A 72,089-nucleotide genomic window follows, 5' to 3' on the forward strand; every position below is an offset into this window, starting at 1 on the left:
GTTAATCATCAAGAGAGATGATCAACTGCTTGTGAATGTTCCTGTGAATTACAATTGAATACTTTTTGATAAGTATCAAAGGAATTCCTTTGAAAAGTGAGTGTTGGGTTGGTTTAAAATTTCATTACATATCAACCTTAACATAAGGTGAGAAATTGTAACTGAAATTACTTGTATGACCAGTGTAGTCAGTGACAAGTAGGTTTTTGAAAATGTTTATCATGACTAGGATATGCGAATGAAACTCACACAGAAATCATATTCATAAAAAAAATTGTTGTACTGGATCTTGTAGGGTAACAAACATCGTGGGTTTCGAATGTTTGATCAAGACCACTCATGCGAATTGAATATGATTTGGAGTTTCGAACTTTGATATTGAAACAAAAGTTTCGTTAATTTCTGGAACAACGTTCCCCGTCAATTCCTTAATGTGTAAGATGTTTGGGTTCACGTTCATCACAGACTCATGATGTCAGATCATAAACACAGAATTTTTGTATATCTAAGTCTCAATAGGTTTGATTAGAGACCTCTTGGACATACGTCTTTGTGTGTGATTTGTGTGAAGAATTTTGTGATGAAAAAGATTGGTTATAAGATCGAATGTACCTCTGTTATTTGTGGACTAAACAGAAAACTCTTAACTCATATGAGAAGAGTAAGGTAGCTCTTTTGACTAATGCGAATACAAACGTTATTGGGAAGAAATTTCCATGTGATAATTTCATTAAGGCTTTCGTTTCTCACACATGGAGTCATACGAGGCTTGAGTCAACATGCTGCAACATGCTTCTAGGGACATCCTAACTAGTACAAAGTTGAAAGAAATGATACCTTCCCATTGAAACATACAAGCATGACCTCTTCGCATTAAGCTCTGGACTAAAATAAAAACACACAATACTTAAAGAACAAAGTTAACAAGAAAAAAATATTTTTGTGATTTTTGAATTTTTCGAAAATAAAAACATAACAAAATAAAATCTTTTTGGATTTTTGTATTTTTGAAAATGAAAACAACACAAAAAAATATTTTGGATTTTTCAAGTTTTTCAAAAAAAAAATTGAACCTTAGTTACCAGTTGTATGGATGCGAAGCCATGTGAAGCCTCTAAATGCACAGTAACTTCTGAACGATTCCGACTCAGAGCTGCTGAATGGACCTTTCATTCTTGAATTATTGATTTTGAAACTGAATTCACATCGATCATCCCCAAAGCTGCTAAAATTCTTACAAGTGACTTTTCATCAAGAGGTTTAGTAAAAATATCAGCAAGTTGTTCAGTGGTTTTAACAAAATGAATTTCAATATTCCCATCTTCCACATGATCTTTGATAAAATGATATCGAAGGCCTATGTGTTTTGTCTTTGAGCGTTGTACTGGATTATGACAAATGTGAATTGCACTTTGAGAATCACAATACAAGGGAATCTTTTTCATATTGATAGCATAATCACGAAGTTGACTCTGAATCCAAATGATTTGCGAAGTGCAAGCAGCAGCTAAAATGTATTCAGCCTCAGCAGTTGATATAGCAACACAAGTTTGCTTCTTCGATTGCCAACTCACCAACTTCCCATCCAATAGTTGACATCCACCACTTGTACTTTTCCTATCCAAAGTACATCCTCCTAGATCAGAATCTGAAAAAGCTTGAATGAAGAATCCCGATTTTGAAGGATACCAAAGTCCTAACGAAACTGTCCCCTTAAGATAGCGGAAAATATTTTTCACTGCAATTAAACGAGGTTCTCTGGGATTAGCTTGATACCTAGCACAATTACATACCGAAAACATAATATCATGTCTGCTTGCAGTTAAGTACAATAAAGACCCTATCATGCTTCGATAAACAGTTAAATCAACAGCAGGAGTATCTAATGAAGGAGTTAGTCTTGTTCCCACTGCCATCAGTACTCTTAGCTTCATGCTGTTGGTCATTCCAAACTTTTCAAACAAGTTCTTGTGTATTTTTCTTGGTTGATTAAAATTCCATCCCTGTTCTGTCTTATATTCAAACCAAGAAAATTATTGATTTTTCCCATCATACTTATTTTAAATGGACTCTTCATTAGATTTTCAATTCAATTGATAATGTTGGGTCAGTTAAGCCAAAAATAATATCATCAACATAAATTTGAACAAGCATGAGATGATTCCCAACTTTCTTGCGAAACAAAGTGGGGTCAATTGATCCTTGTTTAAATTTAGATTGTTTCAAGAAATTTGTAAGTGTTGCGTACCAGGCTCTTGGTGCTTGTTTTAACCCATAAACTGCTTTGTCTAGAATGTAGACATGATCAGGATGTTCCTCATTTATAAATCCTGGTGGTGGTTCAACATAAACTGTTTCTTCAAGTTCTCCATTTAACAATGCACACTTAACATCCATTTGAAAAACATCAAAGTCATTGTGAGCTGCATAAGCTAAAAATATGTGAACTGCTTCGAGTCTTGCAACAGAAGCAAATGTTTCCTCATAGTCTATTCTTTCTTGTTGCGAATAACCTTTAACAACTAGCCTAGCTTTATTTCGAATAATATTGCCATCTTTGTCGGTTTTATTTTTAAAGATCCATTTTAATCCGACAATTGAAACATCAGAAGGTTTAGGAATTAATCTCTAAACCTTGTTTCGTTCAAATTCAGCCAGTTCAGATTGCATTGCAACAACCCAATCTGAGTTTTCCATAGCATTCTTTACTGTCTTTGGCTCTATTTTCGAAATAAAGACATTAAACATACACAATTCTTGGTTCGCATTCAGTACCTCATTTTTCGCACGAATTTGAGCTCTTGTCAACAAACCATCTTGTGGATTCCCAATTACCTGTTCTTTGGGATGATTCCTTGTCCATTTCTCAAGTGGTGGAAAATCAGGATCAAATTCTAATGGTGCATCTTCGTACATATCTTCATTTTCAGATCCTGCAACAGAAAAATTATCATTTAATTCATGAAATTCATCATTTTCATCAAGATTAATTTGTTCTGTTGCATCATGCTGCTCCTCAACATGATGTTCATCTTGATGCTCCCCCTCAAAATGATGTTCCTGTTGAATTTGCGAATGCTCCCGCTCAACTTGATGATTTTGTTGAGATTGCAAATGCTCCCCCTCAACTTGATGATTTTGTTGAGATTGCGAATGCTCCCCCTCAACTTGATGATTCATATTTTCATTCTCCCCCTCGAAAGTTTGTTGTCTTTGTTCATTGATGATCGTATGCTCCCCTTCCATACGAACTTCAGGCACACTTTCGCAAGATATTGACCTTGTAGTGATTGTTGAATCATCAGTATGTTTTGAGGATTCTGATGTTTGATTATAAAGAGCATTAACTTCCGTATCAATTGCCCTGTCAGGAATTCCGAGAATTAAATCATAATCAAAATCATGTATTTCAGAATTATCAGTTTGAGTATTTGAATCAACAAGAATTGATATATTTTCAAATTTACTATCTGTTTGTTTAAGATAGTAATCATCAAAGGTTAAGTTGAAAGTTTCTTCAACTTTTCTTGTTCGCTTGTTTAACACCCTATAGGCAACTGAATTGTGCGAATATCCTAAGAATATGCCTTCATCAGCTTTAGCTTAGAACTTGGTCAAGTTATCTTTTAGATTCATTATAAAACACCTGCAACCAAAAACATGGAAAAATTTGACATTAGGTTTTCGATTGTTGAGTATTTCATATGGAGTGACATTGAATCTTCGATGAATGAATGATCGATTCTGAGTAAAACATGCAGTCGAGACAGCTTCAGCACAAAGATATTAAGGTAAGTTCGCATATGCTAACATGGTTCTGGCTGCTTCGCATAGAGACCTATTTCTTCTTTCAACAACTCCATTTTGTTGTGGAGTATATGGTGATGAGAAATTATGCGAAATGCCTTTGCCTGTGAGAAAGGAGTCCAGTGTTTGATTTTTAAACTCTGAACCATTATCACTTTTAATTTTGCGAACACTCTTTTTAAGACTAATCTCAATCTTTTTGATAAAATCAATCATCGTCTGAGCAACTTTAGATTTTAACCTGAGAAAAAATACCCATGTGAATCGAGAAAAATCATCAACAATAACTAAAATGTACCACTTTTTATTGATTGTAGCAACAGTTGACGGTCCACATAAGTCAATGTGAAGAAGTTCCAATGGTTCCACGATTTTTGAATCTATCACAATTGGATGACCTTTTCTATGTTGTTTTCCTTGTTCGCAAGCTGCACATAAAGTATCATTGTCAAATTTTAGTATAGGTAAACCTCGAAATAAATCTTCAGTGACAAGTTTGTTAATATTGCGAAAGTTCAAATGCGACAATCTTCGATGCCAAAGCCAGCTAACATCATTAGAGGCCTTTGATAGTAAACACACAGCAGGTTTGCCCACGATTGGTTTGATGTCTAGTGTAAACATGTCACCATATCTTTTGGATTTGAGAAGTACTTCATTTGTCTTCGCATTTGAAATGATACTTCCTTCTTCATTAAACACAACCTGATTTCCAGTACCCATAACAAGTTGCAAAACACTAATCAAGTTATGTTGAAGACCTTCAACATAAGCAACCCTGTTAACAGTGAATTGTCCATTTGTGACTTTCCCATAGCCTTTCACCTGACACTTGTGATTATTTCCAAATTTGACTACTCCTGCATTTTCCAAGCTTCGATAATCTCGCAAGTTTTCCTTTCTTCCAGTCATGTGACGAGAGCAACCACTATCAATATACCATTTCGCATCATATTTCTCGTCACACATCACCTGCATTTATTGAAAAAATTTAGGAACCCAAGACTTATTGGGTCCTTCATTAGTAGTTTTGAACAAATGCTTTGAATTTAAAAACCATGTTTTCACTTTGTCTGTGACACTATCTATTATATCAATATCATTAGATCTAGATATTTAAATATAGTTGTTCAACAGTTTTGGATTTCCATTGACTTTCATCTCATCCTTCACAACATTCGCAACTTTAATAACTGGTTTCCATTTTTGTACCGGAACTTGCGAATCATGAGATGATGAACTACTAGTAGAAGAGTTATTCACGAACTTGTCAAATGCAGTCTTTATCTGTTGTTCTGAAAACTTCCCATTTTGATATATTGTCTTCCTTTCCCTTCAAGCCAACGGTTGATCGTACATACATCAGATTTTCCTTTTGTATACGAAACTTTGGTCGGTTTTGAGACTGAAGGATTTGGAAAATTTGGTTGTTTTGGTGAAAATTTCATTCTTGCTTGAGTTTTGACATCCAAAGGTGATGAATTATTCGTGAATTTGCCAACATTTTGAAACTTATGATCATTCACAAATTTTTGCGAAGTCTCATATTTTCTAATGTTGTCATATTTCCGAACAAATTTACCATTATTGTTCATTGGAATTTTGCAAAACATAATGTTTTGGTTTGTGAAAACTTGTATCCTTTTAATTATTTATTCTCTGAAATTTTGATGATTTTGTCTTTGAATTTTGTGCTTTGTCAACTTTTGGTTTATCATTAGACACAACTTGCCAAAAGATTGCTTTTCTTTTTGAAACATTGTTTTCTGTTGAATAATTTCCAACCATCAATTTAAATTCATGAGAATTTAATTTCACTTCAATCTTTGGTTTTTCAACTCTTTCAAAAACTTTGTTTTCTTTTTCACCTTTAACCACCCATTTTTGTGATGATTTTTGTCTTTGAAAAACATAAGAATTTTGAGTTAAATTGTTTTCTACTGTATTTTGATTTGCGAAGAAACCTTCAGTAGTCGACCTGTTATTATCATTTTCAACCATTTTGTTGAATTCAGGTTTAATTTTCTCAGCATTCCCAGTTGTGATGAAAACTTGATTTGGAAAAATGGTGTTATCTGTGCTTGTAAAATTTGGATAAACCACAGTGTTAGTTTCCAAATAATGTGCACCTTTATCATTAAGAATTTTGTCGAATTCTTTTGTATCACCAAACACTTGATCAACAACAACCCGTTGAGGTGTTTCATGTGAATCCTTCACATCTTCTTTGTCTCCATCAGTGTCATCAGTCTTCCAGCTTTCAACTTCCACATTATCAAAATTACTATGTTGCGAAATAGAGGATTTATCATTTTCATCCTTTACTATCGAATCAACTATAATTTCTTTACCTTTGATCTTAGATGTGATATTAATGATTGACAATTGAGAACAATCAACCTCTTCTTCCTCTTCGATCTCACTGATATCACTCACATTATCTGAATTGTCATTGACATCAGCATAATTGAGTTGAGAATCAAGAGTTGAAGTTTCGGTTTTCTTTAAGATTTTCACTTGTTCATTCTTTGTCAAACTTTCATTGACAATACTAACCAACTCATCAGCATTCAAGAATTCATCAATTTTGACAATACCATAAGCGAATCTATCATCAGGTATTTTGTCAAATTGAGCAATTGTGTTTTCGCAGTCATAAGAAACAACATCAACTTTTTCATGTTCATATTCAAGAAAAGGTAAAAGTTTCCTATGTTGTTCTTTGCTAATTTCAGATGAATGATGTAAAGCTGTTAATTTTGCATACAAATGCTTAGCAGAGTTACAGTAGATATTTCTTTGTGCAAGTAACAACCTAACTTCTTTTTCAAGATTGTTCCTATCACAATTTACATTTTGCATCTGTAATTCTAGTTTATCTACTCTGCTTCGTTTATTTTCTAATTCTCTCCGTGTCTCAACTAGTTGCATATTTAGATTTTGAGCTTCAGTACTAGCAGACACAATAACAGAATCAAAATAAGCCAAAATATCATCAAATGAAGTAATTTCAGCATCATAACTAGATAAAGGAATATTAAAAGATTCAAGAATAGCACGTACCTTGGTGGTCATTGGAGATTTGTCTATGGATTTGGACACAAAGCATCGTCCTGATACATCTTCTTCGCAAATGTCTTCAAAAATTGCGAACATTGCACCATGAGTTGGATGCCTCATTTCTTCATCATCAGATCCTGAAGACCAAATCTGATATGTTCCACTCTCTTCTTCATCAGACTCTCCTTTCGCAACTAATGACATTCCTTTCGCCTTCGCACGCACTTCTTCAAGCTTTTCTACATAGTAGGCCTCATCTTTAATTTTGCTCTTCTTCTCCTCTTTCTTTCTCAGCATGCAATCAGCTGCGAAGTGATTTGCACCATTGCATTAGTGACAATAGATTCCAGAATCACTTTTTAGTTTCTTCACATCCTTCGCATCTTTTTGCTTTTCATCAATCTTTTCCAATTTCTTCTTCTCCTCACCTCCATCTTTTACGACGCCACTCTTTGCATCATTTGCCTTTCCTTTTGGATTGAAAGGCTTTTTGAAAAATTTCTTAACTCTGTTGTTTGAGTAGAATGCCACAGCTTCATCATCAGAATTCATTAAGAAACCTTCATTGTCTGAACCATCTGTTTCATTAGTATCAACTTCTGAAATCTTTGAAACCAAAGCCAAAGGACCTCCTAGACTTTGTTTTGATTCTTCAAACATTTCTGAAATTTCACTTTCGTGTGTTTTCAGCTGGTTGTAGAGATCATTCAAGCTGGTTGTATCAAAACTTTGTTGATTCTTTATCATCATACTCACACTTCGCCATTCCTTGCGAAGGCCCATGATGAATGTTAGATTGAATTCCATGAGAGACCTTGTGATTCCATACCTATTGCAGCGATAAACAAGCTCATTCAGACGATCATAGTAATTTTCGAGAGTTTCAACATCCTTTTGTCTGAATTTCTTAAGTTCAACAAGACATTGCTTAACAGAGTTGATCTTCGTCTTTTCGCTAACTTGATACTTCTCTTTCAGAGTGATCCAAATTTCCTTGGCTTTTTTACAACTACGAATGTAATTGTAAACCACAGGAGGTAGAGCACCTCTTAGTTCCCTCGTGCATCTCTTTTCGTTCTTCTTCAAGCGGTTTTGTTGTTAGACAACTTCAGCTGAAGTAGCAGATGGTCCAATTGGTTGAACATTTGCAGGAGCTAGAACTGTTCCATTGATACAATTCCAAAGTTCTTCATCAATTCAATTTAATTAATCCTCCATTCTATCATCCCACTGATCATAGTATTCAGGAATTAACATCGGAATTTTGGTTGAAGAACCAAGTAAGTGAGAGAAAGAAGTCATGGTATTCATGTTGAAGTTTGCCATTGATGAACACGAGAATTTTAGATAGCTTGAAAAACTTGATGAATTTATGAATTGAACAAATGAAATGATCATAAATTGCTAATCGATCACTCGACTAAACAATTCAAAGGCAGAATCGATTCAAATCTGAAGATCAAGAGTGATTTTCAAAACTAAATTGCGCGGAAAATTTTGAGTAAAGTTACTACTCAAAAAGCAAATGATTCTAAAACAAAAATCAGATCAGTGCAGTTTGAATCCTGCTCTGATACCAATTAAAGAGAATTGTTATTGAGATTTAAAAAGCAATTATGATTGAATGAATGAAAAGTAAGAACACAGAGAGTAAATATTAATCAGATCTTATATTGATGAAGAACTGATTACTGAGTTTAAGCAGAATGAATACTTTCGATACAAAAAGTTACTTCTACTTCTAACCTCAGTCCCTATTTATAGGAAACCTGAGTGTACAAAAAATATACTAAGTCTATAACAATACGCTTCGCACAAAATGAAGACTTAGTAAAATAACTAACATGTGAAAACAAAGAAACAAACACTTCGACTTTTACAACACTTAGACTCTACAAGGTTTCTTGAGGATATTTTACAAGAGAGTGGAGGATTTGGGTGTGGACATGTTAATGAAGCATATGTTGAAGAAGAATTTCAAGAATCTGAGTATAATAAGGAGGAATCTGGTGGTGATGAGGTTGAATCTGATGGTGAAGAGGATTTAGGTGATGAGGATGAAGAAGATTTTGATGTTAATAAAGTTAGTGATGTAGAGGTAATTCTATAGTTTTATTCATTTATGATTTAATTAGTTTATTCATTTATGACTTTTTTTTGTTTAAGTATTTTAGTTGTGAGTATCTTTTTTCTTATGTAGGTGTATGAAAGTAAAATTTCATGAATGTATCAGAAGATGGAGGATTTGAAAAAGGATCTTGTTGTAAAGATAGATGAGGGAGTGTTGAAGTTTCCTCAAAGTCAAAATTTGAAAATTTGGAAATTATTATTTCCTGTTGGAGATTTAAGCACAGAAAGTTTTGATTCCCGTTATGTTTCACAAAAATATAAAAAACCGATATTAACACCTAGTTTTGTTCAAGTTAATGATGAAGATTATGGGAATGATTTTCTTAATGATGATGAAAATGTTGAAGATTATGATCAAGGGAAATGTTCTGGTAGTCAGGGGGATGGAAGTGGTCCACATGAGGGAAATATTGGTAAAAATCGCGTTGAAGGTAAAGGTGATTATGATGAAGATGATGAACAAGGAAGTGGAAGTGGATGTAATAAAGAAGAGGACATGAATTCAAATTATGTTGTCGAAAATGTTACTAAGAGTGTGGGTCTAATTGATAGCCAGGAAGGTGTATCTTTTAGTCAATTTATTTGCAATCCAGTTGTTGAAAGTTTTCTTAAAACTTTGGATCAAGGTAGGCATATTTTATTATTTTATATAGTTTAATCATATATGATTTTAATTTTTTATATTTGAATTTTATAGGTACTAATGGTTGTTTAAATCATAAACTAGTTGAAGATGATGTGAATTTGAATTTAACTGGTATTGATGATGGTAAGTATTTATTTATGTATTTTTAATACATAATATATATATATATATATATATATATATGATATAGATGATTCATTTATGATTTTAATAATTTAGGGACTGTAAATTTGGGTGAGGATGATCATAAGAATAAAGTAATTTCAAATCCTACTGTTGATAAAATTATTGTAGCAAAGAAGGACGGAGAAGGTGAAGATGTTGAAGATTGTTCAAATAAAAATAAAGATGGAGGTAATTTGTTTATAATTATTGCTTATTCATATATGATTTTTATAATTTTATTGGGTAGAAAATGCTGAAGATTGTTCAAATAAAAACAATGATTCAAATGAGACTCGATCAGTGAAAAATGATATTGTTCCAAGTTTTAGTATTGGATTTAGTCAAGATTCTGAAGGTTCCAAGAAGTCATCTCAAAGTCAAATTTCTTCTGAACGGATGACAAAGAAAAAGATTAAGGATAGAGTTATTTTTGGAAACCCACGTGTTGGTCCAGAGTGTGTTATTCCAAATGTTGATGTTATTGATGCTAGTCCAGTTTCTTTTGCACCCCCTTTGGGTACATTAGAAGGTCTATCAAAACCTGTTTCTGGCAAACATAAAGATATAAATGAAGAAGCAACCTCAGTACTGGATATAAAAGGAAAGAGACAAATGAAGTTTTCTTATGTTTATAAGTCACCATTTAAGGAAAGATTGATTGATTGAAACCTAGTTTGACACAAGTAGAAAATGTTTTTTGTGAATGGCTTTTCAGTCTTCAAGGAAATCCAGGGTAATTTTTTTTAATATAATTTTTTATTTTTATAATTATAATTTTTTTTCTTTTAAATAACATTTAAATAAATATATACAGGGATATTGTATTGCTTATGGAAACAGATGTTATTGGGTTTAGAGCTAATTATGAAAGTCTTTATAAAAAAACCCATTTGCATGTTAGTGTTCTTGACTCATGGTCTCGTATACTAAATCATGAAGAGAAATTCAGAGATGTTGTTAATTCTCCACTCAGATTGTTCATGAATTCTGACGTTGTAAGTTTTTATTTTATTATTAATAATTCCTTTATTAAATATTTACACGTTATTATATACTCATTTATGATTTTCTTATATTACAGACTTTGTTATTTGAATATACTCATTTGAATGAAACTGGAAAATATAATGTTTTCAAGGAGAGCTTTTCTCGCAGTGTTTGTGGTGATAGAGACTTGAAGGTTTTGAAAGATGTTGATACAGTATATTTATTTTTTTATACATATATATATATATATATATATATATATATATATATATATATTAATATTTTATTTCTAATATTATACATGTTGATGTTAGGTATTTTTCCTGGTTTTGAGGCATGAGCACATATATCTTATTGTTATGAATCTAAAGAAACGTGCTTTTGAGGTTATTGATAATGGTGTAGATGATGTTGATTTCGATGATAAGTATGGTGCAGTTTTTAAACCTCTTGTAAGTTTCAAATGATATTTATTCTTTAAATTTGAAATCATATATGATATATTTTATAATTATTATACTTATATTTTTTTGACTTGAAATCATATATGATTTTCAGAAAAAGTCTTTTTTGAAGTATCTAAAAGAGATTGGTCGTGTTAAAGCAAATGAAATGGTTGATAAAAGTATTACTCCAGTAAGATTGACAATGCCATGGAGGACAGTTTATAACAAAGTGGATTGTGGAGTTTTTGCTATGAGACATATGGAGAGTTGTTTTGGAGAAAAATGTTCTAAATGGAAATGTGGTCTTCCAAAAGAAGGTGCTTCTCAAGAAAAAATTCTGGAAAAGTTGAGAATGAAATATGCAACAGTAATCTTAACTTCTGAGATTAATACAAAGCGTGATGATGCGTTGAAAGCTACATATGAGTATCAAAAAGTTGATCAAAAGATTTGTGGTAAGCATGCATATGATGCTCAATGGAATATAGAAAGAAGGTTGTCAAAAAAATTTTGATTGAATATTTTCTTATTGATGATGTTATAAGAACAAGGTTGTTTATGTTGTGTATGTTATGGATATTGTGAAGAATGTTTGTTTTTATGATGATGGAAAACATGGTGATGGAAAACAAGTTAATATGTATTTTGGTAGATTTTATTATCTAAGTTTGTTTGTATGAATTATGTTATTGAATGTTAATCATAAGTGATTATGTTATATTTTTATATGTAATTTATGATTTTACTATTGATTATATGTTGCTTATATGTAATCATTAGTGATTGTATCGATTATTTTTTTTATTTTTTTTGTAATCATAAATGATTATATTTGTTGTATAACACATTATAATTTATTATATCTTTTTCTTGATAAGTGAGCTTATCTTTACTACATGGAATACATCACCATGAAGAATCTTATCTTTGTAAGATTTTATTTTTATATTTTAGTGTTTGTATTGAAGAATCTTTTCTTTATAAATGAAAACTGATTGGTACAGCCATATATTGTATTTTTTATAAGTGATTATGTTTGTATAAAGGTGGTAGCCTCATGTTATGCCTTATATTTGTTCAAAGATGAGTCCTTATACTTCCAAATGGTTAGTTTTGTTTATTAATTTCTTTAATTTTTATATATCACCATTATTTATTTATGATCTAAACAACTTCCATTTTGTTTCAGGTAAAATATGGAGTCTATAAGTCTAAAAGAACTAATTTTGCTGTATCTAATAACATGTTCCCCATTTTTTCAAGATTCTTGTTCTTTTATTTGTAGCTAGATTTTCATACAGATTGTAGCTGACTCCAAGAACGCCTCTTCCACCATTACTTAAAAAAATTTATCTACATTGAACATATCAGATCTTTACTAGATGTCTTTGAAGTAGAGCAATGTTGTTCATTTAAAGAATATTTCTTTTTAATGAACAACATTTCTCTACATCATATATGTAGTAAAGATTTGTTAGGTTCAATGGAGATAATCTTTCTAAGTAATGGTGGAAGACTTTTTGGAGTCAACTACAATCTGTATGAAAATCTAGCTAGGAATATAAAGAACAAGAATCTTGAAAAATGGGGAACTTGATATTTGAGACTTGTGAAATTGTTTGTTATTGAAGATTTTATCATGTTTGATGTTATTCTATGATGAAGGATATTGTTATATTTAGATTTTTTATTAGCAGTGTTGTATATTTGTTAGGAACAATGTTGTTGTATATTGTTATATGTAATGGTTAGATTTTTTTATGTGTAATCATATTTTTAATCACTTATGATTAAACAAAACATATGAAGTAATATTACATAATATTTTATGATTATACAGATGAATATTGTATATGGTTATGTGTAATGATTACATGTATTGAATAATAGTTATATGTAATTTTAAATGCTTGTAGTAACATTTAATAAAATTTTAATCATGAATGAATATATTATCAAATCAAAGAAAGAGTTATCAAAGTAGATTAAATCCAGAAGACAAAATCATAGTAAATTCTGTTTTATAAAAAGAGTAAAGTGTACTAAACAAAAAGTATATTATGTTGAAAAAAAATTATGACTTATTCATTACTGATTAAAGCAGTAAATATCTATGTAGCTTTTGATGATTGTTCTGCTGCAAGTTTGATTGGGCATGTCTGCAAGTTATGAGGAGCCCTTTCTCCACATCCTGAGCATCTTCTTGTTTTCTTGTTTGAATTTTTATACATTATTTTTGCTGCACTTTGAATTCTACTTTTCTTTCCGCATCCTTTATTGCTTTGAACATTTGGAACATTGATGTTAATGTATTTTGGAATGGTTATGCCCATAAGCTTTCCTACATCTTCAACATCTGTTCTATTTTTCTGCAATTCATTTGTAGGATCGTTTTCATATTCCTTCAGCATGCTTTCTGTTTTCTTAACAAGCAAATCCATTTTTTCTTTATTTTTTCTTATGTATTCCAAACATGCTTCAAAGTTGTAGTACGCTTGATTGACAGATCTGTTAATTTCAATGTCTCTTGTATTATATACATGTCTACCAAAATTATAATGCCTTGATATCACATCCTTTCTCCAACGATTCTCAATGTACTGTTTAGGTATCTCCTTAATTCCATGTTTCATGAGTATGTTGAATGCATGTCTGCACAAAGTCCCAAAGCGGTTGAAGTGTTCACATGTACATTTTACATTATTTGTTGGAAGTTTTATTTCTACCTGTTCAAAATAAAATTAAAGCATTAAGTGTTTTATAATCATAAATGAATATTTTTTTTATATTATGTGTTGATTCAACAAAAATTAAAATAAGAATATATTACCTCAAATTTTGTTTTTAGATCACTATTCTTGTTCAGTTGTTCCACTTTGTATAACTCCCATTCATTTTTTGTTGCAAGATGTTCGTATTGGCAGTACCAGGAACCTTTATATATTTCTTTCTGTACTTCATAAAACAATGTACTTGTATAAACTTTTGCAGCATGTTTTTCTATTGGTCGTGGTGAAATAAATTTATATACCGCCTTCTTTGTTTGATGATCAAGCTCTTGTTGTGTATTTCTTTGTTTTTGAATTGTTGTGTCATAGTTCATCATGAAATGTAAAAGTAAATTTCCTGATTGAGAGTAAGTGTTGAAGAAGGAATTCATGCTTTCTGATCTTGAAGTGGTTTTCATCCATCCAGACATTCTTGTGTCACTGAAGTATGCAGGTATCCATTTGTCACGTAATTCAAACATATCACTGAACCATCTTTTATCTTCCAGATTGAATTCATTAATAATCAAATCCCACTTCTTTTCAAATTCATCTGGTTTGATATGCATGTTCCAAACAAGCTTGTTAAATCTTTTCTTGAAGTCTTTGTTTTTAAATAAATCGCCAGTAACTTATGAATGTGCAATTTTGCTTATATAAGTATAAATTATATACCTATTTTGATATATCATATATGATTAATCATATATGCTTACTGTAATATAGGATATACCATCTATGATTAATCATATATCATATATGTACTGTAATCATATATGTTTAATCATATATGATTATTTAATCATATATGATTAATCATATATCATATATGTACTGTAATCATATATGTTTAATCATATATGATTATATAATCATATATGATTAATCATATAATATATGTACTGTAATCATATATGATTATTTAATCATATATGATTATTTAATCATATATGATTATTGTAATGTAGGATATATCATGTATGATTAATCATATATAATTAATCATATATCATATATGTACTGTAATCATATATGTTTAATCATATATGATTAATCATATATCATATATGTACTATAATCATATATGTTTAATCATATATGATTATATAATCATATATGATTAATCATATATCATATATGATTGATATAATGATATATAATTAATTATGTTAATAATATGATTATATAATCATATATGATTATATAATCATATATGATTAATCATATATCATATATGATTACTGTAATGTAAGATATATCATCTATGATTAATCATATATCATATATGTACTGTAATCATATATGTTTAATCTTATATGATTAATCATATATGATTAATTAATCGTATTATATAATCATATATGATTATATATTGTATCATCATAATCATAGTATGATATATGATAACTTATATTATTATAATCATATATGGTTAATCATATATAATCATATATGATTACATAATCATATTATTAACATAATTAATTATATATCATTATATCAATCATATATGATTAATCATATATGATTAAGTATTTTAATAATATGATTATATAATCATATATGATTATATACTATATTATCATATTACATACTATGTAATCATATATGTTTATACAGTATGGTATCTGATAATTCATATTATTAGAATAGTTAATCATATATGATTAATCATATATGGTTATATAGTATGATATCTAATAATTCATATATGAATCATCTGTCATAATACTATATAATCATATATGATTATATAATGTATTTTATTATACCTTTGCTTGCAGTTTTTTCATTATGTGCCACATGCATAATCTGTGTCTTGAATTTGGTAAGACAGATTCCACTCCTTGTTTTATTGTTGCATCTTGGCCAGTTAGGACAATTTTTGGTGCTTTCCCTTCATGAGCTCTAAGAAAAGCTTTAAGCAGCTATTCATACGACTCAATTATCTCTCTACTCAACAACCAGCACCAACAGTAACTGATTAACTGATTTCTTGTGGTGGTCAACTGCTGTGAATGGAACAAATACCATTTTATACCTATATAAACAGAATATGTTTAGTACAATCATATTTGATTAATAGTATGTTCGAATTTATATACATTAACTTACTTGTTTGTTCTAAAAGTTGCATCAAAAGATATAACTTCTCCAAACTCTGCATAAAAAGCCTTTTCTCTTTCATCTGCCCAAAACATAGCAGCCAACAGATCTCCATCGCGTAGGAACTCAAATGAATAATTTGGGTAATGATCTCTATGATCATTCATTTTGTTTATCATTATTTGAGCATCATTGTAACATAAGATTCTATTTACTCCTCTCCTCGAGTTTTTGTAGTCTGTTACTTTTGCCCCTACATATTCATATCCTCCTTTCAAAACTGCTCGTATTTTGTGAGCCATTATGGGACCAATTTTAGTTTTTGATGCACGTACTACAAACTCTTTTTCAGAATATGACATCTTTCTTGCCTTTTTCGTATAAGATCTTTCCTCAATACTTTCTAGTGGGTGGTTGTGCATTTCAAAGAATTTCTTAACTTTGTAATCTGTTGTTCCATAAACATTTTTAAATATAATCTTTGGTGTACACCCAGTAATTATCTCGTTTGAATTTGGTTTCCTTTTGACATAACTTGTAGCCAACGTATCACAAGGTTTTGGTTTATCCTTGCCACCCCTATTGCATATAACATATTTTTCTTTTATTATTTGGCTATTGTATTTTGAATGGCTAATCAGTCTTGTATGAAAACCTGCCATTTCTACATAATCAGTATACATTTTTACTGCCAAATTTAATGATTTGAAAACACTGTTTACAACTGGTACAAATTATGTAGGGACATCTGGTTTATATTCAGATTCTTCAATTATGTTACTGCAATATGATTCATTTGTTGAATTGAAACTTTCACCTGATAAAAGAAGGGAATGACAAATATGTTATTATACAATTTTATGTTGTAATAATCATATGTGATTAACGATATGTATTTATATTTTAGTATAAAAAATCATATATGATTTTAGATATTAATATATTATTAGATGTTAAATCATATTTATTTGTACATTGTATTATATGATTGATCATATAATATATTGTGTAATCATAAATGATTATACGTATCAATTTATAAATACTCATACTTGATATTGTTTAATCATGTATGATTAATGATATGTATTTGTAGTTTGTAATATATGATTAATCCTATTTTATGATGTATAATCATATATGATTATTCATCCAAATGTAATATTAATATAGATTTCAATTTGAAAACATTTATGATAAATCATAATTACAAACTATAAATACATATGATTAATCATAGATATGTACAGTCATATATGATTATTCATCCTTATATGATTAAATCACATATTGTATTGTATAATCATATATGATTATTCATAATTTATATTGTATAATCAAAGAATCAAAATGAAATGTAGAAACTGTCATGTAATATGTAGTATTAAAACGAATTAGTTGTACCTTCAATATGAATCGTATTTTGAAGTTCTTCAGAAGTGAAAGAAATTGAATCGATTTGTTCGTCGTTAGGAGATGAATTGATTTCAGCTATAATAGTATCATTTGCGATCGACTTGTCAATTTCTTTTGGATACGACATCATTTATGAAAATTGATTTTGATTCGATTTTCAAATGCTTTGTTTACGATTGCGAGGTGCTTGTTTCTTCGATTTGAGTTTTGTATCTCGTATTTATGAGGATATGAACTGATGCTCTGTTTCGATCGTTTTTTTCAATTTGAAGATTGTGAATAATTTGATAACAGATTCAGTAAAAATAGGATTTTTTTTATTATATTGAATGAGTTGTTGAAGATTGGATGATATGATTACGTGACTGATATTGAAAATCGATGATTTAGCGATATGATGATTTTTAGAGAAGGAAGGTGTCTGCTTTCTCAACATTAATTTGAGGTTTACTATTATACCCCTTAATCATTTAACAGTTGACGTTAGTTGATGTTAAGTTCCATTGGCTGATATTTAATCTCACAATCTCTAATTTTTTATTAATCTCAAGGGAACCATCCTATATATATATATATATATATATATATATATATATATATATATATATATATATATATATATAGGGTTAGGTTCATGTGAGACGGCCTAATTTTGTGAGACCGTGAGACGCATTTTTTTATTTTTTTTAGTTAATTCAAGTTCCGAAAATAATATTTAAAAAAAGAATTTTTTGATTTTTCCATTTATTTTGCATTTTAAAATTATTTTTAGAATATGTACAGTGTAATATTCTATTTAGAATATTTCACGTATTTTTCAAAAAAATGGATTTTTTTTAATTTTTTTTAGTTAATTCAAGTTCCGAAAATAATATTTAAAAAAAAAATTTAATTTTTTCCATTTATTTTGCATTTTAAAATTATTTTTTAGAATATGTCAGTGTAATATTCTATTTAGAATATTTCACGTATTTTTTTTAAAAAAAAACGGGATTTTTTTTTATTTTTTTTATTTTTGTTTAGTTAATTCAAGTTCCGAAAATAATATTTAATAAAAGAATTCTTGGATTTTTCCATTTATTTTGCATTTAAAAATTATTTTTAGATTTGGTCTCACGGTCTCACAAAATTAGAATGGTCTCAAATAAACCTGAACCTTTTATATATATATATATATATATATATATATATATATATATATATATATATATCATTACTATATATAAAAACCCTTTTATTCTCCTTCCGCCAAAATCCAGTTTATGCATTTTAATGAACGCCACATCAAGTACCTCTGAACGACGCCTTGACATCAATGTCGATTCATTATATCATCATCACCGCTTATTCTTATCATCCGTGTTCACACCAATGCTTCGCTCATAGACACCTATTTCCGACCATCATGTCCCTCTTTTCCCTCTCACTCTTGTATTGGGTCACGGGATGAGGCGACGGACGGTGGAACGGTCCCAACTAAAAATTCCATGAACGGATTGAGCAAGGCAACGTCTTCAATGGATAAGAGGTTGGGAATTGTGTAACGCCCGCAAATCCGGGCTAGTCAAATTAGAGGCAATAGGGGTCGAAAACGACTTTTCGAGAAAAGATTATTTAGAATAAATAATCTTAACCAAGTTGTAGATTATGTCACAAGGTTTCGAGAAAAGATTATTTAGAATAAATAATCTTAGATCGAGTGATTTTTAGCCGACACGGCCTAAACAAGAATCGAAGATCTCATTAAGAGTAGCGTAACGAGAAAAAGATGAGCGAAAACGGACGTCGGATGAAGAAGTTATGAGGATTTAACGGACCAATCCTGTCCCGGCCTGTTAATAATATAAAATTTAAAATAGAGTTAAAATTAGCCGACAGAGTCTAAATGAAAGTTGTAGAGTACGTTCCCACCTTCGCGTGGATATAAAGAACATTAAAAACAGAGATCGTATGTGAAAGATACGTATTTTTAAAGTTTGTAGTGAAACTTGCGAAGCTGATGCATGAAATGATGATGTGGCCGAACTCCCAGCTGTCGGATGACATCGCTTTGGATGGTGACACCTGGTGCGAGGGTTACGCCCAGCGTAGCGAAGAGACGCCTAGCGTCCGGAGTACGCCCCACGTCTGAGGCCAAGTACGCCCCGCGTACTTCGGTTCTTATCCGTCCGATGGAGTGCAAGACAGCTGGTCCGAGGCTGGCAATCTTATCCGAGGAGTACACCCAGCGTAATAACCGAGGCCTGACCCTATAAATTGATGTGCGAGGCTGCCATTATTCTTCACTCTAAATCCACTTCTTTCTCTCACTAGTTTCTCTCTCTAGCTCATCTAACCCCCCCCCCCCCCCTAAACCCTAGAAAAACCCCCTAGCACCCTAGGGAAACCCCGAGGCTCCCGGAGTCCCGAGAAAAAGGAGTTTTTCAGTTTCGAACCGCTGCTCCAATTAAGTTCCGGTTTTCGATAAAATTTGTTGTAAGTGTGCTACGCTTACGCAATTTTTTATATAGCTTTCAAATAATTATAGGAATGTTATTAGGTCCTTAAAATAATTATTTGGGCTATTATTGAGTGTTATTAACGCTTAATAATAGTCAGACTAATTAATTTATCGCGGTTATCGTTAAACTAAACCCTAGTGGTATCGATACTAGGTTTTATCGAAGGAATATCGTTTTGAGAGTATCGAAGCGTTGTCCGAGTGCTGAGTCACCACCTAATCAGGTGAGTGCATAGTTACTTTCAGCTTACACATAGATATGAAGTATTTTATATAAATTACGTGCTATGTGTGCATATTATCTGAATACTTGCTATCTATGCTGGATGAACGTTTTATACATGTTTGCAATGATTTAAACTGTATATGTATTTTATATCTACAAAATGTGTTGGGTAAAACATGGGTAGATGTAATAGTTGCTGTGTGACAAAATAAAATAATGAGAGGCCTCGTTATAGCTGTTCTTGATGATCTAGTCATCTAGCGGAGTATAGATGACGACCACGGACTATTCTAGACAGTCCAGTGGAACACTAGCAGGCTCGCAACCTGTAGGTGTTTATTCGAACTGTGTGTTTATTTGAACTGTGTGTTTACTCGAACTGTGTGTTCATTCGAACTGTGTGAACTGTGTGCTCACCAGGTACACTCCATCCCAATGATAGTCCTTTGACTAAGTCCCTTGTGTTAGATGTTTTAGAGACGTAATGTGAGGATAACGGGAATAGGTAATTGGGTTGATTGTTTCATGTTTAAAAATAATAATTATATTATTGTGGGTTGAAAACCCTATGTGCTCACCAGGTTTCCCAACCTGACCCACTCAGTTTATTTATATCACAGGTGTTGATATGAAGTGACATTACACTGAGAGATTTAAAGAGATGTAGATCACTAGTGTAAATAATTGTAAGTTTTGTTTATGCTTATGTTTCTGTATTAACGATGACATCCCAAACGTTTTAAAATGAAATAAATACGTTTCTTCGAAAATGTTTTAATAACGTATTTACCATGTTTTTCTGGGAACAAATTCCGCAACATTTTTATAAAATGAAGTACTCTGATTTTTATAAAGCATAAACAAAATCGGTCTTTTCTGGCCGTGATTTTGGGGATGTCACAGTTGGTATCAGAGCATTAGTTTAAGTGAACTAGGAATATGGATTTATTTTTAGACTTAAAGTTAGAATGCTAAGCGATGATTGTGAGGTGTGAGCACAAACTTATTTTAGGAATTATGCCTAAAATGCTTTATGTGCTAAACGCTTTGTGCCTGATATGCTATTATTTGTTCGGATCTATGGTCTGTTGCCGACCGGATCTGGAAACCTTATGTGTTTAGGATTCTAAACGTATGACTACGATATTAGAACTAGCATGTAAACGTTTCGGAGTGATAAGGATAATTTAACCGTCAATCCTAAGTAAAGATCTAGATTCACCTTATTCGGTGTATAGATCAAGATGGCAAGAACCCATAGCGGAAACGTGAATGCAAATGGGAACAGAAACCAACCCCCAGTGATTGAGCAAATACCGGTGATGGAAGCCGCTGCTGAGCCAGTCACAATGGCCGGAGTGCAAGCGATGATCCAAGCGATGTTGGATCGTCAAATGGAGGAAACTAGATGTTTGCTCCAGCAAAATCGAGAGGAAGCCACTATTCAGATCGAACAGCCCGAGTTGAATGAAGGGTAGACTGAGGAAGGAGACTACAGTGGAACTGTTGGTCAAGTCAACCCACCAATAGTTCAACAAAACAACCAAGATGATGGATTCGAGAGAAATGGATGCAAGTACAAGGATTTTCTGACTTGGAAGCCATCGACTTTCACTGGAAAGGAGGATCCGATTGGGGTTATGGATTGGATCTCAGAGATGGAATTAGCTTTCATGATGTGTGGTTGTAAGGGAAAACAACAGACCACATTTGCAGTGCGTCAGTTTCGAGGATGCGTTGTACGTTGGTGGAATACCTTAGGGAAGACTCTGAGCCCCAATAAGCCTCTACAACTGACATGCGCAGAATTTCTGGTGCAATTCAAACGAAAGTACTGCTCAGCTCAAAACCTGCTCGAGCTAGAGAACCAGTTTCTAACCCTAAAGAAGGGAAGCATGTCAATTGATGAAAACACGAACAACTTCACAGAAAAGATGGAATTTGCCTTGCGTCTTGTTCCAGATGAGCTGACGAAAATTGATAAGTACGCAAAGGGACTTCCATGGGAGTACGCGGTGCCAATGCGTCAGGCACCTACTCTTGAGGCAGCTATCTGGGCTGCCAAATCTGTGGAATATATGATTAAGGGAAGAGCTGCCAATAAGATTGAGGTTGGTGAAAAGAGGAAGTTTGAGGGGTCTGCAAAGCCCGATGAGAGAAGCAAGGCCAGTACCAGGAAGTTTAGAGGAGGGAGCGAAGAAAGATGGTGCGAGAAGTGCAAAAAGAAACACTCTGGAAAATGTGGTGAGGACTTGACTTGTTTCAAGTGTGGCATGGGCATTATGCCAACGAGTGTAAATTCAACAAAAGGGTGTGTTACGAATGTAACGAAGAAGGGCATTTCAAGCAAGATTGCCCAAAGAGAGAAGGGGCTACAAAGCCAAATGTGCCGCCAAAACCAAAGGCAAGAGCATTTCAAATGATCCTTGACGAAACAGTTGAAGATGCAAGGAATCAGGAGTAAGGATGGATATATAGAGATCGAGTTATGAAGAAGCCATATAGATAATGTCATATGATATAGCCTATTAGAGGCATAATCTAGGGTGAACTTGAACACCCATGTAATCGTTTCAAGTAATAAAATAAAACCTTCGTTTTGTTATCTGATGTGTTGAATGATTGTATGATTTGCTGCATGGTGACTTGGGAAACTGTGGGACAATACTTGGGACGAGTATGAGTAGGTGTGAATGGTAGTAGAGGCCTATACTACCGGAAGCACAGGACTCACACTTGGATCAGGGAAAGTCACAAGGTTACCAAGAAGCTAGTAAATGATTTCGTTTTATTCAAGTATGTCGTTACCATTGTTTCGGTAATGACTAAGAAGATTGTTGTTATCTCGACCCTAGTGGTCATATCCCATTGAGTCCGACTACGATGAGTAGGTTACGTGGTTCAGAGAACCAAGTTTGATGTAGCTTCCGACTTAAACCAAACGATTGAAATCAAAGCGATCAAAAGAAATATCGTGATCGTTGTTAAAGAGGTTGATAGCTAGAAATGCCTAATGTTAAAGTGTGATTATATCACATTAGAACATGAAGGAAGGCATAGTCTATTTTATAATTTAACTTTGGGAGACCTAAGTCTAAGTGTTGCAACGTATGATGATAGATCATTAGAATATGACACATCGATCTATAGTAGTAACAAAAGAACTCATCTTAAGTTTGTACCCAGTAAGGATCGAGATTGTGACTTGAAGGTCATAATTTGGAGTCTAACCTAAGGAAGAGAGCAGGTGCACGATCGAGTACTGCTTACAGTCAATGGGTCTAAGAGATAGACTTGAAGGAATATAGAAGTTATAATTATTACCTAGGATGAATAGATGATTTAAGGAGTCATTATACGAGCCCTGTTTCGTTGATGATTCCGGGACGTAATCATCCTAAGGGGGAGATAATTGTAACGCCCGCAAATCCGGGCTAGTCAAATTAGAGGCAATAGGGGTCGAAAACGACTTTTCGAGAAAAGATTATTTAGAATAAATAATCTTAACCAAGTTGTAGATTATGTCACAAGGTTTCCGTACATATAAGGAACGCCAAAATCCGAGTTATAACGAAGAAGTTATGACCCGTCGAAGTTTCGCGACAGAACCGGCACGATACCGGGAAGCGTAAATAGTGAATTTACGATATAGCGAGATTTAGCCTTAGCGATCTAAACGAAAGTCGTAGAATATATTAAACTAAGAACACCGATAAAAAGAACGCCCAAATCTGACTTCGTATGAAGAAGTTATGATTTTTCGAAGTTTCGGAAAAGCAGTGTACAGCCCGAAATTCGAATATTAGATCGAGTGATTTTTAGCCGACATGGCCTAAACAAGAATCGAAGATCTCATTAAGAGTAGCATAACGAGAAAAAGATGAGCAAAAACAGACGTCGGATGAAGAAGTTATGAGGATCTAACGCACCAATCCTGTCCCGCCCTGTTAATAATATAAAATTTAAAATAGAGTCAAAATTAGCCGATGAAGTCTAAATGAAAGTTGTAGAGTACATTCCCACCTTCGCGTGGATATAAAGAACGTCAAAAACAGAGATCGTATGCGAAAGATACAAAATTTTAAAGTTTGTAGTGTAACTTGCGAAGCTGATGCATGAAATGATGACGTGGCCGAACTCCCAGCCGTCGGATGAAATCGCTTCGGATGGTGACACCTGGTGTGAGGGTTACGCCCAGCGTAGCGAAGAGACGCCTAGCGTCCGGAGTACGCCCCGCGTCTGAGGCCAAGTATGCCCCGCGTACTTCAGTTCTTATCCGTCTGATGGAGTGCAAGACAGCTGGTCCGAGGCCGGCAATCTTATCCGAGGAGTACGCCCAGCGTACCCTCGGTACGCCCAGCGTAATGACCGAGGCCTGACCCTATAAATTGATGTGCGAGGCTGCCATTGTTCTTCACTCCAAATCCACTTCTTTCTCTCACTAGTTTCTCTCTCTAGCTCATCTAAACCCCCCCTAAACCTTAGAAAACCCCCTAGCACCCTACGGAAACCCCGAGGCTCCTGGAGTCCCGAGAAAAAGGAGTTTTTTGGTTTCGAACCGCTGCTCCAATTAAGTTCCGGTTTTCGATAAAATTTGCTGTAAGTGTGCTACGCTTACGCAATTTTTTATATAGCTTTCAAATAATTATAGGAATGTTATTAGGTCCTTAAAATAATTATTTGGGCTATTATTGAGTGTTATTAATGCTTAATAATAGTCAGACTAATTAATTTGTCGCGGTTATCGTTAAACTAAACCCTAGTGGTATCGATACTAGGTTTTATCGAAGGAATATCGTTTTGAGAGTATCGAAGCGTTGTCCGAGTGCTGAGTCACCACCTAATCAGGTGAGTGCATAGTTACTTTCAGCTTACACATAGATATGAAGTATTTTATATAAATTAGGTGCTATGTGTGCATATTATCTGAATATTTGCTATCTATGCTGGATGAACGTTTTATACATGTTTTCAATGATTTAAACTGTATATGTATTTTATATCTACAAAATGTGTTGGGTAAAACATGGGTAGATGTAATAGTTGTTGTGTGACAAAATAAAATAATGAGAGGCCTCGTTATAGCTGTTCTTGATGATCTAGTCATCTAGCGGAGTATAGATGACGACCACGGACTATTCTAGATAGTCCAGTGGAACACTAGCAGGCTCGCAACCTGTAGGTGTTTATTCGAATTGTGTGTTTATTTGAACTGTGTGTTTATTCGAACTGTGTGTTCATTCGAACTGTGTGAACTGTGTGCTCACCAGGTACACTCCATCCCAATGATAGTCCTTTGACTAAGTCCCTTGTGTTAGATGTTTTAGAGACGTAATGTGAGGATAACGGGAATAGGTAATTGGGTTGATTGTTTCATGTTTAAAAATAATAATTATATTATTGTGTGTTGAAAACCCTATGTGCTCACCGGGTTTCCTAACCTGACCCACTCAATTTATTTATATCACAGGTGTTGATATGAAGTGACATTACACAGAGAGATTTAAAGAGATGTAGATCACTAGTGTAAATAATTGTAAGTTCTGTTTATGCTTATGTTTCTGTATTGACGATGACATCCCAAACGTTTTAAAATGAAATAAATACGTTTCTTCGAAAATGTTTTAATAACGTATTTACCATGTTTTTCTGGGAACAAATTCCGCAACATTTTTATAAAATGAAGTAGTCTGATTTTTATAAAGCATAAACAAAATCGGTCTTTTCTGGCCGTGATTTTGGGGATGTCACAACTTGAAAGTCGGCCATATTTCTACACTTTGCTAAGCGCCTACACATGTTTGTATGCACGTTTATCCACTATCTCCCTTTGCCCCGTCGATGCCCTAAATCAATTTATGATTTTTATTTCATTTTTTTCAGTTCTTAAACATTGTAATGTTTAAATCGGAACATTCTCTTATTCTCTTTTTTCATGCTTTGGTTGAATCGCATCAGTTGTTTCTTCATGGTCAAAAGTTTCAATTTATGAATCTCTCTCTTGCTCTCCCTCCCTCTCCTATGAGTTGTTTTAAACCATAAACCCTAGAAATCAATTCCTCCGTTCAGCCAACCAAAGTTCTTCATCTTTGTTCCTCTTGATTACTAACCTTAATCTTCTGCTGCGTTTTACTTCAATTAGATACTTAAATGAGTAATTATAACTGCCATGAAGGGCACTCTAGAGGTGGAAACAAAGACGGAGGGGCAAGGAGGAGGAATCTGCTGTTTTCACTCTGGATGAAAGTTTAATGAAGAAAATGACCAAATTTTGGCTTTTGTGTTTGAAGGGCCATGGGTTGATGAAGGTTTAAAAGTGAAGTTCCCATGTTTTTTTTGTTTTCGATTTCTTGCTTTTACCAGTGAAGCGTCATTATTTTTATTCAGATTTGTGATCCTTTTACTTTGTTTGTGATTTTTTTTGCTTAGAAAAATTTGTCAAACTTCTATAATATTGATGGGTTTTTTAATACATAAGAAAAATGAGTTTTTAGTTTCAGAAAATTTGATGGTCTTATGTTTGTAATTTTTGCAGTTATGCTATTAAGAAGAGAGAAGGGATTGTGAGGGTTGCCAAGGCCAACATTTGAGGAACCTAAGGTGCGTATAAATTTGGTAATATTTGTCGCATGCTCTGTGTTTGACATATGTATAAGTTATTCATTCACCATTGGTATGCTACTGGATATATTAACTATGTGTAATTCAAAAATAAGAATGATGAATATCAAAATTGATTTTCTTTGACTAATGTTTACAGGTATAAAGCAATTGGTTCAATCTATTTAGCAACTTTGACAACCCGCATAACATGAATGAATTTGCCCCTATATAGATGGTTTGACTTTGACTGGTAAACCTCAACAAAAGAAAACCACGGTTTATATATTTTAATTTTATGAACTTTTTAGATTTTTTATTCTTATGAAATCTTAGATGTTAAGAATATAAACAATTCCCTGATTTCCCTTCGTCATCAAGTGTTGCTGAATCCTATCTTTAACGGTTGTCCCCTGAGACACATTATAATGAATATGTTATTAGTAGAGAAAAAGGTGAAATATTTTTATATAAATTTCGAGCTCTCTCCTCATTTTATGGCAGCCATCTTCAAATATTTCAAGAAAACCAGCAACCAAATCATGAGCATTCTGAACCCCCAGGTTATGATTCATACCTGCAGCTTTTGCCACTAATGGATCTGTATGAAAAAGTTTTTATGTAAACTCAATGGGTAAACTCATGCACGATGGAGCTGGAAAGCTATTAACTATGGAGTTTATCTGGAAAATCATTTTTGATAGAGCAAACTTGATATAATTATGAATTTGATTTTTTAAGAAAGTTCTAGATAATTTCTATTTTGAATATATTTGAAGAGTATATTAGCATGGAAATGAAGTTCCAAATTGTTTCACATATTTTGATTAGGTTTTCTTTTCCTTATGTGCATCACTTCAATTTGTGTGTACAAATTGGGTTGATAAATGCACTTATGCAGATGGTATTTGACTTTACATATATAATGCTCATGATGCACTCCGTCATCCACTATTTAAGGTCTACTAACTCTACTGATCCAACCCAATTTATTCAATTGTCTTGTTTGTTATCATCAATTGATATTATGGGTTTGTGTATGTTTTCAGGTCACAAAGATGGCAAAGTTTATGAAGGTGGTGACAGTTCTAATTCTTATATGTCCTAATAAAAAAAATGAAAGTATAGTGTTATAATTTGGAAGAATTCACAACGTACATTGTCTTAATAACAAAACCGATGAAATACAGTTCTCTAATTACAAAGAATATAAGGGTAGAGTGTTGTGATACACAAATAAATTGAAGTACATTGCTATTTTGGCATTTAACCTCATATTTTTTTGGGCATCAGGGGATTAAAACACTGATGGATTATATTTGAGGTGTGGGGACAAAAATACAATCCAACTTTTGTGCAAAAGCTCGGCGAAACATATTTATGTTTCAAGTTTTTTTTGTTTTCTGTCAATTGATTTGTGCTATTTATACATTTCAAAATGTATATTTTTGTGAACTGACATGTACAGAATTTATTTTAAAGGTATAAACATAAAAATGGAGATGAACAGATTAAAACTTTAAGGGTATGAAAGCTAGCAGACAATTTTTAAATGTGGACAAAATTAATAGATATTTTTTCTCCAACAATACATTTGTTTTTGTCAATATTTGTAAATGATTGGAAGACTTTCTTTTTATGTAAGACATCATGAATTATATACAAAATCCTTTAAAAAAACAATATGTTAATTTGTTGCATGTTTGATCCAATTTTGAAAACAGACACTGCATACTTTGTATAACAAAATAAAATCTGGAACAAATTGACTTCATTGTATATTGTCATCCATCACTTTTTTTTGCCTATTCTGCCTATTCTGCTAAACAGTCAGTTATGTAGCTATTCTCTGCTTTTTGTACGATACTTTAATGCAACCGTCTTGCCATATTTTTACAATTTACTTAGGAAACGCACGTGGGTCGTGCTAAGAACAATCTATTTTAAAAACCGTAGCATTGCTACATTTCTGGGAAATTAAAAAAAACAATTATAACTTTGTCATTCTTATTTTTCATGCATGACTATATTTTAGATTCTGATGGAACTATGCTACTTGAATTGTTTATAAGCTTCCGAACTTCACCAAGCATTTGCTTCAAGTTCCTTTTTTTGTGGTGATTGAAAAATTAGTGGGACATATCAAAATCATGTGCATCAAAAAGTTTAACCCCATGTTTTTCTACTATTTTTTCTATTGTTGAAGATGTATATCCTTACGTTTATCTAAATATGATATCCATATTATCATATAATATGAATGAATAACGTCCACGCATAAAAAAGATAAATACCATCTTTTGCCATCATTAGAAGATAAAACTATCAAATACCAAAATGAAATCATGTAATAGTAGTAGAAATAGAGTATAAGGTTATTTTTTTGTTAATTTAACTATGGTCTAGCCATAAAACTTTTATGATTGCATATTGGGTATGTGGGATAAAAGTGTTTGAATGAATGTCATTTCATACGGGCAAAAGTTCAAGTTTTACTTCTACTTATATAGAAACTCAGTAAATATAGTGATTTTTTTTTTAATTTACCATAAATAAAAATAAAAATACCAACTTTTTGTAATTTTCTTTAAATATAAATAAGAAAGTCAAATTATCATAGGAAAGGGTATTCTTTCATGTCAAAACCATCTAAAAGGGGGTGAAACACACACACAATTACATACACATTGTGTGTGTTGTATATGTGGCTATGTGTGCTGTTGTGTGTGTGTGAATGAGTGGGATGTGTGTGTTACTGTTAAAATTTTCAAAGACAAAATTTCTGTCTAAAATAGCAATGTACTTACTCATATGGATATTTTTATTGCAAAACTATCAAAGTGGGGGTGAAACAAACACACAACTACATAATCCATGCACATTGTGCATGTTGATGTGTATGTGTATGGGGAAATGTGTGATATTGTTTAAAGATGAAGGGTAAACTACGCCATTAGGCAATGGAATTTACAATTTTTATCAAAATTAACAATGTGCTTTTAGAAAGGACCCTTAATAGCAGCACACTTAAATTTCTATAACCATAATAACAACACACTTATACTTTCATTGAGATTTCAGCAGTTTAAAGCTAATACCTGATATACATGCTTATTTATGAAAATATCAATTATTTAGGGAATATGGGAAGTCAATGTCTTAACCAAGCAATAAGGGAAAATTTGGAATTACAGGAGATAGCAATAATTTTTACGCCTTTTACCAATATTAGCAATGTGCTTTAGTTTTTACCCATACTAACAATGTTATTTCACTTCCTTACCCATAAGAAACAATGCATTTTCATTTCCTTGTCAATAGTAGCCACATACTCAGTTATTTACTACTAAAAACAACAAACTTTGAATTCCATACACATAACAACAATGTACTTACGTTTTTTTTTTTTTTTTTGAGAATCAGATAATGGAAGGAAATACCCAAATTACATTCGTGGGTTTCCATGGTCACACTTTCTAGTATATATATATATATATATATATATATATATATATATATATATATATATATATATATATATATATATATATATATATATATAGGGTTAGGTTATTTTGTTTTCACCATCTATTGTGTGCATGTATGAAGACCAATTATTTTAGTTATTTTAAGAAAGTAATTAATGTATATTACATGTTGAAGATATAATGAATATTAATTACATCTTCAGCATTTAATATGCATTAATTACTTTCTTAAAATAACTAAAATGATTGGTCCAGAATCAGTCATACATGCACACAATAAATAGTGAAAACATTTAAACGTAACTCTCTCTCTCTCTGTGTATATATATATATATATATATATATATATATATATATATATATATATATATATATATATATATATATATATATATATATATAATTTTAATTTCTTTCTTTTGGTGTCTTTATTAAAAAAAAAAAAAAAAGTAGTACTAAAAATATAAAATAATGTAACTCCGTTTATATTGTGTGATCTAAGCAATTTGGTTTTGGACGAGAATCACATAATACTTTTAAATTGATTAAAATTTGTAAGTTTTTTTTTTTTTTTTTTCTGTTATTTAAGCACCTCTTTTGAGTACATCATAGTTGGTGAAAAAAACATTAAAGTAAAATAAATATGCATGGGTAGTTGTTTGCAATTCTGAATCTTCCAAATTTCTGTGGATTTCATAAACAATTTTTTATTTAATTTTCTAATACGCGTAAATTCCTGTATATATATACATCGTATTATACATATTCGATACGTTGACGCTCTATAACATGTCGACGTCCGGTGACGTTGAATCGATCTCCAGTTCCTTGCCGAATTCGGCACCGGGATCGGCTCCTGGGTCACCAAGAAACAAGGTCAAGTTTCTCTGCAGCCATGGCGGCAGGATCCTTCCTCGCCCTTCCGACGGCCACCTCAAGTACGTCGGAGGCGAGACTCGCGTCATCTCCGTTCCTCGCAATATTATCTTCACCGGTATTCATTATTCTCTAACCCTAATTTAACCACGAACCAAAATTCGGTAATGTTATGATGATTTTTATATCACAGATTATTCATTCCGATCGTTTGTATCTTCGTGATCTATCGAAAACAAACAATCATTGAAGAAATGACGAAGAAATTTGTGAAATTAGGCTCCCATTTCCTTACGTTATCATTGTGTCGTAAAAAAACTTACGTAAATCGGACCTGATATGCGTAATTGGGGATATATGGAAGTGGATTACAACAATGTCAATCGCTAGGAATTACGATAGCGTATGCCGATAGAATGAATAGAATGATTAGAATCATCATATTGTTAGAACCTATGAAGAACACCTGAAATTAATTCTGAGATTTTTTTTCTTATTTCTAAATCTCAGAACTTATGAGGAAGCTTAGCAGTTTACTCGAAGGTGATGTGATCCTAAAGTACCAGTTGATTCCCGAGGACCTTGACGCCTTAGTCACCGTAAAATCCGATGAAGATCTCCGCCACATGTTCGAAGAATACGATCGCCAGGATCTCGTCGGAACATCAAGGCTCCGGACATTTCTTTTTCCGGCAAGCCCGATCATCATCGAGAACCAGATCGGAGCAATGGATCGTCATTCTCTTGAGCAACGATACATCAACTCCATCAACGGCATCATCGTTAGTTCAACCCCAATATACAGTAACTTCCGACCACCTGCAATTAACACCAGTCAAACGACCTTCACCATTTCCTCCGCTTGCTCTTCCCCTAGAACACCACCGGAGTCGGCCATGCCCACCATGGCTCCTGACGCTATAAACCCTGATCAAGTCACCGGTTTCCGTAAACTTGGTGGCTCAATGACAAGAGCACATAGCTCCCCTAGCTTGTGTAATCTCGCCGGCAATCTTCCGACCAGCCATAAGAACCAAAGCCCAAGATCAAATATGAACCTGAACCTCACCAACCAGCAATACCCTAATTATCACCACCAACTCCAAAGTTACCGCCAACCACCACCGCCTCCTCCACCGCAACCACAACCACCACCATCACCGTACCACCCCCACTCCCACCCACACCATGGCCACCTTCCTCACCCATCTTCCAAACCACCACTAAATCCTGGCCCTGAGCAATATCTCCGGCAAAGAGCTTCCGGTGTACCGGATTATTACAGGTATTCAAATGAACACAGTCCACATTCATCAAATCCGTACGCTCGATCAAGTAGAGGTTCGGGGCATATGGCTTACCAAAGAGGTTCGCATTACGATGACTATAACAACTTAGGGAATAGCAACAACAGGTATGATCGGGAAAGTCCTCCGGGAAGTCCGTTAGCAAGAAGCCCTCAGTACCAAAACAGCTATAATGTTAATCCAAAATGGGATTCCGTTGGTGGACGTTCATGAATCGAGAATAATTAATTAACAGGTTGGTTTTGTAACGATATGATCGATGTCAGATTAAACATCTTCTTCTTCCCCATGCATTGTTCTTCGTTTTATGAATGGTATATATATATATTTTTTATGTAGATATGATTTCTCGAGATAAATGACCAGCGCATGAAATCATCTACAAATGTAAATAGCTTTCAAGTGTAAATGATCTCTCTATATATGAATGAGTATACTTGTTTTGAAGCTACATGCTAAGCTATGGTTCCTTTTTTATTTAATATTGGATCTAATTAGTGATTAGTGTAACTAAGGATCTCGTTGGCGCACACAAGTTGGGTTATTATTATTATTATTATTTTAAAGATTATTATAGTTTGGTATTTAGTGAGACCATAAAAACATCTTATCATAGGTTATAAACTATCTATTTGATAAATTATTTGATAAACTAACTTATAAATTAAAAACTAACTTTTCAATAGCGCCAAACACAACCTAACCCCTCCCAAGCAAACCGTATAGGCGAATTAGAATGTCATGCATCTCAACATGGTGAATAAGAAACTAAGACAAAGAAAATGTGAAGGTCACACAAATATATAAACTCATCAAAACACGAGCATTTAACATGGTTTCACAATTAATTGGGATGATTGTACACATTAGTCGGGAAAAAAGATATAACTTGAATTATTAATCAACAACCCAAGGGCCAATGGCCTAGCGGTATGGAGTGACCATCTCATTTGAGAGGTCAGGGGTTCAAGTCTCGGTGGAGACATATGTGGTTATTTAAGAGTACATTAGTTAGTTTGTCATTCAAAAAAAAAAAATTACATATCAGTTCTGGATGACCAAAATAAAGAAACTAAATTCTCATTGACAACATATTTGGATAAGATGCAAATCAAAACCATTTGAAACTAATTAATCCCTATGAAATAATGAAAGTGAATTTTTTGGCATGTAGAACTATATTAATAAGGCCCGCTACTCGGACGAATCTCCTTCACAAAGGGGTAAATATCCGATCTAATCTTTGTCCGCTACGCAACATGCAACAAGAAACCGAAGAACATCTATTTCTAGAATGTCCAAAGACAAAGTATGTTGCATATTCTTTCCTTAGACGGTGTCAAGTTAGTTACGATATTGTCCATCCATAACATAATCGAGAGCCTGTTCTATAACCCTAGGTATCGTTGTTGATTCGAACAGATGCAAAATCATAGACATTATTAGTCTTGCCATAATATGAGTGATTTGGAGCTACCAAAAATGACATAGTTGTTAATAAAAAGGTGACAAACATTCAAGGTCTGAGTATAGATTTTAGCTTTCTTTTGGTTGAAAATAGGGGGAGGAGAGGTGAGACTATGTTGGTCTATTTGGTGTAATGGTCCTACCTAAGCTACTTGTAATTCTAGCTTCTCACTAGCTTTTCTTTTTATAGAATTTCCTTGCTTGTTTGTTAAAAAAAACACACTCAAATATCTAATGAAATACGCGAGAAAGAATGCCAAGAACCAGGTGAAAAAACCCAACGTTACCAAGTAGCCATAAGGGGAAAAGTGAAAACAAGTCCACAAACAATTTGACGCTTTTTTTTCCCTTACATAACAAAACATTTAACATTTTAGAAGACAAAAAAATAAAATAAAATAAAAATAAAAAAATAAAAAAAGAAGTAAGGATATAATGACTGTAAAAGGTATAAATGAAAAATGATATTATAATAATACATGGTTATCTATTATATTTAGCGATATTTGTAAATATCGATACTTCCTTTTCATATCGTAATCTATCATTATTTATTTAATCGGTCACATATTTATGAAAAAACATAAATCAAAACTTGTACTTTTCTTATTTTAATTTCTTACCAAAAAGAAATCAGTTGTCATACCAAAAATTTGATTTAATGTATAATCTTATATTTAGTAGACAATTGAATAATTTATGTTGAATCGTTTGTTTACAAAATAAAACTTAAACATATTAACAGATCACAAAAAAAAAAAAAAAAAAAAAAAAAAAAAAAAAAAAAAAAAAAAAAAAAAACCATGCTATTATAACAAAACTATATCCTTTTAGTTATTTTTGAAATAAAAAACAATTAATAGAATTTTGGAAATTTAAATACAATACTGTCATCGATGAATAAAAACTACACGCATCTATAGAAATATGTATCAAACGTTATTTAACTGGCCTATTGAAAATTGTGAGACCAAATTAAGTGTCATATCGAATTAAATACGGGTGAAGTATGTCTCTACGGTTGTTATACTGACCTATTGAAATATATATAAAATGTGTTAATAGTTGAAAACTAGAAAATAATAGTTAGTAGCTGAAAAATTAAACTATTGTAGTATAAATAATCATTTTATTCTGTCATGTTTTAAGATGACTGTTTTCAAAAGTGTGTATTTTTTTTTGCAATAAATATAATTGTTTTTGTTTTACTTTTATAAAATAAAGTCATTTTGGTGTTGTCATTCTTTCATGAGGTTGAGGGTTCAGGTCCAATCATATATATATGAATTTAAAAAATAGTTTAGTAGTAAATTAAATTTTTCATTTTAAAAAGATAAAAATCATTATATTTTTATTCTTTTTTAAAAATGGAAGGAAGGAAAACATAAAATAAAGCATTTATATCTCTTATATTATTAATTTAATTGGGGTGTAGCAAATATGGTAACTATAAAAAACGAAGAGAATAACCAAAACGGAAGCCAAGCGAATGGAGCTAAACGCGTGACATTGAATATCTCCAATTCTCCATTCTCTCCAAATTCCTATTCCCAATTTACACATTCAATGCAGTACCCAAAATAAGGGTAAGGGAGTCTCTATCTCTCATGGAAGACTAAACCCACACTCAAACCCCATCAATTTTTCACAATTTCATTCTTCAACCCCTCTTTCCATATCAAGTTCATTCATCGATGATTATTGATTAATGGGTTTCTCTTTGATTTTGATCTTCATTCTTGTTTCATGCATCTTCTTCGATCTTCTATCTCCGACATGTAAGCACCACCCTTTAGTTATCTGTTTCATCGTCACTTATATATGTTCAAATCGATTCATTCGATTTTTTAAAAATTTGTTTGAGATTTATGTTTGTTTTAACGAGTATTCAATGCAGATGGATACGATTCACTGGATCCCAATGGCAACATCACCATCAAATGGGATCTCCGGCAGCAGAATGACGGAACACAGGATGTAAGTCTAAGTTTCTTCAATCTTTCCAGTAATGTGTGTTTTTCGAGAGTGAAATCAGTGTGTGTGTTTATGCTATGATGTACAAATGCATGTGCATGTGATGGATTGATGCATTAATGGGTAGTACTTTTTTGCATGGATTGGCCAATTCCTACCATGTGTCGGAAAATTTCGAAGTCAAAGATTACAAAGAATATAATACATAGATACATATAAAATATAGCTCCAATATACATTTTACACCATAAATTTTCCTATTTTTACTCATGTACAGAAAACCCCATAACGGAATTGATATATTACTCTTAAAAATCGGATCTTTTGTGTAAATTCTTGACCTTTATGATTTTTTTATTGAATTTTAGATACTAGTTTCAATCTACAATTACCAATTATATCGTCACATAGAGCCTCCCGGATGGAAGCTTAGTTGGAAATGGAGTGGCAAAGAAGTAATTTGGGACATGAGGGGAGCCGAGGCAACCGAGCAAGGAAACTGTTCCCAATATTTGGGTAAACCGCAACTCCCACATAGTTGCGAAAGGGAGCCGGTGATTGTTGACCTTTTGCCTGGGACTCCTTACAATATGCAAGTTCAAAGTTGTTGCAAGGGAGGGGTATTATCGTCATTTACTCAAGATCCCGCAAATTCTATGGCCGCGTTTCAAATGAATGTTGGTTCAATCGAAACGATGCCGTATGACTTTAAGATCGGCCTCCCGGGTTACACTTGTGGGAACGCTACAAAGGTGCCACCAACAAAGTTTGTTATCGATCATGGGCGTAGACAAACACAAGCTCTTGGTGAGTCAATTTTCAGGACTCGTTTTCGTTTACCATAGTTGGTTTCGGGGTGGTACATTTACAAAAAAAAGATTAGGAGTTTTAGTTCATCGGTTGCAATGTAGGAGTTTTAATTCTAATATAGATTAAGTGAGCTCACTAGTTGATAAAAGAATGACACTTTATAAGGTTTCACTTATCTTTTTATTTTCTTCCAAAAAAGTTTATGATAAATCTTGTAATGTTTGTGACAGGGACATGGAATATAACGTGTACATATTCGCCCTTTCTTGCATCATCGGCCCCGAAATGTTGTGTTTCTCTATCTTCTTTCTATAGCAAGACGATGGTGCCTTGTCCGATATGCAGTTGTGCATGTCAAGGCGAACCTGGATCGAATTGTGTGAGGTACGTTATCAGTATGTGTATTATTTCATGACATGACATGACATATTGTATTGTGTTTGTTGTGTATTGTACCGTGAAAAAGCAAGAACATAGATCCACTCTGAATCTTGTCCTTGTTATCGGAAACAACCCTAAAAAATTTATATAGTACAGTCTAGTTTTAAAACGTGTAAAGCGTTATTATTATTACTATTATTATTAATTTAATTTTAGGCATGGTCAACTACATACGGTGTCACGGCTACCTCAGAATGAACAAGCGCCACCAATGGTACAATGTTCGACACATATGTGTCCGATAAGGGTGCATTGGCATGTAAAGTTAAGTTACAAAGAATATTGGCGAGTAAAGATCACGATAAACAACCTTAATGTCGTCAAAAACTACAGTCAATGGAATTTGGTCGTGCTACATCCGAATCTACAAAGTTTAGCACAAGTTTTCAGTTTCTACTACAAACCACTCAATCAATACGGTAGTATAAGTAAGTTGATCGAATGACGATTCTTATCAAATACATAAATAAACATTATGCTTTTGAACTTATTGGCTTTTGATTTGTTTTTTTTAGACGATTCAGGGGTATTTTATGGAATTGAGCATTACAATGACATGTTACTTCAATCGGGTGATGGAGGAAACGTTCAAACAGAGATGTTGTTACACAAAGATCCTGGGATCTTTACCTTTAAAGGAGGATGGGTGTTCCCTAGAAAGGTTATCTTTAATGGCGATGAATGTGTGATGCCTTCACCATTTGAGTACCCGATGCTTCCAAACAGTAGTCGATTTTTTGGACCTTCAAAGTTATGCTTTGTAATTTTATTTGTTTTATTTAGTTTGATATTATGAATATTTGGAAGATAGTTTATATTTATTTAGGTCTTGGTTAGGGTCATTGGGGTCAAGGATGCTTCAGTGCGATTTTAGGACGTTTAAAAATGTTAGGGCTGATTTTGAGGTTATTTGAGCAAGTTAATTTTATTTAAAAGAGATAGAAGTGGATAGTTATCCGTTCATCATGGAAATTTGAAGTCTTAACATAATTTAGTATAAATAGTATGATGTTGGTTTTGTTTATATAGGCTGAATTTGGTATTTGGGAAACAACAATCATAAGTGTACCTAGCAAAATTTGAGAGATGAAAGAGGTGAAATTTTTTCTTATTGAATCTTTGAGAATACGAAGAATACATACATCAGTTAAAATATGCCTAGCTCACTAACATACACCTAACTTCGAACAATCACTAGCCTTACTATTAGAAATTACTAACGAAAGATAACAACAAAAAAACTTTCATTAATAAATAATCCATTATCCCCCCTCAAGATGGATTTGTAATGGATTGAAGAACCATCTTGGATATAAGTGGTAAGAGTTTCGATCGAGGTAATGATTTAGTCAACAAGTCAGCGAGCTGTGAATTTGTATAAATAGGCATGAGACGAATTGTTTTATGTAGCACCTTATCATGAATGAAATGGCAATCGATCTCGATGTGCTTTGTACGTCCGTGAAAAGTTGGATTGTTGGCCAGTTGGATGGCTGAATCATTATCACAGAAAATCAATGAAGATGATGTAATAAAACCAAAATCATTGAGTAAATGTCGAAGCTAAACGAGTTCACAAGTGGTAGCAACAATGGCACGGTATTCTGCTTCATTTGAAGAACGGGACACAATAGTTTGTTTCTTTGATTTCCACGATATTAAAGAATTACCAAGGAAAACACATAAACCAATCACATATCGTCTTGTATCAATAAAACCAACCCAATCTGAATCACTAAAAGCTCGTAATCACATTGAAGATTTTGTGGAAAAGATAAGACCTTGACCAGGATTTTGTTTGATGAACCTTAACAAGTGATGAGCAGCTTGTAAATGAGTTTTTGTTTAGGATTTGTAACAAATTGACTTAATCGATTGATAAGATAAGCAACGTCGAGTTGAGTTATAGTCAAATATAAAAGCCTCCCAATATATTGTGATGGATCAGAAACAGGAGGACGTTGAAAGTCCCAAAAATAGCTTTAGATTACCCAAATCTTTTAACTTGAATTGTTGACTTAAACTTTGCTTAAGAGCATGATTCATGAATTCCTTCAACAGAAGCCCCTGTAATCACTATATCATCAACATATACAAGAAGGCAACATAGCCCCTGTAATCACTATATCATCAACATATACAAGAAGGCAACATAGGAAGAACCACTTCCTTTGAAGAATAATGAATAGTCAACTTTTGATTGAGTAAAACCTTGACTTAGAAGAAAAGTTGAAAATTTCGAATACCATTGACGAGACGTCTGTCGAAGGCCATATAATGATTTTTGTAGCTTACAAACCAAAGGGGTAGAATGGTCATTTTTAGAAGAAACAAAGTAACCTTTAGGAATCTCTATGTAAACATCCTCTTCCAAATCTCCATTTAAAAATGTGTTATTGACATCAACTTGGATTAAAGGCCAACATTGTTGAGCAGCTATGGCCAACATCATTTTCACAGTAACCAACTTTGTTAAAGGGGAGTATGCATCCAAAAAATTAATTCCTTATGATTGATTAAAACCCTTGGCCACTAAGCGTGCTTTATATCTTCGATGGTGCCATCCGTCTTCCTTTTGATTTTGAAGACCCACTTACATCCCAAAGGTTTTCTATTATGAGGAAGAGGAACAATTTGTAACGTCTCATTTTCACAACCAAAATTTTTCATTTTATTAAGGTGAAAACTTTCCAATTTATAATTTCATTATTAAGAATACCGTTTATTCCAAAATACATTTTGTTCAAAATCAGAGTTTTATAGAAAATGTGGAATCCTCAATATTGTTGATGCGTATGAACAGTCTCGCATTCGCCTTCCCATAGACACCAATGATAACTGAAACAATAAACAACTGAATAAGCACAAAACTTAGTGAGTTTCCCCCAAAATATCACCATATAAACAGATCACATATACAATCAAACATGTCGGATCCAATCAACCATTGGGTTGGAATACCCCAGGCCCAGTCAACCTCTGGGTCCAATCATCATTGAGATAGAATACCCCAGTTTGGAATGCCAATATACAACAGGTCCAATCGGCCATCGGGCATAAATACCCAGGGTGTGTTGGCCTACCGCCTCAATCCCACCGCTCTTCCCAAGCCTTCGTGCCTACGACTTACAGCCGGCCTGCACTGGGTATCTTGGCCTACCACACAAAGCAGGATCGCCTCAACCCAAACCAAACGCAATATGTCTACATATAAACAATCAGGATCAAGTAGGCACATAATACATGCAAACAACAATCATACAACTCACTACTGCCTACTAATTCTCTCACACCATATAGCCACGCTGCCAACTAACCTTCATGGAATGCGTACATCTTCGCGGAGTTCGACGGAAACTAAACATCAATAACAATATATTTCCCAATGAACATTCAAAACGTTATGAAGCTCGGTGTTGTAAAACTTGTCGAGTTGGCCAAGTACTCCTTACTCGGCCCCTTACCGAGACGAGTTAAAGAATCTGAGTACTTTCTAATCAACCCTTTACTGAAGCAAGCAATGTTGTAAAACTCAGCCAACTGGGTGATTAATATGTACAATATACTTAATATTATTTATCACACACACATGTGATACTCACGAAGTGAGACCACTGTGCGTTTTTTCAGTATTTGTGTATTCACATGTATCTAATTTTGTTAATATGTTTCAATCAACTTATGATTTTGACATATATAATTTTCCTAAAAATATTACTACATGAATTACTGAATTTGAGTACTCCCTGAGTACTCATGAGTACTCGATACTCGGTAGTTGGCCGAACAGGTACCGAGTAGCGAGTTCTACAACCTTGCCAATGTTTCCACATCCCAGTCTTCATATAATACGGATAATTCTCAAGTTGTTGCATTAACCCAACAAATGCAATACATGCAACAATAAATGCTACAAATGAAACAAATGTATAATAACACATTGGCATCCGTCATTCCTAACTTCCAACCACAACCAATGCCACAATTTCCATTCAATCCCAATATGTTTTCACATAATACCACAGAACCAACCAACGAGCTCGAGGAGAACCAGAATAATGAAGATTTTGATTGATCTTTTATGTTATTTTGTATAATGTTTGTTGAAAACTTTTTTTTTCTTTTTGTTATTTTGCTATGTAGTAGATTTTGAATTTGAATTTTAGTGGCTTGTTATGGTTATTAAGTATTTGATATTATTCTGCTTATATACTGTTTGCATTTGTCTTAAATAATAGGTTTGGTATATATAACAAAATATGTGAAAAATATTAAAATAAATAAAAATAAAACGTCATACTGACGACAAGTGGTCGGTATAGCTTTATAACTATAAAAACAATTTCACGTTTACCGACGACATGTCATCTCTATAACTAAAACATAAGTTGTCTGTCACCCCCTTTTACCGACCACAAGTTGCCAGGATTGCTTACACCTGTCGCGACGACATGTCGGCGGTAAAGGTGACATTTATACCGACAATAAGTCGTCAGAATAGGTACATAATAAAACTTCTTTTTCCTCGAAAATCACTCTTGATGACCCTTTGCAGACGACATATCATCGGCATTGGTGACTCTGTACCGACGACATCAATCCCGACGATATTTCCCACTTTTATTGGGGAGGCTATGCCAACGACTTTGTACAGACAACAAGTTGTCGGTATAGGCTTTCCCAAAAACATGTCATTGATATTGTGGCTAAATATGTCGTCGGCATAGGCATCATTCATTGTAGTGTTAGTGGTAACAAATTTACTTAATAATATTTTACAAGAAAACTTTTATCGGGTCTCATTTTAATTTCCGCACAAGGCCTCAGATCAAGCATATATGTGTGTGCCATATAAACTATAGTTTGGTGGTTAAGCGATTATTTTGTCGTCGTGTGGAGAAAAATACACTTTTAGAAGTGTACATAATCATATAATGGTTAATGAGTAACGTTTCAAATCTTGAACTTATTGATACTCAGATGTGTATGTACCAAAGGGTTTGCGGTCTATCGGTATCAAGATTTGATGGAAATGTGTCCATCAATCAAATTAAGATGTAGATTTAAGAATAAAGTTGTAGATGAAGGTGTCCACCAAGTGCCACCCATGCCCTTACTCAGTCACCGAGCTACTTGTACGCCAGTTGTATGACAACTGTCTGAGTTGCATCACAAAAACTACAAGTTTTGTGAAACAATACTAAAACTTTGAATTTGTTGGTTCAATTCAAACTATGTTTTTTTTATTCAGCGAACAAGAGAAAGTCAACAAACATCTTTAAATGATTAAAGGGAAAAGAAGCTCAACTTGAATAATCGGGAGAGTTTAATATGCCCTTGATGCTACAAGAAAAGGTCACCCAAGCAGCTTATAAAAATTAGTGCATGTGTGGTCAATGCATGAATGAGCATAAACGATTTGAAAAATATTTGCAACGATTACATAAGGTTGTCCACAATACATACGAGAGACATCGTGGTTGGCATGGCCACGAGCGTGGTTCGTACACACCAACCTTGTACACCATGGTCCTTCGTGGTTGTTGTCGGTTGTGGTGGGAGGACGAAGGAGAACACCCAATCATTCTCCTCTTCTCTCTCAGGCTTCTTCTTCTTCTCTGTCTCTTTTCTTTCTCTTTGTGGTTGTGGAGAATACTCTGGTTGTTTGGGTGGTTCATGGTTGCTCACGGTGGAGGACTTGGAAGCTCTCTACGATCTTGGTCGTGGAGAGCATTATGGATGGCCTAATATCTTTCGTGACTGCGATTGTCCTCCCTCCAATGAGATCATCTACAATTTTCCTCTACAATAGGATCCTTCATAGGTTTATAGTAGCGCTCAGGTGCACAATAATGATTATTTTAAATTACATTTTGGATATACCATGTCGTTTTGCATGTACATACATAAAAATATCATGTGCTTTCTAATCACAACAACCTGCGAGGAGGTTTTTTTTTTTTTTGAAGTAGAACTTCTTTCTTTAGCATGTTGTATGATGTAATTGTGTTAAGTAATTGTTGATTATTGATTTAACCACAATAAATGTGGCTTAGTGGTAATCATTTTGGATTTAAGCCCTCTAAAGAAGTTGGTATATTTGCCAAAGGGAAAATGACATTTGAGGGTAATAAAGTATTTGTCATGTATTCATTAGGTCCCTTATCTTTTTTTTGTCTTTATTATACCATTAAACTTATAATTCCTGCTCACCAAAGCCACTACGACCGGTTGTTGTAGGTTACTGCTTATGTGGATATTACGTGGCATTATGTGGCATACACTTGGTTTATTAAATACAGGTCATCCCTATTAAGCTGCTTCATTCTCATCAATTGTGCCCTAGATCGACATGGATGCTTCTTCTTCTTCTTCTATCTCTTCCAAACGAAATGTTGAATTCCAACCTGAAAATCCTTGTTATTGTGGGTTACCATCTCGCGTACGAACTTCACGAACTAAAGACAATCCAGGAAAAAAATTCAGATTGTGCCCTAACTCCATGGTAAATCAAATGTTTTTATTTTTTTGGTTTAATGTTCTTTCTTTGTTCTTTCTTTAACCAATTTGTTACTTTTTTTCAAGAATGAAGGACCAATATGCAAGTTCTGGGAATGGTTGGAGCCTGAAACCCCTGATAATGAAGTCAGTTCTGGGAAGGACAAAAAAGAACTGTGCAATTTAACCCTCAAAATTTGTACATTGGAAAACCAGATCAGCATATGTAAAATGAAGATGGAACAAGAAAATTTGGTTGTTACACAAGAGTTTGAAAAAATCAAATGGAAGCTATTTACTCATAAAGTTCTGATGATTGCGTTATTTCTGTTGTTTCTGTTTAAGAAGTAGTTATTGATGTATTAAGACTAAATGTTTTTTACTAATTAAGTTGTATTCAAAGACAATGTTGTATTTTGTTTGATGTATTAAGAGTAAATCTTTTTGAGTAATAACAGTTTGATGTTTTGAGTGGTTTCAAAGAAATATTAATGTGTTAATGTGATCCAAGTTATTGAATTGTACATGTTGCAGGGGTAAAATGGTCCAGATTAAGTATAACAGCAATCAATTGTTAATGTCTTAATGTGATCCAAGGGATGAGCCTTATTTGTGGAAACATTGTCCCGATCAAATCATTAGGCGATGTGTACCCCAACAAGAGCACCAATCCATTTTGCAATTCTGCCATGAATTCGCGTGTGGGGGACACTTTGGACCTAACCGGACTTTGAGAAAAGTCCTTGAGTGTGGATTATTTTGGCCAACCATGTCACGCGATTGTTATATGTTTTGCAAAAGTTGTGAGCGATGCCAAAGGACGGGAAACATTTCGCATAAAAACCAAATGCCCCAAAATCCAATCCTTGTTTGTGAGATTTTTGACGTATGGGGGATCGATTTCATGGGCCCATTTCCCGTCTCATTTGGCAACGTTTACATTTTACTCGCGGTTGACTATGTTTCTAAATGGGTTGAAGCAAAAGCCACAAGATCGGACGATGCCAAAACAGTTATCGAGTTTTTAAAGTCTAATGTTTTTGCAAGGTTTGGTGTGCCTAGGGCTTTGATTAGTGATAGAGGGACACACTTTTGCAACAAAATGATGGAGGCTCTATTGAAGAAGTACCACGTGACCCATCGTGTTTCCACAGCCTATCACCCTCAAACGAATGGTCAAGCGGAGGTTTCAAATCGTGAAGTGAAGTCCATTCTAGAGAAAACAGTGAATCCAACAAGGAAGGATTGGAGTTTGAGACTTGACGATGCCTTATGGGCCTATCGGACTGCGTACAAGACCCCGATAGGAATGTCCCCGTTTAGGTTGGTCTTTGGAAAGCCATGTCATCTTCCCGTCGAGTTAGAGCACCGTGCATTTTGGGTGGTCAAGCAATGAAATTTCAACATTGACGAGGCGGGAAGGCATAGGAAACTTCAACTCCAAGAGCTAGAAGAATTGAGAAATGACTCCTATGAAAACTCAAGGATTTACAAGGAGAAAACGAAGCTCTTCCACGACAAGTCCATCACCCGGAAGCATTTTGAACCGGGGCATAGGGTCTTACTATACCATTCACGGTTGAAATTATTTCCAGGCAAGCTAAGGTCAAGATGGATTGGACCTTTTGTTGTGATTAAGACCTTTAACCATGGGGCGGTGGAAATTCAAAGCGAAAAGACGGGACAAATTTTCAAAGTCAATGGGCACCGGTTGAAGCCATTCTATGAAGGTTTCAGTGCTAATGCCCTTGAAATCATCCATTTGGGTGTCCCGGTGTGTTGAAGAAAGCTAGGAGGACGTCTCGCCAAAGACGTTAAAGAAGGGCATTTTTGGAAAGCAATGTGCTTTCACCATTTTTTTTCAAATTCTAATAATTCATTTTACTCCAAATTTTGAAAGGTTTCATCAATCGATCCCCATTTTACTCCAAATTTTGTCAATTTTTTTTTACCGGGCCTTAAGGGGATCGTTTTGGCTTAAAAAATCAAGTGTTTTGGAAAACTCTCATTTTTGATGTGCAGAAGTACCCGCGGCCAGCCCGCGGCCCGAGCTTTACCCGCGTGTGTGATCAGAAAGTTTTCTAGCAAGTAGACACGGCCGGCCCGCGGCCCGAGCCCAGCCCGCGTGGGGTTAAGCTCAAATTAAGTCCAGTACACGCGGCCCGCGCCTCACCCGCGTGGGTTTTCAAAAGACTTGGTGATTTTTTTTGAGTAACCAGTACCCGCGGCCAACCCGCGGCCCAAGCTCCACCCGCGCGTAAGTCAGAATAATCCGAGCAAGCTAGACGCGGCCAGCACGCGGCCCGCGCCCAGCCCGCGTGTTGGTCGTTTGACTGGGATTTTGAGCTGTTGACTGCCTTGACTTTCTTTAACCAAGAGATTTAATGAGTTGACCAAACATTGACCGAGCTTGACCTTCCTTGACCAAAGATTAAACACCTCCAGCACCCTTCTTCTTCATTCTAACCTAACACATTCCTCCATTTTCTCTCTAGAAGCTCAAGAACACTAAACCCACTTCTCACTAAAATCCATTTTCCCGGAGTTCTACCGGTCGGAATCTCACGAAACCACCGCCATTCTTCTCCATTTTTCATCCTCTACAAACCCCACCCAAATTCCGGTCCGATCTGTGGCCGGAATTCCGGGCGCCACCACCACCTTTTTTCACGTTTTGCGGCCAATGCCGGCCACCATTGGAGAATTCGAGCACGGGGTTTTGTTTCTCTCATCAAGAGCTTTCTAGTCATACCAATCTTCCCACAAAAACTCACGAAAAATTTCCGTCTAATTTCGGGTGCCGCCACTCCATTCGCCGGAATGTCATTTTGAAGCTAATTTGTGGGGTCGTTTTAGCGATTAAAGTGTGAAATACGGAGCAAAATCGCAAGCTTGGGGTATGTCTTGACGAAATCTTTTTGGTGACACTAATTCTCCCGAGTCTTATAAATTAGGTAATTTCATTCCTTTAACTTATTGTTTACATCCCAATTTCTCATTTGTTGTTGGTATTGTGTGCTTTTGTGTGGCTTGAAAGTTATTGTTGGTAAAATTTTGTCCCGACAAAATGTCTAAACGTGCAAAAATGGGGACGGGAGCAACTTCCTCTAAAGGAGGTTCGAAGGGAAAATCCACGGATCCCCCGTTTCGTTTGTTGAATCGTGAGGACCGTAAAACCTATGATTTTCTCGTTTCAAATAAGCATCAAGTCAAGTCAACGAAATTCCTCCATAGGGAATCTTTTGCTAGTCTTGGGGTGCTCGATGGAGTCCAAGCATTGTTTAACAACATCGGGTGGGGTCAATTCCTCTATAACCGTGCCGCCACCTATGTTGAACCCACCTTGGAATTTCTTGCCACATTCAATCCAGAGGAGGAAGCCCAAACTGTCACCTTCCAAATGCTCGGTGAGAAACGATCCCTGCCACATCGGGTCGTGAACGCCCTAATGGGCGCACCAGTGGACAACTTGTATTACCAACAAGACCCATGGCCAGGAAACTTCAATGAGCACCACTTTTGGCAGCAAATTACCAACGAGCCACAATATTCATCGTCTTCGTCAAAGGCCTCCTCCATAATTCACCCATGTTTGCGCCTAGCGCATCGAGTTCTCACATGTACCATTTTCGCCCGCTCCGAAGTGGGACAAATTTCAAAGGCGGAATTATTTTTTCTTTGGTGCATGACTCGTGAGAACGGTCCGCGGCCGGATTTTGCCTCCTTTTTCTTCACCAAATGTTACAACCTCACAACTATGGACAAAGGAGACATTTTCATTGGGGGATTGATCACCCTCATTGCATCCCGGCCACCGCTTCAACTTCATCTCTCTACTCTTCCATTCGAGAAGGCTTCCGGCCCCTCTAGCCTTGACGGCAACGCACTTCGCCGAATGCAACTCATCCGGGATTCGGTCGTCGGTCCCATGTGGATCCTTGACAACCAACCATACCTCATTCTCCCCCATGAGTATATAGGGAGTTTTGAGCCGACCGATCCCGAGAATTGGATCATTCCATCAGACTACCCTCCACCTGTAGATGATGAGTATGACCAGTTTCAGCCTACACAGCAATTCGTCGAGCCTCAGTTCCAGCCGCAGCAGCAGGGGGGACACGAAGTTCCACCATATTTCCCCCCTACGTTCTTTGATCAATTTGCCACAATGTTCTCCACGGTGCAGCGCATCGACATCATCTACTTGAACATCATCATTTGGTTGTGCATGAGCTTCCACTTGAATTGGATCTACTTGAACTGGTTCCACAGTACCTGCTATACAAAGGTGTAGTTAATGAGTTGGATATTGTAGTATAATTACATTGTTTTAATAGCATACCTTTCTCTGTTTTACATTTATTAGCTTTCTTCTTTTTTAGCAGTGAAGTGGATGCTGCATCTTTTGGCCCGTTTCTTGCAGGACATGTTGATCTATTATGGCCCGTTTCTCTACAAATGGTGCATCTCATAGCTGCACCTGCTTTTGAGATAGTATGCCTTGTTTTCCCCTGGCTTTCCCTCTCAGATTGATCCATTTTCCTTTTAATGGTTGGCCTTCCTGGTAACCTTCTTTTTTGGGGAGGCAATGGCTTCATGTAGGTAACTTCAGGCCACATGGAACTACCATTAAGTGGATTAACGGTATGGTTGTAACAAGTCAAGAACATGGTTGTATGGAACCATGGTGCAACATAATCCTCTGCATTCCTATTGAGGTATGAAATGGCTGCCACTGTATGCACACATGGGATACCTAATACTTGCCAAGATCTACATCAACATGTGTTGTTGTTAAGGTCCACAACATATCCATCATTTCCAATCCTAACCTCATATTGTGTATCCCAGAAGGTATAACCCCCCAAAATTTGCCCACAAAAATAAGAAGTTCTATTAATCTTATAGATGAGACATATAATATTTATAAAATAGAAGTTATATCATATCTTTGTTGTTTCTTTAGCTTTGATATCTTCAACCTTATAGATGGATGATAGCTTCATTTTATTTACTTCTTTTTATAGTTTATTTTAGCACATTTCATTCGCATTTTAGTTAACTTCCATGCATATTTTCCCTTTTATTATTTTTATGACCATTTCAGGGTACTTTCTAGTTTCTTGAGCATTATTGCAGATTTTCTTGGAAACTAGCGGGGCGGCACTCTTGGGAGGCGATTGGGCTTGAAAGGAATTGGGGATTTCGTGCTTGATGGCTATGGAGGTGATTCATGGAGTAGATTTGTCGATTGCTCGAAGGCGCAGAAGTGTTGAACTTTAAATTTGAAAGGGCGCGAAAGAATTCTTGAGTGTGCAAGATTGATGTTTAAGAGTTTGCGGAAGTTTAGAATGATGTGGATAGACAAATTGGGCTTTAATTGAAGAAATATTGAAGAAAAATGGGCTAGGAGTTGATTGGATTCGAACTGGGCCAATGGATTAGCTGTGGGGGCCCAAAACTTGAAGAAGCCCAAAATTACCCGTCAGAGCCCGCGGCCCGCGTAAGATTCCCCGCGGCCCGCGTGGGTTCCTGACTAGGGCAATTTCGGGATTTTGCTAAGAGCTCTATTTTGGGAAGTTTGGTGTGCCTCTTTAGCCTTATCTTGAAGGTCCGATTTTCATACTTTCTCTCTGGAGTTTGGAGCATTTTTGGAGGCCAAGAACACTTGAAGAATATCTTCTTTTCATCTCTTGAATCTTGTCAAATGTTTGGTACAATCTTATCTAACTTTGTTCATTTGAATTTAGCCATGCTTGGCTAAGCAAATCTTGGTTGACTTTTTGTTGAATCCTTTGAATTTTTGTTGAATGTTGAAGAATCCATGAACTTGTTCTTAAATCTTTATGGAAATGTTTTGTGTTTTATCATATTATCACTACTAGTATGTTTTTATTCATGAGTTTAAATGTGTTTGTGGTGATTAGTTGGCTAATTTCTTGATTAAGTAAATGATCCTCAAATTAGCAAGCAACAAATGATTTTTGTGTTGTTTTGCTTCACACAATCATAAAAACATTTCCTCCAACATGGTAGTGAAAGAAATTGACTCCTCTTGGATTTGGTGACTTTTTGGTTCTTAATGCTAGTTGACTTTCACTAATTACATGTTATTTGGAATTAGTGACTTTGACTAAGGAAATTGTTATGAGCTTCTCTAGCCATTTCAACAATTAAGAAAAGTCTAGGTAATCTCAAGCTTCTTGGATTACTATAACCAAATTAAGGATTTAAATCAAAGTATTGCACCATTGGATTCTAATGATATGTTCATCAAAAGTCAAAGTGAGGAAACTTTAAGTCAACCATCTCTCCTTTATTGATTTTACATCAAACTCTTATTTTTGTTGCATTTGTCTATTTAAATCATAGTTAACTCTAGTTTGTTTCAAGTATTTCAAAACACCAAAACCCCCCCATTTTATTTTTATTGTCATTTTACAAGTATTTTTACAAAGAGATTTTTCATAGAGTTATAAATTGAACCAATCTCCGTGGATTCGATCCCTTTACCACTATACACTATTTTAGTGTGTAATATTTAGGGTTATTATTTGTGTTGGCCTCGACAACCACCAATGGACATATTTTCAAATTCCCCCAACTTTGTCCCTCTAGCAACATTTTATACATCCACTTCATTGCATAAATCCTTATCTCTTCCAACAAGGTGATGAGTGGCCTCTTCCTAGCAAGATCAATAACAGAGTTGAAAATTTCTGATATGCCATTCTCATAAGCATCACAAGCCCTATCCACTTCAAAGAATGCCATGCACCAACTTTTAGGATCCCTTTCCATGAGGTGCTCATAAGCCAAATGGTCAATTTTTTTTATGGAATTCATTTCTGCCTCAAATTGAGGTTGAGTAGTACTAGCAGTTGCTGCCCAAAACAACTTCCTATATTGTTCACCTTTGAATCTTTTCTTGAAGTTAGCATAGATGTGCCTAGCACATTGTCTATGCTCTGCTGTTGTAACTCTTTCTTTGACAGCCTCTATTAATCCTTGAAAGAAAGCATGAAATAAATGACATAACAAAAACATTCTACTTAAACAAAACAAAACAGAAATATACCTTGTGTTGGTCTGATATGAGGGTCAATCCATGACCAATTCCCATTTCAATGTCATCCAGAAGGAGGTCAAGAAACCACTTCCATGTTTCCTTATTTTCAACTTCCACCACAGCCCATGCAATAGGGAAGATGTGGTTGTTTGCATCCCTACCCATAGCTGCTAACAGTTGGCCTCTACATATACCCTTTAAAAAACAACCATCTACCCCTATTACCCTCCTACATGCTGCAATCCAACCATCCTTCACACCCTTAAAACAAACATACATTTTAGAAAAGTAAGTGGTGGAATCAGGCATGACATTCACATCTATCTTTACTGTTGAACCAAGATTTGTCCTCATTATTTCTTCTCCATAACTCCATACTTTACCATAATGTTCTATCAAACTGCCCTCTATCTCATCCAAAGCATATCTCCTAGCATTTCTACATTGAGTGACACTAACAATCAAGTTAAACTTTGTACTCACGTTGGCTTTCATTTTCCTTATGCTCATTTTGGGGTTCTCACAAGTTGATTCTTAAAATGCTTTCCAATCCATTTATATGTTACAATGGAACCAAGTTTGAAGACTCTTGAACAGTTATGGTGTAACACCCAAAGTTTTGGAGGCCAAGAAAGGAAAGAAAACCCTAATTTTTAGGGGCGACTCGGCGAGTCCAAGCGGGATCCGGGTCGAGGTGTAAGTGACCAACTCGGCGAGTCGGCCAAGTGGACTCGGCGAGTCTGGTCTGTGCAAGGAAAACCCTAAATCCGGGACTTTGGGCGCTATTTAAGCTCCTTATTCTCTCCATTAGGGTTCCTTAGAGCCTCCCTCATTCAGAAAGCGAACCTTAAGCCTCCATTGTTGTGCATTCAAGCTTCCAAGCCATTTTTAGGTGATTTGAAGGAAGAAGAAAGAGGGGAATCAGTTAAGCTTCAAGGATTGGCTTCAAATCTGGAGTTTGTGGAGCCTTTCTGAGATATTGAAGGTAATAAGTCGTTCTCTCCTTTAGATCTTCCATGGTTGTGAGATTTGGGGCTTTTAAGCTATGGTTTGTCACCCATTTGAGTTAGAAGTCGGATCTGGAGTTGCTACTTCAGATCCAAGTGTCTTATGGACTAGAGAAGCATAAAGTATCAGCCCTTGAGTCAATTTTGAAGCCCCTTGGCCTTAAACCCTAGTTTATGGTGTATTTTGCCTAGATCTCCATCTCTACATGTAAAGTTTGCAACTTTACGTGAGGAATAGGCATGGGAATGGTGGATTTGCAGTTTGGAGTCCATGCATGACTCAAAAGTCCTCTGCATGTATGTAGATCGGAATGGACTCGGCGAGTCCTTTGAGTGGACTCGGCGAGTAGCATGAAGACGAGGAGGAACTCGACGAGTGGGATGAACAGCTCGTCGAATCAGATGATGTTGGGTAGGAACTCGGCGAGTTGGATGAACAACTCGGCGAGTTTGTTGAAGGTTGTCCTGGACTAGGCGAGTCTGTTCTTGGACTCGGCGAGTCAGTTCGTGAAACCCCAAACCCTTCGAGTTGAGACTCGAATCAGTGAGTCGAATGGAGACTCGGTGAGTTGGACGGGTCAGGACTCGGTAATCGGTAGACTCGGCGAGTCATGGACTGACTCGGCGAGTCGAGTCGCTAAGAGAAGGACTCTGAACATATGAACTCGGCGAGTCAATAGGGTGACTCAGCGAGTAGGGTTGACCTGGAAGGTTGACTTTGACCAGGACTTTGTCTTTGACCAGAGTTGACTTGGTTGTCTTTCGGGGGTCAGATAGACTCAGTGTTGCCTTGACATTGGTAGCTCGGGGAGCGAGTGGAGCAGGGGTTCAGAGAGTTGTCGGTCAGCAGCCAGAGGATTATCAGCAGAGTTCAGCAGTGCGAGGTGAGTCTCCTCACTGTTTGTATGGGTCTAAGGCATCAATGCCGGCCCATTTAGAATATGCATGAAAGACCAGGGGGTGGCTCCTGGCACACAGTATGTTATTATGGATGATAGGAAGACCCGGGGGTTAGCCCTAGGAAATATGCATGAAAGACCAGGGGGTGGCTCCTGGCACACAATATGTTATTATGGATGACAGAAAGACCCGGGGGTTATCCCTAGGCAATATGTATGAAAGACCAGGAGGTGGCTCCTGGCGCATTGTATGCTATTATATATGAAAGACCAGGAGGTGGCTTCTGGCACACTGTATGTTGTTTAGCTAAGTAGAGTAGTATGTACGGTTGTCTTTGTGATACTTGCATAAAAGACCAAGGGGTGGCCCTTGGCACATGTTTGTAAGACCAGGGGTGGCCCTTAGCACTTGTCTGTAAGACCTAGGGAGCGGCCCAGGCTTGACCAGGAAGACCATGCGCGGCCCGTGGCATAATGGCAAGACTATGTTTGGCACATAGCACCTTACTTGATTATGGATAAGTCGGTTATGTATGGTTCTTGGCTATGAATGGTTTGTATGGTATGTGGTATCTGGGGAACTCACTAAGCTTCGTGCTTACGGTTTTCAGTTTTGGTTTCAGGTACTTCCGGTAGCGGATGATGGAGCTCGGGATGATCGCATGGCACACACCATAGATTAGTCAGCCTGAGAATGTTTTACTCTGATAATGAACATATGTTTTGAAAACTAATACTCTATTTATGTTTTGAAATGATGATTTTACGTTAATTAATATTTTATTAAAAGAGATTTTTAGTCTTGAATTTTGGGACGTTACATATGGTCATCAACTAAGGACTTAATCCAGAAAGACCTTTCACTACTCATCCAGGAAGCCCACAGTCTAAAAGGACAAGAGGGGTTCTTGTTATCTTTACAACATCTCACTAATAATCTCTGACTATCATTTTTCTCAAAATAAAGGTTGTACCCATTCTTCACTGCATAGTTAGTCAAACAATTTTTCAGTTCCATGGGGTTAAAGAATCTCATACCTAGAATTGGCACCAGTTTGTCCCATTTCTGGTTCTCATTATGGACAGGGTACACTGTTTTGTCATCTCCATTCTAAGTTTCAACCTCATCAGTTTCAGCCTCATCATTTATATCCTTACACATACCTGACACCCGATGTAAGAATTCATCACCAATAGTTTTGTCAAGAGAAGGAATGTAATCATCTGCTTCATGCTCATATGGAATATCATCAGAAAGTTGTGAATCTTTATCATCATCCAGGTCTTCCTCAGAATAATGCCCTTCATCATCTTCCACTACTTCCATATCAGCCCAATCAAGTACAGGTTCATTTTCTTGGTCTATATACACATTCATTCTTAGACCAACTTTATCACTATAACCCGTTTCAATAAACTCAAAGTAGTCAGCATCATTCCTAATTCTCCTAATACCCTCTGCCAATGGTTCATTTCTAGTGCAATAATATACATTATCACAACTGTCTTCAATCAACTTTGTAATGAACAAGTTAAAGTCTTTGAGATCCATTGCACCAAAATCGACATCATAGATTGAAACAACAGCGTTCAAGTACACTAATGGTTTTGGTGCGAATAAGCCATTATAATGTATATAAACTGTTAAATATTTACATTGTTTGGAATCGGATGCCATCTTCTTCACTATAACAATCGCATTCACCAGTTCTCTTCAATTTCCTAACCGTATGCTTCGATTGAACTTTTTCTTCAATTTAACAAACCCTAACTGTAAGGACAAAGGGGTGAAAGAGAAATGCTAATTAAATGTGTTCTAAACATGTCATCTCTAATTAAATATGGTAACCGGTAAAACAAGTGATAACCAGATGCAGTGGCTTTGGTAAGCAGAAATTATAAGTTCAATTGTATAATAATAATAATAATAATAATAATAAATAATAAAAAAAAAGTACCTAATGAATACAAGATTGAATACTTTATTACCCTCAAAAAGGTCATTTTCCCTTTGCCAAATAACTATCATAATAAACAATCCCAAAAATTCCATTTGCAAAATAAATTGCAACTCTAACGAATATTAATAAATTTGGAGGAAAAACGCCTAGCATTGTAACAGATCTGATCTAAAAAAATTCCTTGGAAGTAAGAAAACCACAAAACACACATTCTCAACCAACAAAAATTGAGTTTAAAAATATAAAAAGTAAAACAATGATATAATAGACAAAATCCATGGCATCGTATCCCAAAGCCAAAAGGGGCATCTAACCACTTTTTCTCAATTCTACCTACATATGATATGATAGTGATAGTACCACCACCATCCATCCTATTATACTTTTTCCACCATTGAAACAAAACAAAAAAATATCAACCCAAAAAATCATCATTTGCTATCAGTAAAATCTGCGTCAATCACATCTCCTTCAGGTCCCTTACTCGACGACGACGATGATGATGGTTCAGACGCCTCCCCACCAGGTGCCGCCCCAGCCCCTGGTGCACCACCACCACCGGGCTGGTTGTACAGCGACTGTCCCAGCTGCATCACCTCCTGGTTAAGTGCTGCCATGGCGTCTTTAATGGTCTGTGTTGATCCGCCAGAAATAGCCTCCTTCAACTCCCCAAGTTTGGCCTCCACCTTCTCTTTCACAGCTACTGGAACCTTCTCTCCAAGCTCCTTCAACTGCTTTTCTGTCTGGTACACAACTGAATCCGCTTGGTTCTTTGTGTCAATCGCATCTCTTTTCTCTTTGTCTTCTTTTGCAAACTTTTCCGCTTCACTAACCATTCTTTGTACCTGTTTTTTCATGTTTCATTGTTATTATAATAATCCTTTACATTTTTTTTTTTAAATAAAAGAAAAAAGAGATAAGAATTAAAGATACCTCATCACTAGGCAATGTGCTAGCACCAGTAATTGTAATATCTTGTTTCTTTCCTGTACCTTTGTCAATGGCAGTTACAGAAAGGATACCATTTGCATCAATGTCGAATTTAACCTCGATTTGTGGGACCCCACGTGGGGCCGGTGGGATTCCATCTAGACGGAAGCTTCCGAGAGACTTGTTGTCTCTAACAAACTCACGTTCACCTTGAAGGACGTTGATTTCCACACTTGTTTGGCCATCGGCGGCTGTGGAGAAAACCTCAGATTTTGATGTTGGCAAGGTTGTGTTTCTTGGGATGATTTTTGTCATCACACCTCCCAAAGTTTCTAGACCAATCGATAATGGTGTTACGTCTAGAAGAACAATGTCGCTTACATCACCCGCCAAAACACCAGCCTACAAATCAACAACAATTAAACATCAATTATATGCAAAAGACATAAATGCCCTCCTAATCCATTAACAAATTGTCTTAAGGGAATGGGGGGGTATACCTGAACTGCAGCACCCAAGGCAACAACTTCATCTGGATTGACAGTAACATTTGGTTCCTTTCCGGTTAAGCTCTTAACAACTTCTATAACAGCTGGAATACGTGTTGAGCCACCAACAAGGATCACCTCATCTATATCTTTAAAAGATAACTTTGCATCCCTTAGAGAATTTTCAACTGGTCTTTTAAGCCTGAAAGAATGACCAAAGTTTTTTTTTTAACAAATTTGCCCTCATCCATTTTTTCCATTGACTAAATGGTATTAAGCATAGTAGGTACCTATCAAGTAGGTCTGAGCATAGTTCCTCGAACTTTGCCCTTGTAAGGGTAGTATCAATGTGTTTAGGGCCATCAGCAGTGGCTGTAATGAATGGCAGGCTGAGAAAGAAAGATTATATAGTTATTATAAATCAGCAAATTAACAAAAAAAAAAAATCAAATTGGGTACCAATATATACTATGATCATGAGTTATGTAATACCTAATATTTGCTTGTGTCAAAGTTGATAGTTCCATTTTAGCCTTTTCAGCTGTCTCAGTCAACCGTTGCAGAGCTTGTTTATCTTTCAGGAGATCAATGCCTTCATCTTTCTTGAAACTAGCAGCAAGCCAATCCACAATTCTCTGAACGATATAGCATACAAGAAATATAAATTTACAGATCAAAAGTTATAAGCGAAGACCAATAATTACTAATTAGTCCTTAGCAAATTCTCACCTTGTCAAAATCGTCACCACCGAGATGGGTGTCTCCAGAAGTAGACAACACCTCAAAGACTCCATCACCAACCTCAAGAACTGTAAATGATATACAAAAACGAAGGTGAGTTTGACAGTTAGCTTATTAGCTTGTATACACAACAATATGGTTCACTTATCGATAACTTTAAATTTCCTTACCTGAAACATCAAAAGTACCACCTCCAAGGTCAAACACCAATATGGTTTCATTGTTCTTCCTTTCAAAACCATAAGCTAGTGAAGCAGCTGTAGGTTCATTGATAATACGCAGGACTTCAAGACCAGCAATACGACCAGCATCCTTGGTTGCTGTTCTTTGAGAATCATTGAAGTAAGCAGGAACAGTGACAACAGCCTTGGTGACCTTATCGTTCAGAAACTTTGAAGCATCGTCCACAAGCTTTCTCAAAACCTGGATATTAGAGTAATAACAAGAAGGTTATGTCAAAGAAAGATTCTAAATAACCATCAAACTGTGAACCTTATCTACAGTTAATAACATATGTTTTGTACATTTAGCTGTAAACCTTATGGATAAACTCGAAAGGAAGTCATTATATATCATGTTATCGTGCTTGGACATTATATTTGAAGATCTTATCTCTATAGTGTATACCACTAAGCTACAATTAAACACCAACGGGCAACAGCAATTGTGAAACAGTGCTAATTATGTTATGTAAAGAGCATATGAATGACTTGATTCTTACAAACCAGTTGAACAAATCATAATTCAATTACCTGTGCTGAGATTTCTTCAGCAGCAAACTGTTTCCCAATAGCAGGGCAATCGAGTTTAACATTTCCATTCTCATCGCGCACCACCGTGTAGGAAACCTGTTTGGACTCCTCATCCACCTCCGACATCTTCCTCCCAATAAATCTCTTCACCGAAAAGAACGTATTCTCAGGGTTGACAACAGCTTGCCTCTTCGCAATCTGTCCCACCAACCTATCTCCGTTCTTCGTGTACGCCACCACCGACGGAGTAGTCCTCTGTCCTTCGGCGTTAGTCACAATAACAGGCTTCCCACCTTCCATGGCACCAACGGCGGAGTTTGTGGTTCCCAGATCGATTCCAACAACCTTCTCAGCCACAACTCTAAGCGGACCATTTCTTCTTGTCTTCTTGAGCTTGACAAATGATTTCTGGTGCGAAAACGAAACGGATTTGGTTAATCCTTTGCCGAAGAAGACGGTTTTGGGTGAATTTTGAGTAGAGGCAAAGGGAGTGCCTCCGAGAGCGTGAATCTGGGCTGTTGATGAAGCCATTGTGATAGAGTTTTAAGAGAATCTAGGGGTGGTATAAGTGTAACCCTAAAGAATTGAGGAGTATGAAGAAGAATGGGAGTGAAATGGTGAGGTTTTGGGGGAGTAGAGTAGATAAAAAGGGGACGGAGATTGGGAGGAGAGGGTTAGGTAGGGACACGTGAACGGCTCTAGAATCTTCTTCCTCTCCAAATTGTATGGTCAGGATATGGGCTGCTTTCAATACTTCAATTGCCTTTGAAACACTGGAAAATCATTCCAAAAATATAGTTCAATTGCCTTTGTAACATTTTATTAGGTTTAACCATTTATTTTCTCGTTTGTTCTAAAAAAATCTTTCAATTTGAACAAAAGTAACATTGTGATCACTCTTATCTGTTAGAATCGGTTTTGCAAAGTTTTATGTATTGACATAGCTTGTAATTAGCTTACATGTCATCTTATGTGGCTAATGGTTATACACATAAGGTCTTCTTACAAAAGAACTAGGATTTATATGCATTTTACAGTACATCTGTTTTACTCAAAGCTCTCTATGCATTCTTCTTCTTCAAGCTCTAATAATCGACTTCATGGTTTTCGATTTGCTCAAAATGTTACGTGTGATTGTAGAGATCTAGCTCAATGTGAGAGACCGATCTCAACCCTGGACGGATATTTTTTTTGGAAGCCTTAATTCCAGGTATTTATACTGACTCTTAAAAGTTAATATGTAATTGTTTATTTTGAACTGCTTTTAATCTTTTATAAACAACACCCTACAAAGAAATATGGTTTTTTTTGTTGTGTTGGTGAAGATATACCAAACTGCTACAAAAACAAGTGCTTAAACAGCACTTGATGTTGAAGACAAAGAACCCTAATCCACAAATAATGGAAATGAAAGTGGAAAAATACAAGTTGTAAATTATGGAAATAAATGGAATTCAAGATGCCAAATATAAATGGAAGATGAGTTGGAGAAATGCAAGTTCCAAAAGAAATAAATGAAAATGGAAATTGAGAAATACAAATGCAAGATGGTAGTGTTTAGGGTCGTATCAGTGGTGGGCGGTATGGACGACGACCCAGAACCTCCAAATTTCTAGGGTTCATTTTGTATATATCTACTTATATTATTATAGGGGAAAAAACGTTTGATATTAAGTCGTTGCAGGCAACAAGAAAATAGGAGAAACGAGATTAGAGTCACAATTGGTGGAGAAGACAAAGAGGTTACAACCATGAATTCTAAGTAATTAGTCAATTTTTTACTTAAAAATATTACTGTTAAGGGCCTCATTTTTTTATTTTGTCTTGGGCCTCAAATCGTCTTGAATCAGCCCGGGTAGTGTTGCCTCTTGAACGTCGCCCACTATTTCCCACTTTGTGGTCGCTCTAGCACCTATCAAGTCATCTAACAATTTTCAGACTCCACAAACTAACAAATCGTGTTGGAGGTTGATGAACAACTTGGTTGCCTTTCAAGGTGTGCACTTGTTATAAACCTAAAAGTGTGTAACTTTCTCTCTCTAGTCAATTGCATTCTCATTGATCATATAAAATGTTTGTTGAAGCTATGTAAATCTTCAACTTCTTAGTTGTCAACATTATGGTAAACATATGTGTTAGATTCCTGGTACCAAAGATCTTTCTTGTTAACACCTTACCATTATTGATCACTTCTTTGATGGATGACATCTCATACACATCTCTTTCATTTTAATGTTAAATATTGGATTTTTCACAAGATGAGTCACAATAAATAACATATTTATGTTTCATGTCTGACTCTGGCAGAAAGATAACTGTTTGTCTACTTCAGAAATGGTTGTATATTCTTGTCAACATGAATCAATCCTTCAATGATGCAACCAATAAGGATTTGGCGTGAAAGGTTAATTGAAAGTATTTCACCAAATAGTAACCATATTTCAGTTTTGTTCCAAATCTGAAACACTAAAAGCTAGGAATCTAACCATGTAACCGAACAACTTTTTCTTCTAATTCATCTATTTAACATCTTTTTCCTCAAACTTTTCAAACCCGAGATGGACAAACAACCAACATTAATAACTTGTGTAATGACATTGCACAATCAAGTAATATGTAATACAATAGGCATATTGTGGTGATGTTACTACTTACTATTGATGTTGGTGTTATTTGTAATGATCATAGTTTTAGGGGGTGTTTGGCTTCGCTTTTAAGATGTCAAAAGTCCTTTTACGAAAAGATCAAAGTTAAAAGATGTTTGGCAAAAGACTTTTATGGGGGTGTTTGGCTTATCTTTTTGGGAGCCAAAAGTCATCTTGGCATAAGTTACAAAAAGACAGCATTTCCTTACTTTTCCAAAAAGTCATTTTTCCTTATATAAAAAAAATCAAAAAGTAGCTTTTAAAATGGTTTTACCAAACATCTTTTGCATTCTATCTTTTTCAAAAAGAACTTTTGGCCCCTCAAAAGATAAGTCAAACACCCCTTTAAAAGCTAATTTTGGATTTTGTATAGAAGGAAAATCAACTTTTTGGAAAAGTTAGGAAAACCTGACTTTTTACAACTTTTTCAAAAAGGACTTTTGACCTCTAAAAAACTAAGTCAAACACCACCTTAATATCGCCTTGATATGCAATAACATTGTATTGATTGCTTTATTAATGAAATAATAGTCTTATTTTCATTCAAATTGTAGTTGTGTTTCATGTGAAATATTTATAGTAATCAAGTATGATGCAACCAACTGGTTTCTTTTTATATTACCAACTATTCACAACAATGGAACAAAATTATATATGAGTGATTAAGACTCTTAAAAATTGTTACAAACTAAGGTAATACATAAATATATATATATAATATTATAATCATAACAATTCCTCATCATCTTCCTTCCATGCCTCAACATTACCATATACGAAAACCATAACAAGTCTATATGCAAGCTCTTACATATATAATAATGATACTAACACAAAAAGAAAAAGAAAAATAATAATAATATAATAACAAACTCAGTGGGTGTTCAAAGCCATGAATAAGTTCTGCTTTCGAGCATGTTCTGGTATCAACCTTTGCAAAGTCTCAGGAGGGATGCTTGCAAGCTCTGCATCACAAACAATCTTACAGTTTTAAGTCCAAAGCACTTATACTTGTAGATCTGGAATTTGTTTACTTAAACTAATTCCGTAAAAAGGGGTACCTGCAAATTCTTAAGGTGTGTGGATGTGCTACTTCCAACTGGGTAATGGTTACATATTTATTGAATGTTAAGTCCATGTTTATAATCAGCCCATCAATTTTTTCATTAAGGAGATTGATTGATCTATTGAGCTCGGGTATCGAGGTGGTTGATCTATTGAGCTCGGGTATCGAGGTCATCCTATTAGTTGTTTTAATTGATCATGTATATTAGTGATCTTAATGTTGGTTTCCTTAAGAGTGTATATATTCGTTAGTATGTTTATTTTGTGCTTGTAGAATTCTGAAATCTATATGCACCAAGTCTTGTTTATTATTGAAAAGTATTTCTTTATGTTGAGAGATTTCAATCTCTTTATTATGAATATGTTCAAACTTTACTCTGTAAAGTGTTTTATTATAATGTAATGTTTTATTATAATGTAATGCCATAATTATAAAAAGGTTAGTTTTATTATAATGTAATCGCAAAAATGGTTAATCGTGCAGAGCCTTGATAAATATGGCACCATTTTTGCGTAAACCTCCAGAGGATTGATGATTCCCTTATCATGAATCTTACTAATCCAAATTCTATTTATGTTTCTGCCTTCCTTAACTTAGTGAAAAATTAGAATGGTCCATATGCACCAAGTCTTGCATATAGATCCCAGATGAACATGAATGGTGATGTAGTGGATGTGTACGGAATTAGCTCTTATACCAAATCGTAACACCCTAATAAATGGAAAATAACTAATATAATAAAAACTTTTAGGGTTTGTTTGGTTGTATAGCATGGAATAACGAAGGAACAGAATGTGCATAGAAATTAATTTTCTTTTAACCCTACTATATAGATAATTTAATTATAACTAATTATGTACCTTGTGGTTTAAAATTGAAGAGTGGAGGAAGTGGACGACCATTAGGAAGACGGGTGGTTGGGTCCCTCAATTCATCAAAGAAGGGATGAACACAAGCTTCCAACTGCAATTTTTTTAAAAATAAAAAAAATCTAATTTTTTTTTTTTTTTGAAATTACTACTTTACGACTGAATTTATAGTAAAAAGGGTTATGAGTTATAAATTACCGCAGTGCAGCGCAAATTAGGTGAATATTGAAAAAACCTACAAACTAAATCCACTGCTTCTGGAGGTAAACGCTTTTGAAAGACCTGAAAAATAAAACAATATTCTAATTAGGTTGACTTTAACATAATCTAATTAATACTATTATTTATCATACTTTGACTTACATTTTTAGTCCCTGAAACATTGCTGATTTTTTCAATATTAGTCCCTATAAGTTCTCTTGCAAATTTGGGTCTTATTAATTATTACAGGTTCATGTGATGTTGTTGGTCCCTATCTATTCCACGTAAAATGACTATTTTTAGTCCATGAGTATAATTTTTTTTTGCAATTTTGGTCTAAAAAAATAGTCATTTTACTTGGAAGCGAGACCAGAAACGTTACAAAATCATCAAATAAGGATCAAAATTGCAAAAGAACAACTTTTTGAGACCAAAAATGAAAAAATCAGCTAAACTCAGAGACCACAAATGAAATTTACTCTTAATAATTATACTTACAATACACAAACAATTTATTTTAACTATAATATAAATAAATTGGTATAAATGATAAAAAAAAAATAATAATAATAATAATACTAGAGTAAATCACATTTTTAGTCCCTGAATATAGTTGATTTTTTTCAATTTGGGTCCCTAAAAGTTTTCTCTTGCAATTTTGGTCTTTGTTCCGAGTAAAATTACTATTTTTTTGGAACCAAAATTGCAAAAACAGCTATACTTGGAGACCAAAAATAATAATTTTACTTGAAACACGGATTAAAAACATTACAAGAGCCTCTTAAAAAGGACCACATCTGCGAAAAAAACTTTTTAGAACCAAAATTGCAGAAACCAGCTATACTCAGGGACCAGAAAGGTAATTTACTCCTAATATTATTTTTTAACTAAAAGAACTAGTCAAATAAAATTTATGATTTTAAATAATTTATCCAATAATAAATCTATGTGTTTTGTCCTTTTGTTTCTTTGAATCTTCAAAATTATCACTTTTGAGATTCTCTCTCCCCATATTTGTTTAAGTATTATATTTAGAATTTAATATATATATATATATATATATATATATATATATATATATATATATATATATATATATAAAATCTAACTTATTGATGATACAATGCATACCTTGTGCCATGGATGAGGCTTTATTTGAGGAAACCTAAATTCAGTATAATTTGGATTCATGCATTTTATCTCCTCTCTTGTAGGAGTTCCCAGAACCTGTATAAAAAATATACTATTTAAAGTCGATAGTAAATAAATAAAAAATACAATTAAGCTAAAAAAAACGTGTGTTAACAGTTGATTTATCTTACCTTAATGATCTCCACAAGTTGATCAACACCACTTTCTCCGGGAAACAATGGCTGCATATTAAAATAAACTTATATCGTTTTTTATGAAAAACTTATGAAGCTTCAATGGATTTTATATTTTTGAAAATATACTATCAAGGAAAAATTTACAAAAAATATAAAGCTAAGTACCTGTCCAAGTAGTAGTTCAGCCATGACACAACCTGTTGACCAAATATCTATAGCTGGTGTATATTCAGTGGCACCAAATATAAGCTCTGGTGCACGATAATATCTTGAACAGATATAAGAAACATTAGGCTCTCCTTTTACCTATAAAAACAAATTAAAGAATATAAACAAGACACAACTAATAAATTAAAACCAACATGAACATGTTTATGTAACTTACCAGCACTTTAGCACTTCCAAAGTCACATAGTTTTAGCTGGTGTGTGTGTGGATTCACCTGAAATAAGGAAAGATACAAGAATGGAAATCTTTTGAGTGTTTTATTGTTTCTTGAAATGTGTAAAAACGAGACGACTATAGTATGAAAGTTTTTATATAATCTAACAATCTTAATATTACACAAAAGAATCTTACTAGCAGATTTTGAGGCTTGATGTCACGATGACAGATACCAATGCAATTATGAATATAAGCAAGTGCCCTGCATATCTGCAAACAAAAGCGAATGTCTCTTTTTAACTTAATGCAAAAAAAAAAAAAAAAAAAAAAAAAAAAAAAAAAAAAAAACAACTTAATAGAGAAAGTAAGGGAAATGAGGCTTTCCCCATTAAGTCCTAATATCTTACAAAGTTGCCTTTATTTGACTTTCTTCTTCATTTCACCAAGTTTGTCATCATTTTCTCAAATATTTTTTAAACATCATTTATCCGGATAAAATTTAGGGGATGTTTCTTTCTTTTCCCATTAAGTCATGTATGTGTAAATTGGCTCGATGGGTAATGAGGTATGTATGGATAAAGTGTTGTATACATATGATATGTTTCTCTTTTAGATTGAATAAACCGTTTGAATAAAACTAAAGGACCAATTTACCATTACATTCTAAAAAACAAATTTCAGAATGTACATCAACTTTAAGCTGAGAGAAGTTGGGAGGAAAAAAGAAAAGAAATGAGAAAAAAAAATTATTGTCTTAAGACACTGGTTAGGTTTTTTGGCTTAACTCATTAAGTCATTCTATCTAGATTGAGTGTTTAAACCATTAAGCCCATTAAGACAAAAAAAAAAGCCTCTTAATGAGAAAAAAGAAGAAACATGCACATGCCTGATAGGTGTATAACTTGACATATATCAAGGGCATTCGTTGGTTCATTCTAGTGTAATGCCTAGCACTTCTGCTAACTGTTTCAGGAACAAAATCAAGAACAAGATTGAGGTATAGCTCTTCTTTATCAGTTGTTGAAAAGAAAGAATGCTTCAAGGCCACAACATTAGGGTGATCCAGCATTTGCATGATTTGTAGCTCCCTGTTCTTATATCTCTTATCTTGAAGAACTTTCTTTATAGCAACAATCTCTCCAGTTTCTCTGCATTTCGCCTTTCACCAATAAACAAAATCAGAAAAAGGAAAAGGAAAAATCACACCAAGAATCTAAACTTTAAAACAATAACTCAACAAAATCATCTACTTACTTGGAAAACAACACCAAAAGAACCAGTTCCAATCACATGCTCAGCTATGTAACTGACAGTCTGGGACAACACAAGATCAAAGAAAGGGTATTTATGTAATTTGATCCATTGCCATGAAAAAGGCTAATACTTGAAAAAATCAATACTGCCAACCTGTTTAGACTGACCATTGCGACCACCTATTGTGGTTCTTATCACATGCCCTGCCTCAGCACCCACACCATGTACTATCTCTGGTTCACTATCCTGCAATATAAATCCAACATGAACAGATTATCAATAAATGAAGATATATAAGAATGTTATGAAAGATATATAAGAAAGTTTATGGTAAGGGAAAAAGGAACTTACACTCACTCTTTCATCATCATGTTCCACCTTGTCCCTGAGTCGCATCTCAAGCATCTCCCTCCCCAGCCAGTCAACTGAACTAGATGAATCATTGAAGCCGGTAACAGCTCTGGAACTGCCAACTCCGCCATGTCCAAGGCTGGCAGAAGCCATTTTACACCGGATGAGTAGCACCAAAGGTGGCAACGACTGCTACACTCCACATACACTTACGGAAACTGCCAAATAATTCCACGCAAAAACCTGTGTTCGTGATAAAAATAAATCAAAAGAAGGTAGAATTTTCACTATCAGTCAGATCTAAGTCGAAATCACTCCAAAATTAATCTAAACGAGATCATAAAACGCGAATTAAAATTTTAAATGATGAATTGTTGTTAAACGCATAATAATATCGACCAGGAATAACTCAAATCAATTAAAACCAACACCGAAACAAAAAACATTGCTCACCTCGATGAATTTGGTAAAATTACCACACCAGAGCCTGTGCATTTCACAATCAATCAACTGACAGACGACCGAGGATGAGCAGATGGTTGATCTGATTGCTGTTTTTTCTGGTTTTGGGGACAATTTATGTGAAGTATTTGTGTCTTGCAGTTATCTAACTGGGATTTTCTCTCTCTCCATGAGAATGAGAGATAGAGAAGTTTTCGGCTTTTTGATCTTTTGGATACTACACACACTATTCACTTTGCAAGTGATGAGAGAGAAATAGAGAAAGAGAGAGATGAGGGCTTTTGGGTTTCTGACAAGTTGGTGACAGAGTTTGTTTTCATTTCACCGTTCACCACCTTCAATCTTTTTTATTTTGATCTTGATTTGATGTCAAAACTCAAAAGTACTTTCACACCCAAGTCCCACCCTTTATTTTTATTTCTTTTACCAAATTTATAAAACAAGATAAAAAATGTAGATCTCGGTAAAAATGTCATTAGATAAAAAAAAATGGTCTCTACCAATATAACAAAACCAACATCAGATGTAGATCTCGTTAAAAATTAGCATGTTTATACCATTTATATCGGTCAATTACTCAGGATTTCTGTGTTCGGCACGAAGCATTTGAGAGTTTTTAACTTCTATCGTTTAACAAAGGGAAAATAACATAAAAACCTTTAAGTTTTCATAAAAATGTAAGTTTTACGCTTGGACGTGTTTTATGTCCAATAAACCCGAAATTTTGTTTAATTTGTTTATTTTTACACTTGTAGCCGGTTTCCAGGTAACCTACCGGTTACCTAGTGCCATTAAAGCCCTTGAATTTTCAAAAAATGTTCGAATTTACCCTTACATTGATTATTATTATTATTATTATTATTATATTTTTAATTGTATAAAAATATTTTATACATTTTTAAATGTATAAAAATATTTTTACTAATATAAATATATTTTTAAAAATATATGTACTTGTATTTAGTATTTATATACATTTGAAAACCCTAAATGTTCATCTATAATTGTTTAATCGAACATAAAAAGCTTGATAAAGTAAAAAATGTCGTCAATGACTGATTTTGCAAAAACAAATGCTTCAGATCAATATAAAAATTGATGCATTTCGTGATTTTTTTTGTGAACTTACAACAATCATAAATGAAGTTTACACTCGTATTTGACATTTCGTTATCAATTTTTGAGATAAAAACAGTTAATGAATGATTTTAAGTTGATAATACTTAATTTTTACGGTGATCAAGTATATTTTTCGAGGTTTTTTTGAATTATATTCTGTATATTTTTCATTTACGAATGTTATTTGTTGATCATTTATTGTTATCTACTCACTATTAACCTAATATAGCTGAATAATAGAGTTTTTTTCAAATTTTATACTAAATCATATCTGTAATCGAATGTTTTTATTGAGGTTTTCTAATTACAAGGGTTTTATAATTGTTACATTATGTTTTTAGTTAATGAATATTTATTTTACTTATCTATTTAGTATGATGTTTGATAATAAATACATATTTATGCTTGGTAATATGTACAAATACATATAATTATATCTTTTATATAATATAAACCATATAAATACATATTTTTATATTTATATGTATATAATATATTTTTATATGAAATAAGTATATATATATATTTATACTTATACCTACTAAATACAAATAAATACATTTTTAATATATAAATATATTTCTATAGGAATACATGGGATTTCAAATGTATATATAAATATTAAATACAAGTATATATATTTTCAAAAATATATTTATATTAATAAAAATATTTCTATACATTTAAAAATGTGTGTATAAAATATTTTTATACATTTAAAAAGGTAATAATAATAATAATAATAATAATAATAATAATAATAATAATAATAATAACAACAACAATAATAATAATAATATGTATAAAAATGTATTAAAACGTATGAAATATTTTTATACATTTAAAAACATATGTATAAAATATTTTTATACAATTAAAAATGTAATAATAATAATCAAAATAACAATCAAGGTAAGGGTAAATTCGAACATTTTTGAAAAACTTAAGGGTAAATCCAAACATTTTTGAAAATACAAGGGCTTTACTGGAATCAGGTAACCTAGGTAACTGATAGGTTACCTGGAAACCGGCTACAAGGGTAAAAATGAACAAATTAAACAAAACTTCGGGCTTTACTGAACATAAAACACGTCCAAGGGTAAAACCGACATTTTTGTGAAAATTTAAGGACTTTTATGTCATTTTCCCTTTAACAAAACGTTCCGTTTTGAACAGAAAGTTTCGTTCGGCACTACAAGTTTCTAGCGTTTAGTTTAAACAAAACGCTTCAAATCTAAATGTTACTTCATTTAGCGTTTAACAAAACGCTACAAGCTACAAGCTACCCGCTACCAACTAATTTTGCCGAACACGCTCTCAATCGTCTTTGTTAATATGTTAATATACGTATAATTAAGTATTTTAGTTATGTATCATAGTTGATTGAAATATGTATAATGATATTAAGAGCATCGCAATACATGGTTTATAGGGAGATTTTAATAAGGTGACAAACTTAATTGTTATTTAATAGATGAAATGTTCATTATGAAATGTCATATGAACATTTAATGAATTCGGAACATACACATTGAAATCTTCAATATGAAAAAGGAAAAAAAAATCTTAAATAATGTTTAAAGTATATTTCATTGAACCTAATAAAGTTCAATGCATTGTTATTAAATGATAATGTAACAATTCATTGAAACCTATAGAATTCAATGTATTATGGGTCTTAGATGTAACACAATGTTACAAATTCGAGTTACACCTAAAAACCCCAATCACGGTTCATATTATCGTCTTTGACTTGTATTAATGTTATCCTAAACTATTATACTCTATGTTTGTGTTATTAGAATAAGTATAATGATAACAAAATCAAAAGATTGTAATTGTGAAGCTATTTTTTTATATTTTATTAAGATTGTTTATTATGTATTCACTATTTTCTTTTTTCTTGTGAACAAAAGTTGGAAAAATAATTTGTATATATTAGTGTATTCCATATAATAATGGAAACAAGATTAAAAGGCAATAAATCATATGTTGGTGAAACCCTTTGATGGTAAGAGTTGGAGATCTTGTTTCCTCGTATCATCTTCCAATGAACTATAAAAGTATATTAAACTTATAAAATATATTCCTTCAAAAAAATTAATGTGAAGAGGGGAACTATATGTTTCTCAAAGGCATTTAACAATAGAAGTGATCTTCATTAATCTAGATGCATTATAGGTCAAGAGATGCTTTATGGGAATATTTAGAATATATAGTTGGTTACTCTCCGTAGGTTTTCACAAAATCATTTCTTAAAGAGTAAGAGAGAACAAAAGTAATATATATTTGTATTTTACAATATTTGTTTGGATCTGCCAATATTAGAAAAACATAAAATAAAAAAATAATAATCATAATTAAAAAAAATTGTACGTTGCGGATATCTTTCTACAAAATTGGATATCCATGGCTAGCCTTCCATCATGGTAGCCCCTTATTGTTTCCACGACACTCAATTGCACACCATTACCATTACTATTTCCGTAATTTTGTCGATGTTCGTGGACCAACTTTGTGGAAACTACGTACCCTTGTATGTAGACAGTCCATTGCATTTTTTTTCTCCATTATTGTACTTTTCTTGTACCGGTAAACTTGTTTCTCAATCTTAGCATCAATACATAGACAAACATAACACTTCCAACATTTTTTTTATAATCACATACTTAATTTCATGTTACATGAATTGCAGTGTCACAACTTTTATATCTTGCTTTTTCCATTTGTGTATCTAACTTTCCATATGAATCGAAAGATTTAAAATTTGGATATATATATATATATATATATATATATATATATATATATATATATATATATATATATATATATATATATATATATATATAGAGAGAGAGAGAGAGAGAGAGAGAGAGAGCATCCTGATTTTCAGGTAAGATATTTATTCTTTAAAGCAAGTTTTCCTTTGGAACTCAGCGAGTTGATAGCCTTAACTCGGCACGTTGAAGGACTTTTGGGCCGCGCATTTTTATGGACCAACTCGGTGAGTTGGTTAAGAAACTCGATGTGTTGATGGTTGGGTGGGAAACCCAAAATTTTAGGGTTTTGCACCCTATATAACCTCCTTACGTCCTTAAGGTTGATCTTTTATCAGGCTCCAAACCCTCATATCGACCCTTATGAACCCTAATCACCCTTCCCTCTCATTTTGTGAGCTAGTGTGGTATTTTTTGGAGCAAAAGGAGAAGAAGTAAGAAGAAGGAGGCAAGGATCTAGCAAGCAAAGTTCTCATCTTCATTTTGACACACTTATGGACCTTTGTAAGTGTCCAAGATCCGATTTTTACTCCTTTATGTAGCTAGATCTCGAGTTTTGTCCCTTTTCTCCTTATTCTTGGATGTTTCATTGGATGGATCTCATAAAGGTTGTGGTTTTTGCCCTCAAGATTTGGAGACATTATCTTCATGGGGTCCATTGTACCATCTACACGGACCATAAGAGCCTGAGGTACATTATGGATCAGCCGAACATGAACATGAGGCAATGCAGGTGGCTGGACGTAGTCAAGGATTATGATTGCGAGATCCTTTACCATCCGGGTAAAGCAAATGTGGTGGCGGATGCTTTGAGCCGCAAGTCGGTTGGACCTTCTGTTGGGTTGACATGTATGAGGATATATGTGGATTCTCCGCTTGTGGGGATGATTAGGGAGGCTCGGGTCGAGGGTGTTCGGGAAGAGAATTGGAAGATTGAGAGGATCTGGGGCAAGATCACCAAGTTTGTTCTGGACAGTCATGGTTTGTTGACCCGTTACGGTCGGGTATGGGTTCCTATGTCTGGTGGGGTCAGGCATATTGTGTTGAAGGAGGCTCATAAGTCTCGTTTCTATCCATCAAATGTATCGGGATCTGAGGTTGAGTTATTGGTGGTCGTGCATGAAGAGGGAGATCGTCTGGTACGTCGAGAGGTGCTTGACATGTAGGATGGTCAAGGCCAAGCATCAGAGGCCGCATGGCAGGCTACAGACTTTGGAGGTTCCCATGTGGAAATAGGAGCAGATTTCGATGGACTTCATCACCAAGTTGTCGAAGATGGCAAAGGGTTTTGATGTTATTTGGGTCATCGTAGATCGATTGAACAAGAGTGCCCAATTTATGGAGGTTCGGGAGAGCTCGTCGGCCGAGAAGTTGGTCAATGTGTATATTCGCGAGATCGTTGCTCGTCATGGGGTTCCGATCCCTATTGTTTAAGACCGTGATGTTCAGTTCACCTCCCAATTTTGGCATAAGTTTCATAAGGAGCTGGGTACGAATCTGCATTTCATCACAACTTACCATCTGCAGACCGGCGGCCAGAGTGAGCGGACGTTACAGACTCTTGAGGATATGTTGCGAGCCTGTGTCATTGATTTTGGTGGGAGCTGGGACTCCTACCTACCACTTGCAGAGTTCCATTGTTGGGTTTTGTATACTACAACATCCTATGGTGCACATACAACCCTAAATACCTTGGATTTATGTTTTCACTAATTATACATGCAAATTGTTTCCAAGGCATTAAACTTATAACTAGCATGCATTTTTATATAAACCATATAAGATACTAGTTAGGTTAACATACCTTTCATGTAGGTTGAAGTCTTGATGTATTTGGCCTTAAGAGCTTAGCCCCAATAGTATGGAAGCCTCAAATGAAATCACAACACATCATGGACAAAGGTAGAACTTGAGAGAGAATTCCTTCTACACCAAAATCAACTCCATGAGCTCCTAGAAATAGAAACACGATTTTGGCTATGGAGTGACCTATTTATATGTAGGATTCCAAGGGTCATGAGTATAACCCAAATTCATACCCATGGGTATTATGATCCATGGTTCA

The 72,089-nt window shown here is 34.4% G+C and overlaps 5 protein-coding genes across 6 annotated transcripts; 2 read left to right on the forward strand and 3 right to left on the reverse strand.

Moving 5' to 3' along the window:
* Positions 1–13,352: 13,352 nt before the first annotated feature.
* On the reverse strand, positions 13,353–14,578 carry LOC111920862 (protein FAR-RED ELONGATED HYPOCOTYL 3-like). Its single transcript, XM_052767903.1, has 2 exons — positions 14,072–14,578; positions 13,353–13,967 (listed from the first exon to the last, which is right to left on the reverse strand). Exons 1-2 carry the CDS (start codon positions 14,576–14,578, stop codon positions 13,353–13,355), a joined length of 1,122 nt encoding a protein of 373 aa, XP_052623863.1.
* A 16,402-nt stretch (positions 14,579–30,980) lies between these two features.
* On the forward strand, positions 30,981–32,979 carry LOC111879030 (uncharacterized). Its single transcript, XM_023875504.3, has 2 exons — positions 30,981–31,339; positions 31,732–32,979. Exons 1-2 carry the CDS (start codon positions 31,135–31,137, stop codon positions 32,739–32,741), a joined length of 1,215 nt encoding a protein of 404 aa, XP_023731272.1. The 5' UTR covers positions 30,981–31,134; the 3' UTR covers positions 32,742–32,979.
* Positions 32,980–35,954: 2,975 nt separating this feature from the next.
* On the forward strand, positions 35,955–38,307 carry LOC111878986 (COBRA-like protein 6). The gene is made up of 5 exons (XM_023875447.3): positions 35,955–35,972; positions 36,338–36,776; positions 37,010–37,163; positions 37,377–37,648; positions 37,736–38,307. The coding sequence occupies exons 2-5, from the start codon at positions 36,437–36,439 to the stop codon at positions 38,014–38,016; spliced, it is 1,047 nt and encodes a 348-aa protein (XP_023731215.2). The 5' UTR covers positions 35,955–35,972; positions 36,338–36,436; the 3' UTR covers positions 38,017–38,307.
* A 16,557-nt stretch (positions 38,308–54,864) lies between these two features.
* Positions 54,865–58,199, reverse strand: LOC111879003 (stromal 70 kDa heat shock-related protein, chloroplastic). The gene is made up of 8 exons (XM_023875471.3): positions 57,566–58,199; positions 56,984–57,236; positions 56,802–56,881; positions 56,565–56,707; positions 56,363–56,461; positions 56,085–56,274; positions 55,588–55,986; positions 54,865–55,499 (listed from the first exon to the last, which is right to left on the reverse strand). Exons 1-8 carry the CDS (start codon positions 58,094–58,096, stop codon positions 55,086–55,088), a joined length of 2,109 nt encoding a protein of 702 aa, XP_023731239.1. The 5' UTR covers positions 58,097–58,199; the 3' UTR covers positions 54,865–55,085.
* A 2,705-nt stretch (positions 58,200–60,904) lies between these two features.
* Positions 60,905–66,437, reverse strand: LOC111878994 (shaggy-related protein kinase kappa). 2 transcript variants are annotated; one of them, XM_023875461.3, is made up of 13 exons: positions 66,117–66,437; positions 65,670–65,906; positions 65,466–65,558; positions 65,313–65,372; positions 64,945–65,217; positions 64,254–64,328; positions 64,060–64,116; positions 63,840–63,980; positions 63,669–63,719; positions 63,478–63,573; positions 62,344–62,427; positions 62,137–62,239; positions 60,905–61,175 (listed from the first exon to the last, which is right to left on the reverse strand). In XM_023875461.3, the coding sequence occupies exons 2-13, from the start codon at positions 65,814–65,816 to the stop codon at positions 61,084–61,086; spliced, it is 1,272 nt and encodes a 423-aa protein (XP_023731229.1). In that variant the 5' UTR covers positions 65,817–65,906; positions 66,117–66,437; the 3' UTR covers positions 60,905–61,083. The 2 variants fall into 2 exon arrangements, with proteins under 2 accessions (XP_023731229.1, XP_023731228.1); XM_023875460.3 differs by having other exon boundaries at positions 65,664–65,906; positions 66,117–66,436.
* Positions 66,438–72,089: the final 5,652 nt, after the last annotated feature.

The sequence above is a fragment of the Lactuca sativa genome, chromosome 9 (assembly GCF_002870075.4).
Source record: "Lactuca sativa cultivar Salinas chromosome 9, Lsat_Salinas_v11, whole genome shotgun sequence".
Taxonomy (NCBI): Eukaryota; Viridiplantae; Streptophyta; class Magnoliopsida; order Asterales; family Asteraceae; genus Lactuca; species Lactuca sativa.

Coding starts and splice junctions, on each gene's coding strand:
- LOC111920862 (XM_052767903.1), bottom strand. CDS start 14,578: ATGCATATCAAACCAGATGAATTTGAAAAGAAGTGGGATTTGATTATT. Junction 13,968..14,071: donor ATCTAAAAACAAAATTTGAG/GTAATATATTCT, acceptor TATTTTGAACAG/GTAGAAATAAAACTTCCAAC.
- LOC111879030 (XM_023875504.3), top strand. CDS start 31,135: ATGTCGACGTCCGGTGACGTTGAATCGATCTCCAGTTCCTTGCCGAAT. Junction 31,340..31,731: donor TCGCAATATTATCTTCACCG/GTATTCATTATT, acceptor TCTAAATCTCAG/AACTTATGAGGAAGCTTAGC.
- LOC111878986 (XM_023875447.3), top strand. CDS start 36,437: ATGAGGGGAGCCGAGGCAACCGAGCAAGGAAACTGTTCCCAATATTTG. Junction 37,164..37,376: donor CCTGGATCGAATTGTGTGAG/GTACGTTATCAG, acceptor ATTTAATTTTAG/GCATGGTCAACTACATACGG. Junction 37,649..37,735: donor CAATCAATACGGTAGTATAA/GTAAGTTGATCG, acceptor TGTTTTTTTTAG/ACGATTCAGGGGTATTTTAT.
- LOC111879003 (XM_023875471.3), bottom strand. CDS start 58,096: ATGGCTTCATCAACAGCCCAGATTCACGCTCTCGGAGGCACTCCCTTT. Junction 57,237..57,565: donor CTGAAGAAATCTCAGCACAG/GTAATTGAATTA, acceptor TCTAATATCCAG/GTTTTGAGAAAGCTTGTGGA. Junction 55,500..55,587: donor GCACATTGCCTAGTGATGAG/GTATCTTTAATT, acceptor ATGAAAAAACAG/GTACAAAGAATGGTTAGTGA.
- LOC111878994 (XM_023875460.3), bottom strand. CDS start 65,816: ATGGCTTCTGCCAGCCTTGGACATGGCGGAGTTGGCAGTTCCAGAGCT. Junction 63,981..64,059: donor TTGGAAGTGCTAAAGTGCTG/GTAAGTTACATA, acceptor TTGTTTTTATAG/GTAAAAGGAGAGCCTAATGT. Junction 62,428..63,477: donor AGCCTCATCCATGGCACAAG/GTATGCATTGTA, acceptor TTTATTTTTCAG/GTCTTTCAAAAGCGTTTACC.